The sequence below is a fragment of a genome, unplaced genomic scaffold (assembly GCF_019419815.1).
Source record: "Pyrus x bretschneideri cultivar Hongxiangsu unplaced genomic scaffold, Pyrus_bretschneideri_v1 Contig28, whole genome shotgun sequence".
Classification (NCBI taxonomy): Eukaryota; Viridiplantae; Streptophyta; class Magnoliopsida; order Rosales; family Rosaceae; genus Pyrus; species Pyrus x bretschneideri.
In genome coordinates, this window is record NW_025999590.1 from 2,386,700 (window position 1) to 2,451,819 (window position 65,120).

General features: G+C 37.6%; 3 protein-coding genes and 3 pseudogenes across 3 annotated transcripts; 5 read left to right on the forward strand and 1 right to left on the reverse strand.

Moving 5' to 3' along the window:
* LOC125467999 overlaps nucleotides 1–831 on the forward strand; it is a 6,379-nt pseudogene extending 5,548 nt beyond the window's left edge.
* Nucleotides 832–7,241: 6,410 nt separating this feature from the next.
* LOC125479229 lies at nucleotides 7,242–12,508 on the forward strand (annotated as a pseudogene).
* An 11,582-nt stretch (nucleotides 12,509–24,090) lies between these two features.
* Nucleotides 24,091–36,916, forward strand: LOC108867437 (annotated as a pseudogene).
* A 4,693-nt stretch (nucleotides 36,917–41,609) lies between these two features.
* Nucleotides 41,610–45,612, forward strand: LOC103949671 (glutamate receptor 2.9). The gene is given in 6 exon segments (XM_048588566.1): nucleotides 41,610–42,008; nucleotides 42,393–43,738; nucleotides 43,814–44,126; nucleotides 44,265–44,671; nucleotides 44,905–45,343; nucleotides 45,346–45,612. Coding segments are annotated over 6 exon segments (2,904 nt in total). The 5' UTR covers nucleotides 41,610–41,731; the 3' UTR covers nucleotides 45,468–45,612.
* A 4,904-nt stretch (nucleotides 45,613–50,516) lies between these two features.
* LOC103949668 (splicing factor 3B subunit 6-like protein) lies at nucleotides 50,517–51,245 on the forward strand. The gene has a single exon (XM_009360781.3). The coding sequence runs from the start codon at nucleotides 50,612–50,614 to the stop codon at nucleotides 50,984–50,986; it is 375 nt and encodes a 124-aa protein (XP_009359056.1). The 5' UTR covers nucleotides 50,517–50,611; the 3' UTR covers nucleotides 50,987–51,245.
* Nucleotides 51,246–51,525: 280 nt separating this feature from the next.
* Nucleotides 51,526–56,615, reverse strand: LOC103949667 (histidine kinase 5-like). The gene is given in 13 exon segments (XM_018648055.2): nucleotides 51,526–51,773; nucleotides 51,868–52,047; nucleotides 52,145–52,743; nucleotides 52,746–52,968; nucleotides 53,059–53,162; nucleotides 53,249–53,651; nucleotides 53,751–53,881; nucleotides 53,968–54,268; nucleotides 54,359–54,586; nucleotides 54,728–54,784; nucleotides 54,966–55,782; nucleotides 56,006–56,102; nucleotides 56,190–56,615. Coding segments are annotated over 11 exon segments (3,072 nt in total). The 5' UTR covers nucleotides 55,686–55,782; nucleotides 56,006–56,102; nucleotides 56,190–56,615; the 3' UTR covers nucleotides 51,526–51,647.
* Nucleotides 56,616–65,120: the final 8,505 nt, after the last annotated feature.

Sequence of the window (65,120 nt, forward strand, 5' to 3'; positions counted from 1 at the left end):
TTTATACATAAGGAAATGATTTAGAGCACCTTTTTTCTCCTTATGCATACCACTGTTTACTTTTGCGCCTTGATATATTCAACACAAATATCATAATTAAACATGATGCATGAGGAGAAAATGTGGGCACGGAAATCATTTTCCTTGTACATATATGTAGACATCTCCACACATGCATTTATAAAAACGTGACATCTTTGTATTACACGTTAATTGGCAGGTGCTTCCAAAGCGTTCTCCTCTTGTACCCGATATTTCACAAGCAGTCCTAAGGCATAACGGAAGGAGAGAAGATCATGAAAATTGAGAGCAAATGGTTCGGTCAAGAAAGCAATTGTGAAGATAACTCCAGGACTCCAAGATCTCAAGCAACAGTCTTGGTCTTGAAAGCTTTTGGGGCCTATTCCTAATTGCCGGGGCGGCTTCAATTCTAGCTCTCATCATATTCGTAGCTTGCTTCTTTTACAAGCATAGGCATGTCTTGGAGCAGCCTGATTCCAGAACTTCTTCGAGATGGAGAAGGGTTCGAGCCATGATTGAAATTTTCAACGAAAAAGACCTCAACTCCCATACTTTTAAAAGCCGTCAACAAGAAGAAGGAATTGCGGGGGTTGGAGAAGAAGTTAAGGCCTCACCTAATAGGAACTGGCCTGAAAGTCCATTCAGCTATGCAAACGACACTGATAATGTTTTCGGATTCTACGAAGGGCAACAAACGCCATCTACTACTAGTCATGCGTCGCCGGAGATGGTGCATTGAGCTTACTATGTAACAGGTAGAAAACAATTAACAGATTCAGTGAAATAAAAGAAGGGATAGTTTGGCCTACACATAATTTGAAAAAAATACTAAAATAATAATGAGTGCTATTATTGACAGTCCAAAATAGTAAACATACACTCCTCTTGTAAAGAATTGTAAGAGAAAATAACACTAGAAAAAAAATGACAGTTGAACCTGTGCTAACGCTTGCATAATTGAGAAAACTATCTTCATAAATATGATTGCATTAATGATTATATGCCGCATATATGATGTATTTTATAGCTAGCTAGGAGTATGTCTGGACTACAGGTATATACGCCAATGATATAAGTGGAGAGAACACTTAATAAAAAAATTCCCTCCACTCCTACATTAAAAAATCTCTTGCTAGTTAGGACTTTCAAATTCTAGACCCTCGCAATTAATCTCTGTATAAATAATTTTCTTTGGACAATTAATTGAACATATGCAATCAGTCTTCACCTACTTTTATTTGTGGATCGAAAAACTCACAGGAAACCAAACAGCCGAATGCTAATTTTCTGCACATAATTTGAATCTTCTAGCTACACGCACAGTACTAATTTAGTGATCATATTCGTCCCTCAATTTATCTTGAGACAACCACCCTAGCTCAATAATCTGCAAAGAAGTGCACCTGTTACACACACGGACATCATGAGCAGCTTGGGCCAATGCCAGTTCGAGGGATCTAACATCTGGCCCACTTCCATTATTTGCACTGAGTTTGAAGGTTCTGTGGCTCAAGCACTACTGGCATGATAGGATCAGAGGTCGACCTAACCGGAAAGGAAATTACAGGAAAGGAAAATACAAGAAAAGTAGAAGAAATTAAAATAAATTCATATCGTTTCATTCGTAGTCATCTTTACATTAGAACATCTAAGGATAGTAGAGTTGATATGTAGATAAGCCTAATGGTATTACGTATATAATGGGTCTAATTGATAACAATAACAATAGGTGATCCAATTGGTCCTAACAGAAGCCCAGTAGCTTAGAGTCGCATCAATCTTACCTTTTAACACGAGGCTTGTCCTCAAGCCTCTCAAGACTCAAACCGAGAAAGAAGCATGAAGCAGTCTGGGAAAGAAAGCAGCCAAATTTTCAAACCGTGTACCATACACATCTCCAGTCTTAACTTCTGTATGGTCTTTAATCCCGAACCATGTTCTTCCAAAACATCTCCATTGTGGTCTCCCAAAAGACAAATATCAGTAACAGATATCCTGCCAAAATGATTCATAAAATAGTTGGAGCACACTGATCTTGACAGCGTTGAGTAAGTGAACTATTGGCCTTGTGCATCACCAACCACCAACTTCTATAGTAGATAGATTGAATTAAAGATGGCAAGAGATAGAGTAAGATGTACCAATTGCACCCATTTCATAGCATTCAGCATCTCAGGTGACTGAGGATATCCACTAAATTTCTTGTCAATTTGGGCTTGCTTGATTGGCTCCATAAAAATCAACTCATGTTGTGCAGACTCCAACAGTTTGATCTCTTCCAATAGTCTCAGCCTTGGAAGCTTTTGGGGCCTCTTTCTCATTTCTATCGGTTTTTCAATAGTAGTTCTGCTCATATTTGCTGCCATGTTTTTGTCTGGAGAACTTGAGGATATCTCGGTGAAACTAAACCAGCTTGGTCCAGAAGCCTCATTGTGGAGTAGAACTCGTGTCATTTTAGGAAAATACGACGAATGGGACTCTAAGTCGTTTACTTCTGGAACGTCCGGTAATCAATCAAGATCCTGTTTAGGACCATTAGTAGAAGTAGACCCAGTAGAACTATTAAACCCAGATTGATTGAAACTATTATTGCCTTTGTATCAATTCCCAAAATATGGCCTTGTGAAATTGTTTCCAGAGGCATATCTGTTAGAATTATAGGACCCTCTGTTCTGAGAAGAGTAGGGCCTTTGATTTGAACTTCCTTGATAACTGCCAAATCCCATGTTTGAGCTGTCCCCTTGATATCTTCCATGACCTCCATTACTCCTTGAATTAGAGCTTTCACCACGTACATACATTGCAGACATAGAATTAGTTAAAGAAGAAATTCTGGATTCATTAGCCAATTCTGCACTTAACAACTGTGCTCCAAAATCCTTCATAGAAATCGATGTCTCTCTTGCCAAGATCACAGTTCTTATCATATCAAACTCTTGTGGTAATCCTGTCAACGCAGCTATAATCAGATCATTATCTGAAACTTTTTCCCCTGCAGAAACAAGTTGATCTTGAATAGACTTCAATCGCATTAAGAACTTATCAACTGAATCTACTCCCTTCAGTGCAGTGTAGAACTCAGTCTTTAACTGATTAATGCTTGCAACAAACACCGAAACAAATCTATCTTGCAAGTATGTCCATGCTTCTTGAGGAGTTTTACAACCAATAATGTGTTCCATTGCATCATCAGATAAAGTTGCCATTAACAGACTAAGCAATGCCATATCCTTTTTAACCCAGCTTTTATATGCATCAGTGATCTCCTTCGTAACACCCGTTTCAGTATGCATAACAAATTTTGGTGGACAGGGATTCTCACTAGTAAAGAAATCAACAGATCATATCCACGCAAAACAGATTGGAATTGATAGGACCATTTTACAAAATTATCATCCTGAAGCTGCACAGTCAACATTCCCAGAAGCCCTTCAATTTTCAGTGTTTTCTGATATAATTGCTTCACAAATCACACAAGATTGATACAATGCCTTTCTAAGAACAGAATACTTTCAAGAATCAAGAAATGAAATCTCCAAAACGATCAACCAATTAATCAACAAAGATACCCCACTCAATCTTTCAATCAACAACTATTTTCAACAATTCTTTACTACTGGCATCGGCCCTTCGTAGCAAGAAACTCAAAAAAATACTTCAATCAATTTCACTGAATGTACACACTTGGCATCGGCCTTATCAAACATTCTTCATCTCATACATCAATCATATCGTATCACAGCAAGACATGGCTTCAGCCTTCAATCAATTACTCACGAAAATCAGATCAAAATTCTACTCGGACAATATCGCAAACACCTTATATGCGAAAACAGGAACAAATATGAACACATAGAACCTGATAGTCGTCTGCGCCAGCAATTCAGAAAACACCATAGAAATCCCAGCACTTGCAGAAAATTACAGCGGAAGAATCATCACATCGTTCCTCGGCGATGATACCATATTAACAGCACCAAGAAAGCAGAAGAAATGAAGGTTTACAAGAAATGCAGAAGCACAGAAATGTAAAGAATGAAAGTATCGAAGAGAGAGAAGCAATGAGAGAGAAAGTAGATTGTGTTCAGAAGGAATGAATTCGATACAAATACAATCTGCTAGCCTTGTATTTATAGGCTATTGTTTCTTACTCATTACACTACTAACCATCCTAACTAACTTTCTATGCTCACCATCTTATTTAGTGTGCCTACTTACTACACGAATCTCGAAATTCAAACTTATTTAACGGTAATAAATAAGGTACTAAACATACACTACATTAAATGGTGTTGAACAAAAATGCTTCCATCTCTCTAACTTCTTTTAACTTATTTGTGCTGACTTAGCAGCTGAGATGTCCTCCTTTCCTTTCAGCCAATAGGTTTGACACATAAAATAACTTACCATAAAGAAAGTTGAGGTTCCATCGTAAAACTAATTGGCAAATGAGGAGTAACCTAATTCCTTATAAACCCTTACAAATTCTCTCATCTTGTTAATGAATAGATTCATTCTCAACAGAACCTCCCTTTCATAATGACGCTTCATATATATGTATTAACTTTTGACCCCTAATAGAGACGACGAGACTGACATGTTTTAACAATTTGACTGCACTTACATGATTGGTTAAAAAGATACAAATACTAGTATTTTAAAGTCTTCCAGTACACTGCAACTATGCTGCTATAGATCTTATTAATTAAGTAAGCTTACAATGCTGAAATTTCACAAGAATTATTGATAAATTACTAGAAGAACATAAAATGCCTGAAAACAATCAAAGGACTTTAAACCTTTGTAAAGCTGGGGTCAGATTCAGAAATTTTGATTCTGCATTGAACCGGCCCCCGCCACCGCAAATGCCTCATGAGAAATTTGGGGAGCTGAAATTCATCTTTGAAACCACCGTGGATCTGATTGAATAGGTCCATTGTTGTTTTAGAGGCAAATGACGCCCCCATTGCCATCATGGCTGGGCTGGCTCTTGAAGGAAACAAAATTAGTATCTCCTCCACCATAATTTTCAATTAAACATTTGTGACATTTTAATTTTTTTCTATATATATTGAAAATCCACAACGTGTGACATATATGACGGTACAAGGATCCTAAAAAATATGAGCGTAAAAATTAATACTACGCATATTTCTCAATTGCTAATCGCAATGAAAAAATTTTTTAACCACTTTTTAGAAGTGTCCGTCTCTAAATGTTTGAGGGGATGGGGATGCCATAGGTTCAATGGAAAAAACAAGTTATTGATTAATTCATGCTAGTACTATTCGACTTATGCTCCTCCCTATATGGTGATCGTAGAGATTAGTAAATGATTGCAACAGGTTGTGACGATGAGCTTTGGTACTTAATTAATCCATAGCCTGTGTGGAATCAAGACCTCTTCCGATGAAAATTTTAGTCTTAACTTCCTATGAAACTACATGAACTATGAAAACAAAAAAAAATTCTGACTTAAATTGTGGCTTGCCTAAACTTGACTTTGCACAGCATTTGTTTAGTATCCGCCCCCACAATGCTGGGAAAGTTCTTGAGTTTAAGGGCTGGTTTGGTATTGCTTAAATTATTAATTTGACACCATCAGGAAGTCATATATGACGTTCTAAGACAAAGTCGTAAGGCATATGCTTGAGCCTTTTGGGTCAAGAATGTATGCTACATCCTTGAACTTTGAATCAAGTGGTGGATTCATTAGACTTAAGAAAAAAAGTAAGTTTGTACCTCATTTAAAATCTTTGAAATTTTCATATGAATACTCCATTCCTTGAAGATAACTTTCCTTTTGGAGTCATTTGCAATGCATCTTCCTTTTTTCTAAACTTCGGCGGTACGAGGGGAAGTTTTACATTCCAAACTCCCAACCATACACATGACAAGATAATTGGTGGATGTAATCTAGATGTCCCTTCTATAAACATACAATTAACATTTTTTATTAGGAAAGTCCATTTAGCTATTTGAACCACACAGATAAAGATTTCGGATTGTATGAAGGGCAACAAACGCCATCTAGTACTTGTCATTCGTCTCCGAAGAGATGGTTCCAATATCTCAGCTTGTTATCCCTAATTAATCATGAAAACAAATAATATTAAGTGGTAAAGAAAAAGAAATAGAAAAGAGTGTCCTAGAATAACTTGTTTATATAAGTTGATTATTCAATTCTAATCTGAACCACATATCACGTAGAATCAAAATTTTTGAACCTCACCGTCCACCCTTACATTCATTTAATTCTTTATTATTAAAACAATTCAAATATGTAGATATAACCGTAGTCATATTCAGTAGAGCGAATGCTCCCCTATGCTCTCAATTTTGAATTTTCTTTCACAATTTAGATTAATTTAAGGGAAAATTAAAGAAAATGGCTTGAAAACTTTGAGTTTTAATGAAAATAACAAAATAAATGGTAAAGTGAATAGTACCAGAATTGAGTTTTTAGAGTAAAAATGTGGTTTTCGTTAAAGTGAACAATACTGGGAGCATTTTGTTAAAATTCCCTTAATTTAAAGATAAAAACAATTCAAAGGCTATTCCTTTATTATACGAAGTCAAGTTTTTCATTAGATTGTATATAGGTCATCCGTAATTTAAATTCTAGTTGGCTGCTTTCAATGTAGCGTGGTCAAGACTCAAGAGGAGTATGCTTCAACTTTGAATTAATTAAGTGGTGGAATCTAAGACTATTTCCCATTTAGGCATATTAAACTACAATTAATGTTTATGCCTTTACACGTAAGAAGTCATTCATCTTAATCTATTTGCAAATAACAGTTTAACACATAAAAAACAATAATTCAAAGATTTGTCTGCTGAATTACCAAAAGACGACAACGATAGGAATGAGTAAAAGAAGGAGAACAGAAATGAGTACGAAAAAATTTATTGGATGAATGCACACACTCCACATAATAGTCGAGACTCATGCTACACGGTTTGTCCACAGAGAGAGTACAGCAAAGTCAATAATAATTAGTTTAATTTCCCATATAATATTGTTAATTCAATGTACGTATCTTAATTTTCATAGTATATAGTTACATATTTGTTCTTGCCGTATAGATTGGGTCATGGCGACGACGACCGGCTGATTCTTTGAGGATTTTCCAGGGACTTTTCATGTGTGATTTTCCAGGTGCTTTTCATGTGTACCTACTCTGCATATTCATACATTTATATATGCTTCAGCTTCACAAATAGAAGTGTCTTGCAACTTAAGAAAGCACTTGTTCAAATAAACATGGGTACCGTCAAGAAACTTTGTATGGTCTTTTTATGCTTTCTCTTCTTCTTGTCATGGATTTTCAATGTGGCAGCGGTTGCGGCGGTGGAAAACACAACTATCCAGGTGAATGTGGGTGTTGTTGTTGACTTCGATCAACCCAGTCAGAGCGGGAAGATGTATTTGAGTTGCATCAAAATGGCCATCGAGGACTTCTATGCATCTCATGCTCACTTCAAGACCAGGCTTGTTTTGAACAATAGGGACTCCAAGCAATCTGTTGTTGGTGCAGCCGCTGCAGGTTCTCTCTCTCTCTCTCTCTCTCATGATGATGTCCTATTATAATGGATGATACATGCCTAGAGTGTGCTATATATGAATTTGTTTAAATAAGAGGCTTTTAGAACCAAGTCCAAAAATATAGAGTGTTTTTAGGGGGTGAGTTCAATTATCTAATTATATGTTTTAATTTCTTTTATACTCATACTCATTTTATATTTTCTAAAAATATTAAAAAACAATAAAAATCTTCTAATGTAAAGCATTTTCCGACCATCTCCAGCAACCACTGATCTTCCAAATGGTATAATTTTATCGTACACTTTCCTATCTTCATTTTGATATATTATGGGTTGAATTTGGTTAAAAAACGATTAAGTTACGAAGTTTTGAAAATTGCCCAAACTTCCGGCTAAGAGCTTCCAAATAGGTATAATTTTATTGTACACTTTCCTATCTTCATTTTGATATATTATGGGTCGAATTTGGTTAAGAAACGATTAAGTTACGAAGTTTTGAAAATTGCCCAATTATCTAATTATATGTTTTTATTTCTTTTATACTCATACTCATTTTATATTTTCTAAAAATATTAAAAAACAATAAAAATCTTCTAATGTAAAGCATTTTCCGACCATCTCCAACAACTACTGAGCTTACAAATAGGTATAATTTTATTGTACACTTTCCTATCTTCATTTTGATATATTATGGGTCGAATTTGGTTAAGAAACGATTAAGTTACGAAGTTTTGAAAATTGCCCAAACTTCTGGTCAAGAGCTTCGGGACATTTAATGGAGTTTTTAACAGAATGACCAAAATGATGGATGGTGGACAATCTCAAGGACCATTTCTATTGATTTTCAATCTCAGGGACCAAATTGATGTGTTATGCAATCTCAGGGATCATTGTGGCTATTTAGTTGGGAAAAACAGTATGATTATATACTAAAGAAGAATTCAAAAAAACTTTAATTTTAATGAAAAGTGACAAATAAAGGTGTAAATAATAGTACCAGAAAAGGTAAAAATGTGACTTTTTGTTAAAAATGAATAGTATCAAGAATGTTTTGTTAAAACTCTCTTAATTATATACTTCAAATCGTGTTAGGCAACTGGTCCTGTCAAGCTTTATAAATTCTTCAATGACCAACCAAAATGTTGTCTCTTTGTGGATTCGGGGTATTAGCGAATATTGACATCGTTTCGTATCATTTGATCATACTTAACTATGCAATTCATAAAGATTTAACCATTTTAATTGGAAAAAGAATGTCTAATATTTGTTGAGGTTGATGGTGTGTGGAGGGTTTGTCCCATATTGGTGACCGACAAGTCTAACTAAGCGCTTATATGATCTTACGCTATTTCTCATACAACCAATTGGTTTTACTGTTGAACCCCAATTTCATCATGATATTCAGAGCAGGTTGTCCCCGAAGGCCCAAAGGGCCACACGTGCAGGGACGTGTTGAGAGTTGATGGTGTGTGGAGAGTTTGTCCCACGTTGGTGAGAGACAAGTCTAGCTAAGGGGCTTATATGATCTTGAGCTATTCCCCATATTACCAATTGATTTTATGGTGGAACCCAATTTCATCAATATCATTAAATTAGTCAATCACACTAATCAAAATTTTTTTTTTATTGGGACACAGCTCTAGACCTGATAAGGAATGTAGAAGTGCAAGCAATCCTGGGGCCAGTGACATCAATGCAGGCTAGCTTTGTTGTTAATCTTGGAGACCAAGCTCATGTGCCCATTTTATCATTTTCTGCAACAAGCCCCTCTCTTACTTCACTCCAAAGCCCTTACTTCTTCCGAATCACACAAACCGACTCTCACCAAGTGAAAGCCATAAGTGCCATTGTTAAAAATTTCGGATGGAGACAAGTTGTGCCAATTTATGTAGACAATACGTACGGCGAGGGAGTCATACCCTTTTTAATTGATGCATTGCAAGAGGTTGATGCCCATGTCCCTTATCGGAGTGTCATTCCCTGCATTAGCTACAGATGTACAAATTGAAAAGGAGCTTCACAAGTTAATGACAATGCAAACTAGAGTCTTCGTTGTGCACATGTTGCCCAAACTTTGCACTAAGCTATTTGCCAAGGCAAAAGAGGTCGGAATGATGAGAAAAGGTTATGTTTGGATCATGACCAATGGGGTAGGAAATCGTTTATGGTCAATCCCTCCGGTAGTTCTGAATTCAATGCAAGGGGTATTAGGTGTGGAAATTGATGTTCCAAGAACAGAGGAGCTTAAAATTTTCAAAATGCGGTGGAAAAGACGGTTCCAACAAGACAATCCAGCCATCACCGATGTTGATGTCGATGTATTTGGATTTCGGGCCTATGACTGCAGCTTTTGCACTAGCCTTTGCAGTAGAAGAAGTTGGGTTTAATACAAACTCTGATTTTCGAAAGAGGAATGATTCCGTCAACTCAACAGATCTTGATACGTTTGAGGTGTCTCAATACGGTCTAAAACTTTCGCGAGCCATATCTAATACTTCATTCAAAGGTATAGCTGGTGACTTCAGGCTTGACGATGGGCAACTTCAGGCATCGAATTTTAAGATAGTTAATGTAAATGGTGATGGAGTAAGAACTATTGCATTTTGGACACCGGAAAATGGTATGTTAAAGACACTGAATTCAGCAAACACAAGCACACTTTCAACTTCAACTTCCAAGTGCAATCTTACAAGCATACTTTCAACTTCCAAGTGTAATCTTTCACCAATTATATGGCCTGGAGATTCTTTCTCTGTTCCCAAGGGATGGGAGATCCCAACAAATGACAAGAAGCTGAGAATTGGAGTTCCTGTAAAGCATGGTTTTGGTGAGTTTGTTAAGGTAACCAAGAACCCTAGCACTAACACAACGAAAGTCACTGGGTTCAGTATTGATGTCTTTGAGGCTGCTGTTGAAATACTACCATACGATCTTCCTTGCGAATTCATTCCCTTTGAGAATTCTGATGGAACAATGGCTGGCACTTACGATGATTTGATCTATCAAGTATATCTTGAGGTAAACTTATGTCACAATAAAAATATCGAAAACTCATTTCATTTTAGACCAGCATTATATATTTTTCTTTGGTTCTAACATATTCTATTGACAGAAATTTGATGCTGTGGTGGGAGATACAACGATTAGGGCAAACAGGTCTTTGTACGTGGACTTTACGATGCCATACACAGAATCGGATGTAGTAATGGTTGTGCCAATCAGAGACACTAGGAGCAAAAATGCATGGGTTTTCTTGAAGCCTTTGACATGGGATTTGTGGCTTACAACTTTTTGTTTCTTCATCTTCATTGGTTTCGTCATTTGGGTACTTGAACATGAAATTAATGAAGATTTTCATGGCCCTCCTTCATATCAAGTTGGCACAAGTTTTTGGATCTCCTTCTCCACCATGGTGTTTTCACATAGTAATTATCCGTCCCCTTCACTAGCTAATTTCAAAATAAGAAATCTTAATGGCATTCACTTATTTTGGTACACCTTTTTTAAACCACTTTTACAGGGGAGAGAGTGGTTAGCAACTTGGCCAGATTCTTGATGATTATATGGGTGTTTGTTGTGCTCGTTTTGACACAAAGCTACACAGCTAATCTAGCATCGCTATTAACAGTTGAACAACTCCAACCAACTGTCACGAATATAAAGGATATACTAAGAAAAGGGGAGAATGTTGGATGCTTAGATAATAGCTTTGTTTGCAAACTCTTGATGAAACAAATTGGTTTCCATGAGTCCAAGCTTAAGGCTATGAAAACCATGGAAGAATGTGATGAAGCTCTTTCGAAAGGGAGCGGAAAGGGTGGTATTGCGGCTGTTGTTGCTGGAACCCCAAATATGAAGCCTTTCGTTGCGAAATATTGTTCCAAATATACCATGATTGGTCCAATCTACAAAACTGATGGCTATGGCTTTGTAAGATTTCTTTCCTTTATACACACCTTTTTTGCTCCTTATGCACCAATGTTTATTTTTGCTCCTTGATTTATTCAACTCAACAACAATAACAAAGTCTTATCTCACTAAGTGCGGTTAGCTGTTGTTTATTCAACTCAAATGTCATAATTAAACTTGATGCATGAGGAGAAAATGTGTATGGAAATGATTTTCCATATACATATATGTAGAAATTTACACGCATTTATAAAATCGTGACTTCTTTGAGGTGATCACTTAATTGGCAGGTGTTTCCAAAGCGTTCTCCTCTTGTACCCGATATTTCACAAGCAGTCCTAAGCGTGACGGAAGGAGAGAAGATCATGAAAATTGAGAGAAAATGGTTCAGTCAAGAAAGCAATTGTGAAGATAAATCCATGACTCCAAGGCTCTCATGTAACATTCTTGGCCTTGAAAGTTTTTGGGGCCTATTCCTAATTGCCGGGGCGGCTTCAATTCTAGCTCTCATCATATTTGTAGCTTCCTTCTTTTACAAGCATAGGCATGTCTTGGAGCACTCCGATTCCAGAGCTTCTTCGAGTTGGATAAGGGTTCGAGCCATGATCGAAATTTTCAACGAAAAAGACCTAACCTCTCACACTTTTAAAAGCAGTCAACAACAAAATGGAATTAGTGGGGCTGTAGAAGAAGTTAAGGGATCACCTAATAGGAACTGGCCTGAAAGTCCATTCAGCTATGCAAATGACACCGATAAGGATTTCGGATTCTATGAAGAGCAACAAACGCCATTTACTACTGGTCATGGGTCGCCGGAGCTTACTATCACTGTTCAAGAAATGCATGGAGCTCAAGTAACAGCTCACGTTGAAAACAGTTAACAGATTCAGTGAAATAAAAGAAGGGATAGCTTGGTTGTATAAACAAGGACGGAGCCAGAAATTTCTTTCAGTGGGAGCAACCAAAAATAATTAAGAAAACCTTATTATAGTATAGTTATACACAATATGATATTAAAGATAGTTTCAAATGATGATGTATCATAATTCCAATATTACAAAAATTTCAATATTGTAGTGGAAAGTGGCAAAGTGATGAACAAAATATAAGTACATGGTAGGCGGGAGAGGGTTTTTTCGGTTTGATGACATAACAAGAGCATTATTGCTCATATAATATTTGATATGGAGTATAAATAGAATGAATGTATGTTGAATATTAGATTCATATATTTTCTTTGAAGATAACTCATATATATTATATAATTATAGCTTGTAACTAAACAAACAAATTACTGAAGTGGAGGCATCTGCCCCCAGTGAGCCTTTATTGGCTATGTCCATGTGTATAAATAATCTTGTAACTAAGGTTTAACAGTAAACTTTTTATCTGAAGAAGACATCTCACTTATTCGACAGAGCACCTTCAATTTGTAAATCTATAATTCGAAAAAAAATAAATAATACTAAAATAATAATATAGGTGCTATTATTGACACTCCAAATAGTCAACCTACACTTCTCTCGTAAAACGTTGTAAGAGAAAGTAACACTAAGAAGAAGTATAGAAAAATGACTTTTGAAAGTGTCAATAATATCTCACTTTCGTTTTTCATAATTCAATATGCTCCTTTTGATACGCTCACTGCATCTAGCACTCAAAGAATTCCAGAAATTGCAATTTTACGCTTAGACCTTGGATATATTGAGAATTTGAAAGTTAATTAGGGCAACACTGAAAAGTTGTTGGTCAGTCCTCAATAGCATGTAAGTGGTGGGTTGATTTGGTAGTTAGGACTTAGGAGACGCATTATTTTTTGGACTTATGCTCAGGAGAAGGAAAAAAAGAATGACCGTTGAACCAGTGCTAACACTTGCATTGTTGAGAAAACTAGAATCTTCATGACTATGATTGTAAAATCCCGTTTTCGGATTTCACTGTTATAATCTACATATTTGTATTATTAAGATTTTATATTATTTTTCAAGAATTTATATTAGTTTATTTGAAATTAGATTTCAATTAAACTAGGTACGAAGGGTGAAGTTTGGAAAATTATTATTTACTCGTTGACCTTTTAAGGTCACAAGTAACGTTTTCGAATAGGTCTCGAAGCCACGAGCGCAGAGGCAAAAGCCGTTTGCGAGTCCAAGTTATGACTGTATAGTTACAGACATTTGAAGTTATGAAACTTTAGGTTGTGAAAATTATTTAATTTCTACTAGAGAGTAAAAGGCCAAAATATATAATTGGGTTAAGGGTTGCTGCTAACCCGTTTTGGGGTTGAATTGGACCTGTTAACCCACAAACTTGACCTGCTTGTATCTCCTTCATCCAAGCTCCGTTTTGAGTGATCTTGGTGATCTTGACGAGCCCTACATCTATGTAGTGTTAGATTTCCCATTTTCTTTTCCATCTTTGCAGTTCGAAGCCACAAAGCTCATAAGTTTTTCAGCGGTTTTATCATTTTTTCGGTGATTCTGGCAACCCTTTCCTTCGAGTGAGGTATGAAACTTCATCTACTCTTCATAATCTTCAAGTTGGTATGCTTAGTTTGTGCTTTCGTATTCATTTTAGAGTTGGGTGTTTAGAACCCTAGAAATCCGATTTTCTTCGGTGAATTTGGATGGTTTCTGGTTCGAATTTATTGTCAGCCTAGTTGTGAAAAGTGTTTCCTTTGTTGAGCTCTAGCTACCACGTAAATTTGAGCTCATTTAGTTAATGTTGAAAATTCAGGTTTTCTAAACCCTCCACCTTGGCTATCACCACGTGTGGCGGTGCGTGGGACCGTCCACGAGTGTTGTCTAAGTACCAAATACCTTCCAATGACCCTATGAACCTATGTCTAGCTGGGTTTCCCGAAATTCAGTTGTTTGGTGTAGTGATCAAATTGAACCACCACTTGTTTGTGTGATTGGTGACAATCTAATAGTTGGATCGTCGTACAATTTTGTGAGCACCATAGTTATCAGTTGTTGGACCTTTGAGAACTTACGGATCAGAAATTCAATGTGCAGATCTTCCAGATTGAATAACCTTAAATTGTTGACCTTAATGGACCTACCTTATCGATGGTTGACGTTCTAGTCAACGTGCTCTACTCTAGAGTGTCGTTTATCTCTACTTTGTTGTTGAGGCTTGATGGAGCTTAGTTGGCTCATCACAATGGCGTGTTGTTCCCAGTTGACGTGTGTCTCGATATATGTATTGGCGGCACCATATTGAGTTATACTTGTTTATTAAACGTGCTTTCCTATTGGATTGTTATTTTTATTTTTAGCATCGATCCATGTTTATTAATTGTTAATCGACTATAGCTTGGAAACGTTTATGAAATGTGGTTAGATATGTATGATTAGTATGATGTGTATGATTGTTTTTATGATGATGTGAACCCAGAATCTTATGAAAAGTATTATGTAGAATTGTAGATCCTACCTTTGACCAAGAGTTGACTTTTGGTCAACATGTCTCCTAACGTTTTGAATACTAAAATTAGTACTACGGGATATATATGTGTTTAATTATCTTTTTAATAATGTGATTGATAATTATGATGAATGTTATGACAATTATGGGATTTAAATATTGTTTGATAATTATTTGGATATGCTTGCCAACTGAATACCTATTTGAACTTGGCACTATTACCTAGCATGAGATGGAGATGGAAGTCAAGAGATGAGTTAGGTACTTTATTAGATTTTTAGTAGAAATAGTAATTGATGGAATTCCTTGTGTTGTGCTCTATCTGACTAGATGCTGGTTGATATGTGGAATCGATAGCATGTATGCATATAATTATGTTTAATGTGTGATGATGAGATTACACCACGTAATTGTGGTACATGGATGGTCCTACTTAGTATATCCGTGATGGGGGGGACCATATGTATTCAGAGGTGATCATGCTTGGTATATCCGCGATGGGTGATCACTACATGCACGATGAGTTTATGCCTATGGTCCTGCTTGGTATATCCACGATGGGGGACCATACGCATTCTAGAGGTGATGATGATTAGTTGTACATGGTACATTTTTGGGCAATCATATTTGATTTGGTTCCGTTGAGTGGTCCAGATGTCGAGGTTGTTGAATTTTGTGGGTGGCCTAAAATCCCATTGTTTGGAGAAGTAGGCTTGGCCTAACTGTGTCACTCTAGTCTTAGTTATATCTATATATATTTGTGTCAATGGTTTGGAAAGTCTTGTGAATTGAGTTAGAAAAGATGTTGGACGTCTGAGTGACTACTTTGGGATTTTCTATGATTTGATTATGATTTCATAAGGTATGAATTTAGCAGATATGGGAATAATTGTTATTACTTTGATCAAATTAATTAATTAATGCGGCTAGAGGATGGTTTTGTGTTTAGTCGGCTCTTAAATAGGATGTGTGTTGTGAATTGCGATATCATGATGAGACATAATGATTTATATATTAGATGGGAGAGAAATCATGTTTTCATGGGGATTGGTTATGTAGCCTGAGTCCAGGAATTACATGTTGTCAAGTTATATTGAATGATTGAGGAATGCAATGCTTTTATGCTTGAACTTAGTGGATTGAACGTTTGATTTTGTGTGAATGAACTACGAATGGCTTGATCCTTATTTGAGGGTACGTAAGCAGTTTAACGAAGAGGTTAGATGCAGCCATAAGGTAAGTGAAATTTTTCTTTGCGATTTGGTTGTCGAATTGTGATTTGTCATGTTCCTGAGGTGGGGTATGTGAGATATACGAGTAATTGGGTGACGTCACATGTCGATCTTGGACATATGTCGGGATCGGGGCATGACAATGATTGCATTAATGATTATATGCCGAGTTTATGATGGGTTGATTAGATTAATTGAACATATGCAATCGGATTAAGCAATGTTCAAAAGTTTCAAATTATTGTATATACTTTGGGCTCTGTAGTGTCAAACACCAAAGGACGTTAAGTATACACAATAATATTTGAAATTTGTCTTCATCTATTGTTATTTGTAAATCGAAAAACTCACAGGAAACCAAACAGCCAAATGCTAATTTTCTGCATCTAGTTTGAACTTTTCTAGCAACGCAGAATATTAATTTAGTGATCATATATTCCTCCCACAAATTAACTTGAGACAACCACCGTAACTCAATAATCTGCAAAGAAGTGCACCTGTTATACCCACGGACATCGTGAGCAGCATGGGCCAATGCCAGTTTGAGGGATCTAACAGCTCGCTCACTTCCACTGTTTGCATGGGTTTGAAGGTTCTGATCGCTCAAGCACTACTTGTGCTATTGGCACTGGGTTTGAAGGTTCTAATGGGTATCGGCACTGGGCATTGGGTATCGGCACAAGGGGCATAAGTGACTGGTCTCCTGAGTCATGAAAGCCCTATGTTTGGACCCAAACTAAACAGTTGGACCTGTTCTAAGCCCAACGCCCCACTTAACACGTGCTTCTGCTGTTGGGCATTTATTTATTTTACATAAATGAACAGTGAACGGCCCAAAAGGTTTGAAGACACTTTTGTCGTGGCAAAAATGGGCGGCAAGACTGTCCTGGGTCGCCCTCTTTCACACTGAAGAAGGGTTTGTTCGGCTGTGTTGCAGAGGAAAAGTACATTTTCGATGGCAAAATCTATAAATCCAAGAGGATCAAAGCTTAAGTATTCAAGTGGGAGCTCACATCAACCATTTGGATGAAATGGAATGAAGCGAATTGGAAAGGCCTAGCCTTAAGAGCAAGTCCATCCCAAAAAATAAGCTGGCACAAAGTTTATTTAATCCACCAAAATGAATAGTAATTGACTTGATTGAATAGTAATTGGTTAAGTGCATCTCCACTTGTAAAAAATGAGCTGGCCCAATGTCTAGTCAACTAGTATTAAAATATTATTAATTTTTTTATAAAATAATAAAAAAATAATTTTATTTTTAATTTCGGATAGAATTTTTAATCAATCTTGTCACGTCTTGTGTCATTTTTCGAAAGTACAATTTTTGTAGAAGATGGTTAGGTATTTATATATAATAAAAAAATTGTTAAATTTTTTTTTTCTGTATTTTTGAACATTTTTTATAATTTTTTATCGTTGGATTTCAAAAAGGTTGAAATTCAACAACCCAAAAGTGGACACATGGCCCACGGTAAGATTCTGACTTTTTTTTTTAAAGTTTGGAACGCGCGCCACACGCCAACCACGGCTAACATCAGATAGGCCGATTCCTCACTCAACCCATTCTGGACCGGCTTGGAGGCTGGGGTGGACTTTGGGCCGGTCTATTTTGTCGGGTGGAGTGGGTTTTTGGCGTGCCAACCTATTTGTTTAGGCTTTAGGCCAGCCTCCAAATGAGCGGTGGACTTGCTCTAAAGGAAGAAAGGGTTCTATAAAAGGATGCATAAGGATTAGGGAAAAAAACACTCAACTCAGCATACAATAAGACTTACCTACTTTTCACTTATTCCTTTGTAGTTCAAACATTCCTTTATATTTATAGCTCTGCTACTCCCTTTGTAGTATCGATTACTTGTATTAAAGTCTTACCTTAACAATGCCAGTAACTTCAAGAACTTGCCCAACATGCATTGTAACTTGCCTGAATAGGTTTAAACTTTGTATGATTACTTGTCTTTATAATTCACTCTCAAGTTATCATCCTTTCACACTATTTACTGTTCTTTTTACTAACATTCTACAAGCATCTGCAAACACTTTTCTTTCCGTTCTCGCTTTATTTCATTCTACTTTGCTTTCTGTCGTCCATTTTCTTACAAGGATTGCAAACTGGTTTGGATCATCTTTGATCAGTTTGTGGTCATTGTTTACAAGAGAAATATAAAGTACTTGTCTTCAAGGCATAGAAAAGAACTTAAATATGGACTTAACCACTCCATAAGAATAATCTTTTGATAAGAAGGCCAGTTTACTTATGGCGCAAGCAAATGTCCTTTACAACATTTAAAAACTAAACAATATATATGTTGGTCCTGGCCAGCAGTGGCACTCCTAAAACAATCAATCTTGTAAGAAAGCCTAAGAGCCTACTCAAGGCTTTGCAAAGGCTACGTCAAATTAACACGAGCCCATCACTCACGCAGGAGAGAGTTGTGTGCAGATATCCCTTCCAACAGCCTCCATACAAATAACGCATGTATTGAGGGATATCTTTTGCGAAGCTTCCAAACCATTAATTCCACTATCTCAAGACCCTGAATGAATGATTTAGAAGCAGGAATAAGCTTCAGTCCGTGTCTTTCCATCAATACCATCGTAACACGTTCAACGATCACTTGATCAGTTTCAAGATGATCACTAACCGTACAAGTACGCAACTGCATGGCCACTTCCCGTATGACCACAATTAACAACCGGGGCAAAGGGAAGGTCCTCTCGCTCAAGCGCTTGAAATATGCGTGCGATAATATGCTCATTTTCTGGGATACACATACACGCAGAAACCGTTCAAAGCTACCCCTTCTACCATACGGTCCATACCCCTCGCTAGACTGTAAAATCTTAAGAATGGAGTAATATCATCATTATCTTAAGATTGGTTGCAACCGGTTACCTTGGATAGCTGAAATTTGAACAGAAGCCGAGGTCTGAAACTACAATGTATGTCGTCCATGCAAGGTTCATAGTCGGGGATGGGCTGAGTACTTGCTTCCCTTTGAAGTTGAAACACCTCACTAACAAAATAGCGCCTCTGAGTAGACATGGTTGAAGATCGACCAATGTCTGCAAATAACCAAAAAAATAGGGTGGAGATCAAGTACATAATAGAACCAAAATTGCATAGCCCACCTACACACTTGCTAATCCATTTTTTCCTAAGCCTAGAAGGGTTAGGAAAACGGTGTTTTATCTCGATTTGAAGGTAGTACAAATTATATATAAGTTAAAACTAATCAACGATTTGGTCAAATGTACACTTAGAAGGTATCAAATGTGAGCACAGAAGGGAGTGATTAAAAGGAGAGTAAATTTGTTCTCTCTCTCGAACTCAGTTTTGCTGGTGACGTCAATTTTATCGTTTGCTTGTTTTCATATTAGAAAAAAAACATCCTTCAGATTGAGATTACGAACGATCAAGCGGGGAGTAAAATAAATCATACGATCATTCGAGATATCAATTTGTAGAGGCCGTGAGAGAGAAACCTACAAGCTGGGAGAGGACAGCAGCTGTCGCCTTCTTATTCTCTGCAATGAAAGAGACGAGACAAAAAAAATCTTTTGTGTTCAAGGTTTGGATCTGGCCTACCCCAAAAAAGTTTTGTTGAATATACTTGGAATGAAAGAGACTATGCTGTATATGCATGACCCTGGTAAGAATTAAAGTTTTGATTAACCATATTTGAATTCTGCATCTCCCGCCACCGCCAAGATGCCACAGCAGCCACAACTAGATGGAATATCCTGAGTCAAGCCTTTGCCGCAGACTTCTCAACAGACCAATCTTTTGGGTTGTTGAATTCGTTCAAAGTTTGTTGAATTTCAAATGTAAATTTTGTTTCGTATTATCTGTTAATTGCTGTTTGGTTTTGAAGAGTTTGTTCTTCATCCAAACTCTCATTGTAAAGTCCTATATATACTTGAATACAAGACTGCTCAAACCATTGAGCAATATTCTTTCATGGTATCATCCTCTCATAGTCTCACGACAAATTATTCCCTCACCATGGCAAATTCTGATACACCCTCTCTTACCGAGCTGTCACTTTTTGCCTCTAAAACTTGACCGCCACAATTACTCCCGCTGGAGGGCTCAGTTCATCCCCTTGACACGCAGTCATGGTCTTCTTCCCTTTGTCAATGGAACATCTCATTGTCCTCCTACATTTCTTCTCGATGCTGAAGGACAACTGACAGATGATCGAACCCTGAATCCAACAGGATCAGATGGTCCTCTAGTGGCTGACGAGTTCACTGTCACCATCTGTGATGCATGTGATTGTATAACGCAACAGTGCTTCTAAAGCATGAAGGCTTTGCATGTGATTGTAAAATGCATCAGTGCTTCTAAAGCATGAAGGCTTTTCAAGACTGATACGCTCCTTCCTCACGCAACTGTGTTATTCAACTGAACTTCTCAATCTCCCTCGAGGGGATCTCTGTATCGCTGATTTTTTGGACAGGATAAATACTTTGACTGACCAACTAGCTCTTTCTGGCTCACCCATGGCCGATGATGATTTAATTGCCACCATTATGAACAATATTTGTTCTCTGTATGAAAACACAAGGGCTTCCATTCAAGCCCGCGAGACTTCTAAAAATCAGCAATATAGAGATCACCTTGACGGAGATTGAGAAGTTGACCTTGTTGAATGACTCGGTTGTAAGAGGAAGGCTCTTCAAGGCTTCAGCAGCAATGTTAGCATATAGCCATGCCATGTGTCATAATTTTATTGGAGATCTTGGATGTTAGTAATAAGGTGTGTTGTATTTATAAGAGAATAGGGTGTCATAAATGGATAAGAAAGAAATAACAAAATTACTTTTCCCTCTCTACTTTCTCTCTCTATCTCTCTGTGTTCGACATCTTCCTCTCTAAGTTTCTTCAATATAGTTGGTTCGTTAGCATGGTATGCATTTAACAATCACATGCATCACAAGTGGTGGTGGTGAATTCATCAGCCACTAGAGGACCATTTGATCCTGAATCCAGGGTTCGAAGAGGGGATTTATCTCATCAGTGAGTTGTCGTTCAGCGTTGAGAAGAAATACAGAAATGTAGGAGGACACTGATTCCATCAACAAATGGAAGAAGGTTACGACTGTGTAGCAAGGGGATTAGGGGATTAACTGGGCCCTCCAAACGGGTAATTGTGGTGGTCAAGTTTAAGAGGCAAAATGTGAGAAACACTGCAAAGAGAGGGTGCAGCAAAATTTTCCAAACGGGGTAATTGTGGCGGTCGAGTTTAAGAAGCAAAAAGTGAGAGACACTGCAAAGAGAAGGTGCAGCAGAATTTGCCATGGTGAGGGGATAATTTGTCGTGATGCTAGGTGAGGATGATAACATGAAAGAATATTGCTCGATGGTTTGAGTAGTCTTGTATTCAAGTATATCTAGGAATTTAAAATGAGAGTTCGGATCAAGAACAAACTCTTCAAAACCAAACAGATAATACAAAACAAAATTTACATTCGAAATTCAACAAACTTTGAACGAATTCACCAGCCCAAAAGATTAGTCTGTTGAGAAGTCAGCGGAAAAGGCTTAATCGAGGATATTCCATCAGTCTTGTGGCTGCTGTGGCATCTTGGCAGTGGCGGGAGATGCAGAATTCAAATATGGTTTATCAACAAGCATGACATTATCGTGATCACAGTTTCTATAAAATCTGTTTTTATTTGCTTTGTTCAGCCACTGATCGAATGCATTCCTTTCGCAACAAAACTCTTAGTTGAAGAATTCCATTAATGCCTCTGAGTTGATCGATTCAAATACTAAATATAAAGTCCACTGGTCTGTAGTTGCACACACTAGCTAGCTAACTGGGAAAAATACAAATTAAATTTCAAGTTGATCAACATTCTTGTTTCTCTAGGTACGTACATCCAAACCCCTCATTATTGAATCGGTTCACATAAACTTGCTGAAAACCTAGCAATTTCAAGTTGTTCATATCCTTATTTCTCAAGTAATTGCTAGGTTTTCAGAACTTGCACGGAAAGGTACCATTATTCATAACTTGCACGGTTTGGTAAAGAAGTATGCTTGTACCATTATTCATAACTTGCACGGAAGGGTACCAATAATAAAAAATATATATCATTCATACCAAACCATACAATGAACGGAAACGACCGTTTGATTTAGTCAAAGATAGACTTGGTTATAGAATGTATGAAAAATGACAACATGTAGGCCTAATTTGGTACTAAAGTGATTATGAAAAAAGTTAGTATCAAAAAAAGCTGGGAGCTATTTTTGTGTTTGGTAAACATTCAGCTTCAGCTTTTTTCACAGTTTTGGGTGAAAAAAAAAAGCCAAAAACAAGAAGCTGCAAAACCCAGTTTTGAAAAATCAGTTTTTTTTCACATCTGTTTTACATAAAAGTTTACCAAACACTATAATACTGCTTTTTTTTTTTTCAAAAGCACTTTTACAAAAAAGTTTACCAAACACTCTGCTGCTTTATTTCACAGCTGCTTATTTTCACAACACAGTAGAAGCAGCTTTTTTTCAAAGCACAGTAATACCAAACCAGCCCGTAATGTTTCAGACTGATTTCAGTCACCTAATCCGACTCCCATTGACTGGGAAAGTCAACTTTTATCCCTGCCAAGATTGTCCTTGAAGAACCTAATAATATTCTTAGCTGTCAAACATGGACAACTCTGAGCGATATATAGGGGCTTGTAGCTAAGATACCGTGTAAGAGTCCCCCTCCTCTAATGAAAAACATTGACAACTTGCAGTTGACTCGCTGAAAGAGTGACAGAAAACTTAAATACATCATTCGGGCATAGCATCATCACAATTTCTATATAATCTGTTTTTATGCGCTGTTTCCAGCCACTGATGAAATGCATTATTTTCACAGTAAAATTCTTAGTTAATTGAAGAATTCCATTAATGTTTCTTGGAGTCGATCAATCCAAATTCTATATATAAAGTCCACTGTTATGTAGTTGCGCAGAAGTTAGATAAAATTACAATTCAGGTTGATCATTCGTCTTTGTGTCTCTAGGTAGCTGACTCCCAAGCCCCTCTCAATTTTGTATTAACAAAAACATTCTGTAGACCTAGCAATTTCACATGTGCTTTTTTGTATTAACAAAAACATTCTCTAGGAGGTAGCTGACTTCCAAGTTATTCATATCTTTGTTTCTCAAGTAATGCTATTGTAAAGAAGAATGCTTGTACTATTACTCATTAATTGTATGGAAAGTTACAAAGAATTAAACATATATATCATATCAGACCATACAATTATCGCTTGAATTATTCAAAGTTAGACCGACGATAGAAATAAGACAAATGATAAATCATAGAGTTCTTGGTGTCTAAAATTAGGTTGGACCGTCCAAGTGGAAGGTAAAAATGAATTACTCATAGAGGAAATTTATTCATTTTAAACCCTCCAAAACGGTAAGATATCAACACCTTATAACTTTTCTCGTCTAATCCACAAATGAAAAATCTTGCACCTCTACCATCAATTCTTTATTACTTAGATTTTATTATTTAGCCAATCAAATCCAATTCTAATCGTCAAAAGAGCCAAAAGTGTTCCACACTTCAAATTTTAGACACCGTGTTCCACCCCCATCAATTGGGAAATTCAAATTTTATATCTAATGAGCCAAATATTCACAACTTTAACAAGATACTTGTAGCTTAGCTGGTTAAAAAAATTCACCCATGCACTTATAACCATGTGTTCAAATTAATCTCTCTTTTGATACCACTTGTACTGAAAATGACTTGGCATTTGAATCATTGAATTGACAGCAGCAAAACTAAATACATATATAACATAAAATTTGTAGATTCTTCTTTTACTTCTATTTGTTATTCATAATTAATAATCTTTACCTTCCATCAAGTTCTATATAAACAAGATTCGGTTGTTACTTGATTCCATCAATTGCATATTAAGCTCGGAGAATGTCAAACATGACCATCAATGCTAGCTGCAACCCCATTTTCTCTCTCTTATTGTTCTTATTGCTTACGACTACTTTCCTGGCCTCAGCAAAACGCACTAAGACTAGCCCAGTTAATGTGGGTATGGTCGTTAACTCTGATACCAAATCTGGGCAGATGCTACTGAGCTGCATTAGCATGGCCGTCTCTGACTTCTATGCCTCTCAATCTGCCTACAAGACAAGGCTTGTTTTGCACAAAAGGAAATCACCTTTCGATTTTGTTGTCACAGCTTCTGCTGGTAATTTTCATCTTGTTTTTTTTTCTTATGAGTTGGTATTCTCCGTTGTCAAGGCTTGTTTTGCACAAAAGGAAATCGCCCTTCGATGTTGTTGTCACAGCTTCTGCTGGAAATCGCCTTTCAATGTTGTTGTCACAAAAGGAAACCTGCCTACAAGACAAGGCTTGTTTTGCATAACAATTAAGTTGGTGATTTAATTTTTTGTATACTGACTCCGATAGAGCTCTTAAGGTTCGAAACTACATCATATTTAATTCAATTCTCCGTTGTCATTTTCATCTTCAAATTAACAGCTTTAGACCTTATAAAGAATGCTAGAGTGCAAGCCATCATAGGACCCGAATCATCAACGCAGACCAACTTCGTAATCAGCCTTGGAGACAAAGCCCAAGTACCCATAATTTCATATTCAGCAACAAGCCTAACTCTTACTTCAATTCGGAGTGAATATTTTTTCAAAGCAACACTAAATGATTCATCCCAAGTGAAAGCCATAAGTGCCATCATTAAAGCTTTTGGTTGGATAGAAGTAGTGCTCATCTATGTTGACAATGCGTTTGGGGAAGGAGTAATTCCTTACCTTTCTGATGCTTTGCAAGAAGTTGATGCTCGAATCCCCTACCGCAGTGTCATTTCTCCAACTGCTACTGATGACCAAATTGCTACCGAGCTTTACAAATTGAAGGGAATGCAAACTCAGGTTTTCATTGTGCACATGTTGCCTGATCTTGCCTCTTGGATTTTTGCCAGTTGTAAAATCAAATAAAAACAGGTTGTTAATGGTTAAAACAAGCTCTCAGTTTCTTCCGGGTGTTTTTCAGCAACTACAAAGATCATTGCTTCCTCATGTGTTAGCCGAACGGAGATGAAAAGACAGCAGAGATGGAGTTGCTGTGTGGCAGCCGAAAGGTGGTTATTAAACCTTCATGTGCAATCATGTGTATGCACTATCAAAGTTGTCATGTGTTTGAACGGGTGTAACGTGTGGGACACCATCATTCATTTAGTATTGTTGGATTGTTTATTTTTTCGTTTGTAAAATAGGCCATTTGCTAAGCCTTAGAGCATGCATCCAAATCCATTCCCATTCATTTAATTTCAGCTTGTAAGCTTTAAGAGTTGTAAACTCTTCTAATATTTCAAAGTGTTTGTTATCACCAAGCTTGCTACTTCTTTCCTTTCTTTGTCCAATTTTATTGAGAGTGAAAGTGAGAGGTGTGATAGAGTTTGTAAACTTATCACCCACATATTTTGGTATTGAGTTAGCAAACTCTTGTGAATACCAACAATTGGTATCAGAGCCAGAATACCATTCTGGCAAGTGCAGTAGCTATGGCGTCCAATTTAGTGCAACTCCAGGTTCCCACATTGAAGAAAGAAAATTATGAAAGATGGTGCATCCAATTCAAAGCATTGTTTGGATCACAGGAGCTATGGGAAGTTGTCAGTAGTGGGTATGTTGTACCCACTGCCGAGCAAGAAGCTACATATACTGCAGAACAAAGGAACACTCTCAAGGACTTACGAAAGAAGGACCAGAAGGCACTGTATCTTCTATACCAGGGTCTAGATTCAACGTTCGAGAAGGTTGCAGAAGCAACAACGAGCAAGCAAGTATGGGACACACTCAGTACAATCTACAAAGGAGTAGATTGGGTCAAGAAAGTGAGATTACAGTCACTTAGAGCAGATTTTGAAACTGCTCACATGAATGAAGGAGAGAGCATCTCCGACTATCACTCAAGGCTCATTGTGATAGTAAATCAGATGAGGAGAAATGGCGAGAGACTCGATGAAGTACGAGTTGTGGAGAAGATACTCCGGTCACTCACATCTAAGTTTGAGCATATGGTGACTGCCATTGAGGAATCCAAGGATTTGGAGGTGATGAGCGCAGATGAGCTACTAGGATCCCTCTAGTTCACGAGCAACGCATTCAGAAGAATGCAAGCCCCACAACGCTAGAGCAAGCTTTGGAGTCAAAGTTGAATATTGACAAACCAAATAAAGGTCGTGGGCAGTGGAACTCATGTCGTGGGAGTTCATCTAACCGTAGCCGAGGACGAGCTCGAGGAAGAGGTCGAGGCTATGCACAAAATCGAGGTCAGTCTCAAGAGTGGAAATCTACTCGAGGAAAGGCGCATATCTAATGTCATAATTGCAAGCAATATGGACAGTATGCCAATGAATGTTCACATAAAAATGGCGAGCATGTCAACATGGCAGAATCAAGTGGAAATACTAATGAAGAACTTACAGTCTTGCTAGCACACCATGATTCCAGTAGCCAACAAGATGTTTGGTATTTGGACTCTGGTGCAAGCAATCACATGTGTGGAAAGAAGGAGTTTTTTGCCGAACTAAAAGATGGGGCCTATGGATCTGTAAGTCTTGGTGACTCCTCAAAGTTTCCAGTTGAAGGCAAAGGGAAGATCAAGATCATCCAGAAGGATGGTAAAGAAGAATACATCTCTGATACCTACTACATACCAGGTATGAAGAGCAACATTCTAAGCATTGGTCAACTGCTCCAGAAAGGGTACATTATACATATGGAGAATATGTTTCTCACTCTCAGGAATGCAAGCAAGGAGAAAACTTATTGCACGTGTTCAAATGTCAAAGAACCGAATGTTTCTGTTGAAGTTGAACACAAAGATTGGAAGTTGCAACATCGGTGTGATGGAAGATGAGTCATGGAAATGGCATCTTCGATTTGGCCATCTTCATTTCAATGGCCTAAAGTTGTTGTCAAGTGGAGGAATGGTTCGTGGTTTACCCCAAATTGAAGCCACACGCCAAGTATGTGAAGGTTGTGCGCTTGGCAAGCAAGCACGACTATCATTCCCTGTTGGTGATACATGGAGAGCAAGGGCACCACTGCAGTTGGTGCACACAGATATATGTGGTCCATTGGATCCCATGTCTTATGGAGGTAATAGGTATTTTATTACTTTCATTGATGATTTTAGTAGGAAGACTTGGGTTTACTTTCTCAAGGAGAAGTCGGCTGCCCTAAGAATCTTCAAGGAGTTCAAGGCACTCACAGAGGCTGAAAGCAACCACAAGCTTGTGGCTGTGAGATCAGATAGAGGTGGAGAGTACACCTCTAATGCTTTCCAAGCATACTGCAAGGAGCAAGGAATTAGGCATCAACTTACTGCTGCCTATACCCCACAGCAAAATGGGATAGCCGAAAGAAAGAATCGAACCATCCTTGACATGACAAGGTCCATGCTTAAGGAGAAGAATTTGCCAAAAGAGTTATGGGCAGAAGCTGTAGCTTGTTCGATTTATTTGTTGAATCGATGTCCAACAAAGAGTGTCAAGAGGATGACACCACAGGAGGCTTGGAGTGGATACAAGCCGAATGTTACACACCTAAGAATTTTTGGGTGTGTTGCATATGCTCAAGTTCCAGAAGCCAAGAGGAGGAAACTTGATGATAGAGGTGAGAAGTGTGTGTTTGTGGGCTATAGTGAAGAGTCCAAGGCGTACAAGCTCTACAACCCACTAACTGGCAAACTAGTGGTTAGTAGAGATGTCATCTTCAGTGAAGAAGAGGCATGGATGTGGAACAACAAAGAAGTCAGTAAAGAGAAGATCGTCTCCACTGATTTTGAAGAACCAGAAGTTGTACCACCTGTTGAGCAACAACCTGCTCAAACAATCACAACAACTCAGTGCACAGAATTGCAAGGAGTGGTCCTACATCTAGTGAGGAAAGCAGCTCCTCAACTCCAGTGAGGTTAAGGAGTCTCAGAGATTTATGGACAAGAAGAAGAAGAAACCAATTTTTTCTGCTTCTATGCAGACCATGAGCCTCTCTCATTCAATGAAGCTGTGGAAGAAAATTGTTGGAAAAAAGCCATGGAAGAAGAGATCCATGCCATCGAGAAGAATGACACTTGGGAGTTGACAAAGCTCCCACCAAATCAGAAGGCTATTGGTGTCAAGTGGGTTTACAAGATCAAACGCACTGCAGATGGGAGTGTGGATCGATACAAATCAAGGCTTGTAGCAAAGGGCTACAAACAGAAGTATGGAGTGGACTATGATGAAGTCTATGCTCCAGTTGCAAGACTTGACACGGTAAGATTACTAATCTCTCTTGCCGCTCAGCATAAATGGAAAATTTATCAATTAGATGTCAAGTCAGCCTTCCTTAATGGAGTTCTTGAGGAAGAAGTGTACGTGGAACAACCAGAAGGCTTCCAAGTACAGGGAAAAGAAGATAAGGTGTATCGTTTGAAGAAGGCTTTGTATGGCCTCAAGCAAGCACCACGAGCTTGGAACTCAAGGATTGACAACTACCTTCACCAAAATGGATTTCAGAAATGTCCATACGAGCATTCAGTTTACATGAAGAATGGTGCAAAAGGGGAGTTCTTAATTATTTGTCTCTATGTAGATGACTTGTTGTTTACAGGAAATAATGAAGCAATGTTCTGTGAGTTCAAGCAATCCATTTCAGTGAATTCGAGATGACTGACAATGGATTAATGTCATACTTTCTTGGCATAGAAGTGAAGCAAGGAAGTGATGGTATCTACATTTCTCAACAAAAGTACATGAGAGATATATTGGAGAAATTCAATATGGACAAGTGCAATATTGTCAACACTCCAGTTGCAACTGGATTGAAGCTGTCTAAGGAAGGAGAAGGTGAGTTTGTAAACTCAACCGTGTACAAAAGCTTGGTTGGAAGCCTAAGGTACCTTACAATCACAAGACCTGATATAGTTTATGGTGTTGGACTCGTGAGTCGATACATGGAAACACCAAGGAGTCTCATTGGCTGGCCGCCAAGAGAATTTTGAGGTACATAAGAGGTACTCTAAATATGGTCTGTTTTATAATTTTGGTGAAGATGCAAAATTATTTGGTTATTAGATAGTGATTGGGGAGGTGACCAAGATGAAAGGAAAAGCACAACTGGCTATGTGTTTTTTCTAGGATCAACAGCTTTCTCATGGACTTCAAAGAAGCAATCAATTGTTGCTTTGTCATCGTGTGAAGCCGAGTACGTTGTTGTAGCCTCAACCGTGTGTGAGGCAATTTGGTTAAGAAATCTGTTGAAGTCAGTGTGTCATCCACAAGTGGAATCGACTGTGATTCATGTGGATAACATCTCAGCTATCAAGCTTGCTAGGAATCCAGTCCAACATGGAAGGAGTAAGCACATCGATACCAGGTTCCATTTTTTGAGGGATCATGTGAAGCAAAAGACAATTGAGCTTGTCTATTGTCACACGAAGGAACAAGTGGCAGACATCTTCACTAAGCCACTGCCGGTTAAGCCATTCAAGTTGCTTCGTGAAATGCTAGGGATAAAGGCGTTTTAATTTGAGGAGGTGTGTTGGAAAGTCAAATAAAAACAGGTTGTTAATGGTTAAAACAAGCTGTCAGTTTCTTTCCAGGGTGTTTTTCAGCAACTACAAAGATCATTGTTTCCTCCATGTGTTAGCCGAAAGGAGATTGAAAGACAGCAGAGATGTGAGCTGCTGTGTGCAAGCCGAAAGGTGGTTATTACAACCTGCCATGATGCAATGCATGTGTATGCCAACTATCAAAGTTGCTGCATGTGTTTAAAGGTTAAGATGTGAATCAAAATTGTGTTATTGTTGTGTGATTTTTGTTTTGTTAAATATGACCTTGCTAAGCCTAGGGCTTTAGCTTGAATAGAGCTTTAAGAGTTGTGCTAATTCAAATTAAAATACTCTGTGTTTTATTGCTCTCGGTGATAGAGCTCTGCACATTTGAAAAAACCTTTTTCTTCATTGCCTTGTGTTCGAACATTCCTCCTAAAATATAATTCAAAACAATTAATTCTAAAATCTGTAATCAGTGGTTGGGATAAAAACTTTGTCCCAAATACAAATGAGCTTGAAAGTTTAAGAGTTAGATGGAAGAGGAAATTCCAACATGACAATCCAACTGTGCATGATGTCAAACTCAATGTTTTCGGATTCTGGGCCTATGATGCTGCTTGGGCGCTGGCCATGGCTGTTGAGAAAGTTGGGGCTAACAAGTTCAGCTTCCAGAAGAAGAACTCTACTCGGAATTCTAGTACTACCGCTCTAGAAGGATTTGGTATCTCGCAAAATGGTCCTCAACTTGTCCAAGCATTACTAGCTACAAGTTTCAAAGGCCTTTTAGGAGATTTCAGTCTTCTTAACGGCGAACTGCAACCATCAACTTTTCAGATAGTTAATGTCCTTGGAAAAGGGGAAAATTGGTTGGATATTGGACACCTCAAAATGGACTTTCAATTCCACAAAGAAAAGCAAATATCCTACACCTAATGTTGTTGGTCTCCGATCAATTATATGGCCTGGAGACACCACATCTGCTCCAAAGGGTTGGCAGATTCCTACCAGTGAACAGAAACGGCTGAAAATTATAGTCCTGGTAAACACAGGGTTTTCTGAATTTTTAATTGTAACACATGACCCTAGGACTAAGAAAACCACTATAAATGGTGGATACTGCATAGACGTCTTGGAAGCTGTAATATAAGTGTTACCATACGATGTACCTTACGATCTTCATCCCTATGCAACGTCTAATGGTGAGGCTGCTGGCAGTTATGATGACTTGGGTTAAGACATATTCTAAGCTATTTTTCCTAATCTAAAGATTCTAAACAAAATCACATTTCTTTACTAACAGTGGCATTTTTTATTGATAGAAATATGATGCTGCAGTACGAGATATAACCATCAGAGGAAACAGGTCCTCATATGTTGATTTTACATTGCCATTCACAGAATCTGGGGTGTCCACGATTGTGCCAATCATAGATAACAACAGTAAGAATGCATGGGTGTTCTTGAAGCCCTTGACATGGGACCTTTGGATAACAAGCGCTTGTTCTTTTGTATTCATTGGTTTTGTTGTCTGGGTCCTTGAGCATCGGGTTAATGAAGACTTTCGTGGCCCTTGCAATCACCAAATTGGCACAATCTTTTGGTACTCCTTCTCAACCATGGTTTTTGCACACGGTAAGTTCTTGGTAGTGGTGGTACTCTATATCTTAGTGCAAACAGCTAACTGAAACAATTTTTTTTCTCTTCAAAGTAGCTCAACATTTTCCATGCCTTCCATTATAAATATGCCTGAAAAAGTAAATCCCAAATTGTACAGTGTGTTTTATACTTATAATTCCACAATGTACTACTAACTATATTGTTCGTTCCTTTTGCACCAGGGGAGCGATTAGTGAGCAACTTGGCTAGATTAGTGGTGATCATATGGTGCTTTGTTGTCCTCATTCTAGTTCAAAGTTACACTGCAAGTTTATCATCTCTTTTAACAGTTCAACAACTCCAACCAACTGTTACTGATGAAAACTTCCTCTTAAACAACGGGCATAATGTTGGCTATCAAATAGGTTCTTTTGTTTACAAGATTATGAGAGAGATGGGATTTCGGGATGAAAATCTTAAGACCTATAACTCTGCAGAAGAGTTGAACCAGCTTTTTCGCAATGGTAGCAGAAAAAATGGTATTTCTGCAGCTTTCGATGAACAACCCTACATGAAAGTTTTTCTTGCAACATACTGCTCAAAATATATTTCAATGGACCCAACATTTAAAGCCAATGGTTTTGCCTTTGTAAGTTAACCTGCTTACCAATAGATTTTGTCTCTATGATGATCTCCCATATATATATATATATATATATATATATATATATATTCAAACATTTTTTTCCTTTGATTTTGTAATTTTCAGGTGTTCCCAAAAGGTTCACCTCTTAGTCGTGATGTTTCGAGGGCAATCTTAAATGTCACCTAGGGAGACCAGATGAAAGCGATTGAGAGCCAGTGGTTCAAGAAACAAGCAAGCTGTGCAGACCCCAACAGTCTGATATCTTCCAATAGTCTCAGCCTTGAAAGCTTTTGGGGCCTCTTTCTCATTTCTGTCGGTGTTTCAATAGTGGCTCTGCTCATATTTGCTGCCATGTCTTTGTCTGGAGAACTCGAGGATATGTCGATACAACTAAACCAGCTTGGTCCAGAAGCCTCATTGTGGAGTAGAATTCGAGTCATATTAGGAAAATACGACGAATGGGACTCTAAGTGGTTTACTTTTCGTAATAATGGACTGGAACGTCCAGTAATCAATCATGCATGATCCTGTGATTCAACCAGCGATTTGAAGATTTGGATCCTAGGTATTAATTTTGTATCAATGTCAACTTGATCTAATCAAATTTAAATTATGATGTGCTCCAAGGCTATGTTTGGATCACTACTTATGGGATCGCTAATCGTTTAAAGTTGATGAACTCATCGGTCAAAATTTCTATGCAAGGTGTATCAGGTGTACAAATTTATGTTCCTAAGAAAAACAGAGATATGCAAGTGGTTGATTGCCCTGATATTTAGGGTCTTCCTCTTCAACTCGTTGCGTTCCGAGTCACTTTGAGTAATTTAGAGTAGAAATATCGCTTGTATTAGAAAAGAAAAGAAAACATCGTGCTTATTGGCATATTGGCATCAAATAGGTTTTTAACCCAAGTTTTTAATAACGGATAGAACATCTTACCTTGTATATTTCTTTCTCTCTTGCATAATCATGTCAACTCCATGTTTATGAAAAAATAAAAATCCTAGCCCCAACAGCCCCATCTAAGAACCGCCGCCACCAGGCATGAGGGGGTAGGCTGCCGCAAATATCTTAGACGTGAACTTTATGAATCAAAGCTAATTGTGTAGCTTCAAAAAGGAGGAAGAGCCTTCAGGTATAGAATTGGATGATTCGTACGTAATATCACCTTAGCGATTTACCAGCGACGCTTCAAGTTGATCTATATATCAAATACATGTTGAGCACATCACTATTTCAACAATATTCAACATATTTAGTTATGAATTGATGTCATTGGCAGCCTTGATCTCCTACCCAACAATTTCTCGGAAACTAGGTTTTGCCTTGAGCTACAATATATCTTCTGGAATCTCATTTTAGATGAAGTCATCATTTCTTACTATATTTCTGAATGCTTGACATAGTCATATCTACATAAACAACTTTAGGAAAATTATTCACTTCATTCCCACATAGGGGTGGATTATTTTGCCAAATTTCCGTGACAACTGAATTGTCAACCATAACATACCGACTTTGTGCCAATCAGTAATGGTACAGTATTGGTAATAAATACTATTACCACGGTATTACCGTACCGTACCAAAAATATAATTATATATATATATATATTAACACATATTTATAATATATATTTATATATTTATAATATTCAAATAATTTGAAAAGAAAACTCTACTTATATTAGTATTGTTATTGGTGACTTTGATCTCTTGAGTTGGTGGAAATCAAACACAAAAGAATTTCCAATTCTTTCACAAATAGCCAAGGATATCTTTGCAATCCTCACTTCTACCTTAGCTAGTGAAAATGCATTTAGCCTAGGGAGGAGAGTTGTGGACCCTTTTAGGGCATCCTTGATTCCTAAAATTATAGAGACACTGGTGTGTAATAGTGATTAGCTTATGGCGGATGAAGTAAACTTCTATAAAAAACCAACGAAATATATGCTTCAATTTTATAAGGAAATGGAAAAAGTGGAAACAAGTAAGATGTGCTTTAATTTTTTTAGTAAATTTGTTATTAAATGGTTTTTAACTTTAATTCTTCCTAGTACTAATATGTTTTCTTTGTTTGTAATGTAGGCTTGACACAAGCTCAATCTTCTACAAGTTCAATGCCTCCTCCAAAAGCTTCGACATTTCAAGCTTGAAGAATTAATCAATGAATTTTACTTTTTGAAGTTTAGTTCCAATTTTCATTTGGTTTGAAACTTTAACTTCTATTTGGATTGTTAACTTCTATTTGTTTTGGTTCCTAAGTTCTATTTGGATTGTAAGCTTAATTTTCATCATGAATCTTGATGCATTATTTGAGTTATTGGGTGCGTGAATTGTGAATGATGAATAATAGATGAATTTAGGCTACAATGTATGAGATAAAGGTACCCAAAAAAAAAAAGTTTTGCCCTTGAATTGGGTTAAAAAATAAAAACAATTTTTGTCAAAACAAAGTGGCAATTACCATTGCCATACCATGCCAACTGAACTTCGGTATACCAAAAGTTTGGTACGGTAATGGTAATAGATTTTGTCAAACCGAAAGTTTGGTATAGTAATTGGTTCGAGGGTTTTGGTATGTTATCCGTACCGAACCCACCCCTATTTCCACATGTTCTTAGATTTGTTTCTTCCTTCTTCATTTTTATTTGTATACCTTAACTTTTGCTTATACCTATTTTATTTTTTTTAACAAACGGTATCATCTACACTAAGGGGAGGGGAGTGGGCTAAACCTCACAATTGGCTAGCAATAATGTGTTCAAATTCATCTTTGACGAAAATCGAACATAAGACCTCTCACTTACAAATGAAGATAAATACCACTAGACCGTACTACTACAAAAGTGGCTTATTGTGTCAGAGACTTATGGCGGTTTTATATAATGTACTGTCAGATAAGACATTTTCGACAACCTGTTTAAATGTCGGATAACAAAGCAGTACTATCGCTTATAACTGACAGGATTTGCTTTTTGTTTTTTTAATATTTTTAAACTTGCGTCGAATAGCTTAATGTCGGCATTACTGTAGCTTATAACCACCAGGACTTGCTTTTCGTTTTTAAATATTTTCAAACTTGGCAGTACTATCGCTTACAACCCACATAACTTGCCTTTGGTTTTTTTTTTTTTTTTTCACACTTGCGTCGGATAGCGTAATGTCAAATTTGGCCACAAAGTCCGTCCCACTCCTTGCTATCATGGGAAGAGACTTTGAGGAGAATTTATTGATAAACAAGAAAAATACAATATGTCAGGGGGGACATAAAGCCAAGCCCAGACTATTAAAGAATTCATAACAACAATTGAAAACCTCTTTTAGCAAAACCTATAACAAGGAAGCTTAGAAAGGTTTTGAGAATAAGCAGCTGCAGCAAAAGGAGGGCATGAATCCTACCAATGGACACCGAGGTGATCAACACTATAATTGGCCAAATAATCAGCAACTTGATTACCCTCTCTAAAAATATGAGAAATCTAAACCTGCATGGAAAATGGTAAAACTCGACAGTTATGCCAACTGACCAAAAGCTTCCATGGGATATATGTCAAGGAAGGTGAAGATGAACAACCAGTGAGGAGTCACATTCAATCCATAAGGAATGCCAACCTTTATCCTAAGCTAAAGATACAGCATGAATAACAGCATGTAGTTCGGCATCCAAAGAAGAGGCCAAGCCTATTGAACCCACAAAACAACCAAGAGAATTACCCATAAAATCTCGAAAGATACCACCAAATGCAGCCACACCAGGGGAACCTCTTGCAGCACCATCAGTATTCACTTTGATCCAAGACTGAAAAGGCGGGCACCACAACACCTCAATAATTTTTGGAGCCTTAGCAGGACATCCACGTACACCAATAGAATGAAGAATGCAAAGCTCTTCCACAGAATTCTTCATATAGCCGGAATTGAAAGAATCAATTTCAAGGAGTTGACATTTAATAGACCTTACAACATAATTGATGGAAACAACCTTCACATGAAAACGAACAGTGTTGCGACTTGCGAGTAGGCCAAATAGAATAAAGACCAACTCGAATCATAACCCACCAAAGCAATTGCACTTGGGTACCAAAACCTTGTTGTAAAGGATAATGGAAAAAGCTAAAAATATCTTGAAATAAATATTGAACTTTGAATAATTCCAAAACAGAAGACCAAATTTTACGTGCAAAAGAGCACTCAAAGAAAATATGTGAAGCAGTTTCCATACCTTCACAACAAAAGAGCACATAGATGCTATAGAAAATATGTGCAAGTTTTTTTTTTTTTTTTTAAGTACAAACAATATTCTACAATAATCTACACTAAGGGGAGTAGGAGAAAGGTTTGAAACCGAAACGCAATGGTTTGACAAGGAAGACCCAAACCACCAAGGTTGTCCACCACTTGAATAGTTAATTATCCAAAACCCTCAATTTAATTGACATAAACTTTTTGTAAACCTAACAATGGAATATATCTTGTACTATTGTAAAAATAAAAAATAAAAAAAATTGTATAATTATTCGTTGAATTATGATAGCACCAGATATACACGCATTCATAATTAATTTACATAATTTAGTGCTTATGTTGTTAGTTATGTGGAGTGTTTAAATTGTTGTTATGTTTTACTTACTCTTTTTTGGGTGATGGCTTTGGCGCCTTGCAGTTGGGATCTCTTCCCTTTTTAGAGCAAATCCACCCCAAGCCAAATTGCCCAGCACCCTGTCCAAATAGCAGCCCGGCACCCTGTCCAAACCCTCCAGCCCGTGAAACAGCCTGGCACCCAGCCCATGCCAGGCAGCAGGTCAGCCCATTTCGGACAGACCCAGAAGCCGGTCCATTTCCCTGGCGCGTGCACAACACTCGCGACTGGGCGCGAGTGGCCGACAGCGCTGTAGCGCGTAGGCCCCGCGTTTCAGCGCAAGTGGGTTCGAACGGGTGAGGGCCACGTGGCCCTCCTCAGAGTCGTTGGATTTCTAACGGCTAGTTTTTGTAGGCCGTTGGATTTCCAACGGTAAAAAAAATTAAAATTTGACTTTTAAAATGGACCGTCCGATCACATATTAACGGTCCACCTTTTTTCACCAAAAATTAAAAAAAAAAAAAAGGCCCAACGGTCAGAATTTTGACCGTTGGCCACGTGGCAGCTGATTGGCTGTTGGATTTGATTATTTTTCAAATCCAACGGTCCAGATTAATTACAACATTAAAATTTATTAAAAATTAATTAAAAATTGTGAAATTTTTTTTAAAAAATACAGAAAAATTTTAAAAAAATAATTTTTTTTCTATAAATACCAAACCCTCATCTTCCACCTTACACCACATTTCAATATTTTCTACACTTTCTACATTTGAATATTTTGTACACTTTAAGAGAAAAAAATGACTTCGTGGAAGCTCAGTGAAGATGTTACGTTGTGTGAATATTGGGTTCGCACTACTCATGACCCGATTATGGGTAATGAGATGGATAAGCGAGAAATGTGGAGTAAAATTACGAAATCGTTTTGCGATGTACATGGAAAAGATGTCAGATCTAGTCAAGGTCTTCAAGGTCGTTGGAAAAAACTCAACGCATCCTTTACTTGTTGGAAAAACGCCCTCTCTCATGCTTCTGGTAATCTGCGTAGTGGGACAAGTTTAGCGGATGGGGTAACAATATTTTTATTTATTTATATGCATTCCACCCACATTAATATTTTAATTAATTTAATTTCTTATGTAATTTCTATGTAATATGCATTCCACGCCTATCAATATTTTAATTTATTTATTTGTGTTACACCCACATCAATATTTTAATTTATTTAATTTCTTATGTAATTTCTATGTAATTTCTTATGTAATTTATATGCATTACACATCCATCAATATTTTAATTTATTTATTTATGTTACACCCGTATTTTTTAATACTATCTTATCCCATATTTTTATAGACACTACAAGCACAAGCATTCTACAATGCAAAGAACCATAACAAATCATTCAACAAATGGGAATGTTGGCAAATTGTCAAAGATTGCCCTAGATACAAAATTGTGGCAACCGGTCCAGAAGTTGTCATGCACGGTATGGGTCTACACAGTTCACCAGAAGCAGACACAGCCGAACAAGAAGCCAACACATTTGAAGACACGGAAGGGACGCCTAAACAAGTGCCAGAGACCCAACCGACTCGTCAATCCCTCAGGCCTCAAGGTAAAAAGGCATCAAAGAAAAAAGGTAGTTCTTCCAAAAATGACTACACTAAATATATGGAGGAACTTACTCGTCAAGGTGAACTGAACATGGCATGGGAAAAGGCTAAAGATGAGGAAAAAGCTACTGCTATGGCAGCAATAATAACAGCTACTGAGGCTCGTGATGCGGCGGCTGAGAGACAAAGAGAAATAGTTAATCGAGAGAACGAGATGATTAGAGAAGCACTTCATCAAGAGAATGAGATGCTTAGAGAAGAAATGATGGCTCAAACAAATCGTGACACTATGAACAAGTCTCTAGTAGGACTGTCTCCGAATTTAAAATATTTTTGGACATCAGAAAAAAGAGATGTCGTGCGAATGAGGCGTGCAAAAGATGCCGAAACAAGTCAAGAGGGTTCCCGCTACAGAAATCCTAGCAACCAAGATCCTAGCACCACGTATCCTAACTCCACAGACTTTGTATAATTTCGCATTTATTTGTACTACTTTATTTAATTTCTTATGTAATTTCTTATTTATTTTTAGAACTTTATTTAATTTGTTATGTAATTTCTTATTTACTTTTAGAACTTTATTTAATTTTTTTATGTAATTTCTTATTTACTTTTAGAACTTTATTTAATTTGTTATGTAATTTCATATTTACTTTTAGAACTTTATTTAATTTCTTATGTAATTTTTGTACTTTATTTAAATATTTGAATAAGATTACATAAACTCACCAAATAAACATTTAAAAAAAAACACCAAATAAAATTACATAACCTCACCATTTAAACTTAAAAAAAAATAAACACACTAAATAAGATTACTTAAAAAACAATACACCTTATTCTTCAACCACAAGCCTTATTTTAATTATCTTCGCCTTCGTGCAATCTCCACTGATGGTCAATCAAGTCATTCTGGCGGGTTATGTGCCAGTATGGCTCTTGCAATGAAGTGTACCGTTGAACGATCAATTCATTGTAACGTCTATCCCGTTCCAACGGCTCGTGTTGCACGGGATCTTCGGTCCGGTCATGAGCATAGTAGATTTGTGTTCTTGAGTTGTTCATCGGATCCGGCTCGTATTCATCGACGACATCATAATCATACTCGTCTTCAACAATCATGTTGTGGAGAATAATACACGTCATCATGATGGATCGAAGAGCCTCGACATCAAACATTCTAGCTGCAGCCCTGACAATGGCCCAACGAGCTTGCAGGATACCAAAACAACGCTCGACATCCTTCCTACACCCTTCTTGACACTTTGCGAAGTGTTTCTCTTTTTCATTTTGCGGATGTGACACTGTTTTGACAAATGTTGACCACCTTGGGTAAATACCATCTGCAAGGTAGTATGGTCCCTCGTATTTATTACCATTAACCCAATATGTGCATCTCGGCCCATTTCCTTGTAGCAGTTCATCAAACACTGGAGATTGAGCAAGGACATTTAGGTCATTCTAAGCTCCTGGAACACCAAAAAAAGCATGTCAAATTCATGTATCAAAAGAAGCCACCGCTACCAAAATGATGCTTTTGGCTCCTTTTCTGTCGCCATAAACTCCTTGCCACGCACTTGGACAGTTTTTCCATGTCCAGTGCATGCAGTCAATGCTTCCAATCATGCCAGGGAAGCCTCGCATCTCACCCTTCCTCAGAAGCCTTCGCATGTCCCTTGGCGTGGGTTGCAGAAGGTACTCATTGGTGTAGAGGGCTTCAATTGCAGAGCAAAACCGCATCAGGGACTCCAGAACTGTTGTTTTTCCCATCCTTGCGATCTCATCCACTTGATCTGCAGATGCTCCATATGCAAACATTCGCAAGGCAGCCGTAATTTTTTGCTCAGGAAGAAGACCTAGAACATGAAAAGCATCCTCTTTTTGCACAAAATATGGATCATGGTTGCAAACATCACTCATGATTTTATCAAACAAACTTCGTTGCATTCTAAAACGACGTCTAAAAACATGATCAGGGAAAACGCTGTTGGGAATAAAATAATCTTCCAAGAGATCTTTACCTCGTCTTTCCCTTCTTCTATTGATGTTTGCCGCATGTCTGGGTTGGGCTATCTGACCCATAGCTTCCATGATACGGCGGGAATGTGAGGCCCTCCGCCTTCTATGGTGATCATCCTCATCCTCCTCCATTGCGAATGCCTCATCTCCACCTCCACCTTGGTCAAGATTGACCAATTCTTCCTGTTGTGCCAACAACCTTTTCTGCTGCTCTTGTAACTGTTTATACGATCTCCTTGAAGAAGACATTGTAAGAACTCAAGATTTGAAAACGATAAAGAAGAATTCTGAGCTAAAAAAAAGGATTGAGTTTAGTGTGAAGATGGATGTAGGGATGTAGGGTTTATATGGACAAAAAAAAGAGAAGATGAGGTTCTGGACAATGCCACGTGGCACTACGTGATTGGTTGAAAATCTTATCGAAATCTTGGCTAAATTATTGTAAATAGGAAGTGACACGTGGCGTGTCGGGATTGGTTGAAAATCTTATCAGAAATTTATCTACAAAATAGTACGTTCGGATAATGACACGTGGCGTGACAAGATTGGTTAAAAATCTTATCGAAATCTTGCCTAAATTATTATAAACAGGAAGTGACACGTGGGTTGTTGGGATTGGTTGAAAATCTTAGCGGAAATCTATTCAAAAAATAGTACGTTCGGATAATGACACGTGGCGTGACGAGATTGTTTAAAAATCCTATCCGAAATTAAAACTTTTTTTTTATTTTATAAAAAAATTATTTAATATTTTAAATAGACTGGGTGCCAGCGCATTTTGTAGGGTGGAGATCGTTTGTGCCAGCGCATTTTTAGACTGGGTGCCAGCACATTTTTTTGGGGGTGGAGATGCTTTAACCTATTACTGTTCATTAATGGCTATTACTGTTCACTGAAATGAATAAATAGGCTGAATATTAGCGCAAAGTTTTAGGAGTGGAGTTGCTCTAAGACTCCTCTCGCTTGATAGTTGTTGCTCATTTTTTTGTTTTATTGCATTCTCATTTGCCAAAGATTGGGCAGATCATTTTGTCAAGATATTATCTTTTATTTCATTTGTCAGTACGACACTCACTATTATAGTATTATGCAGTATTACTAATTCATGTCATCAATTTTAAGTCACTGCACGGAATTCGAAAGTGACCATTCCATTTCCACCACACACTAGGTGAGCAAATATCTGTACTAATTTTTTTTTTCCACATGCAAATATAAACGCGTCTTTGATTTGTCAAAGCTACACTTGGACAATGTAATGAGACAAATAATACCTTTGAATTTTCAACTTTTAGAGACATCCACCACTATTGACAATCTGACATTGACTCGCTGAATGAGGACAGCAAACTTAAATGCATTTTTTTGGAGATGCTCATAGCATGAAATTACATGCTATCACAGCCAATGGATTTGGAGTGTTGGATGCTCCTTGTACTTGTATTAATTTATGTAATAGTCTATATAAACGTAGACTCCATTTTCTTGAAGTCATGAATTGCAAAGCTTGAAAAGCTTCCCAAAAAAAATTTCCAACATGGCCAAGAAAGCTAGCTGCAGAAGCTACCTTTTTGCTTCGTTCTTCTTGTTCTTATTTTCTAAGACTACTTTCCTGGCCATGTCGCAAAACAATAAGACTACCCCATTTCATGTGGGTCTGGTTCTTGACTTTGATGCCTGGTATGGGAAGATGCAGCTGAGCTGCATCGAAATCGCCCTATCCGATTTCTATGCCTCTAACTCTAACTACAAAACCAGGCTTGTTCTGCACAAAAGGAACTCCCCTTTAGATGTTGTTGTCACAGCTTCTGCAGGTAATTCTATCTCTTTTATCTGTGTTCATGTTTTGTTTTTGCTCCTTCCAATTAATCCCCCTCTGTTGAGAGCCTTTCATAATAGTTTTAAATGATTTTGGTGCTTATCTAGTTATTGTTCATTGATTTTGATTTAGACACTCACATTCTAGCATTAACCCATTTATGTACTCAATTAGTTTTGAAAGTATAAATCTCATGTCAGGGGAATAATAGCCTTGCAAAATAGTTTAAGAAATCTTGGGCATCTCATGTTCATTGTCAATGAGTTTTGAGTTGGACGGTCACATTCTAACAAGTACCCGTGAAGTTTTGAATACTCAATCGGAGCGTGAATCCCACGTCGGGGAGATTGATTTAACATTTTCTTGTTTGAATGAACAGCTCTAGACCTGATAAAGAATGTTCAAGTGCAAGCAATCATAGGGCCTGCATCATCAATGCAGGCCAACTTCCTAATCAACCTTGGACAGAAAGCCCAAGTCCCCATAATCTCTTACTCAGCAACAAGCCCATCTCTCACTTCAATCAGAAGTACATATTTCATAAGAGCCGCACAAAATGATTCATCCCAAGTGAAAGCCATTAGTGCTATCATCCAAGCATTTGGCTGGAGGGAAGTTGTGCCTATCTACGTCCAAAACGAGTATGGGGAAGGAGTCATACCTTACCTCTCTGATGCCTTGCAAGAAGTTGATGCTCGAATCCCCTACCGGACTGTCATTTCTCCAAATGCTACTGATGACCAAATTGCTACTGAGCTTTACAAGTTAAAGGGAATGCAAACTCAGGTCTTCATCGTGCACATGTTACCATCTCTCGGTTTGCGAATTTTCAACAAGGCAAAAGAGATCGGCATGATGAAGGCAGGGTATGCTTGGATAATGACTGATGGGATGACCAACAGGTTTAGTTCCATAAATTCCTCTGGCGTAGAAAATATGCAAGGGGTTTTGGGTATAAAAACTTATTACCCAAATTCAAAAGGGCTTGAGAGTTTTCGAGTTAGATGGAAGGGGAAATTTCAACAAGACAATCCAACTGTCCAGGACGTTAAACTGAATGTGTTCGGATTGTGGGCGTATGATGTTGCTTGGGCACTGGCCATGGCTGCTGAGAAAGTTGGGGCTAAAAACTTCAGCTTCGGAAAGAAGAATACTTCCGGAAACTCTAGTAATACTGATCTGGAAAGATTTGGGGTCTCACAAAATGGTCCTCAGCTTGTCAAAGAACTATCAGGTACAAATTTTAAAGGCCTTTCAGGAGATTTCAATCTTTTCAATGGCCAATTACAATCATCAACTTTTGAGATCGTTAATGTGATTGGAAGTGGGGAAAAACGAATTGGATTTTGGACACCCCGAAATGGTCTTCAAAGAAACTTAAATTTGAAAAAAACAAGCAAATATTCTACTTCCAATGCTAGTCTTGGATCTATTATATGGCCTGGAGACACCACATCTGCTCCAAAGGGTTGGCAGATTCCTACACCTGACACTAAGCTGCGAATTCTAGTCCCGGTCAGGCAAGGGTTTTTGGAATTTGTAAATGTCACACATGATCCTAGAACCAACAAAACCACGGTCAATGGTGGATATTGCATAAGCATCTTCGAATCTGTAATAAAATTGCTACCCTACGCTGTTCCTTATGAGCTTATTCCCTATGCAAGGCCTAATGGTTCGACTGCTGGCAATTACAATGACTTGGTCAATGAAGTGTATCTCAAGGTAAGAGTCTTTTCTCCCTAATCTAACAAACTTATCTGATTTCGTAGCTGACATGGTAACATTTTTTCTTGATAGAACTATGACGCGGCAGTGGGGGATATCACCATTAGAGCAAACAGATCCTTATATGTGGACTTCACATTGCCATACACAGAATCTGGTGTGTCCATGATTGTGCCTATCAAAGACAACAAAAACAAGAATGCTTGGGTGTTCTTGAAGCCCTTGACATGGGACCTTTGGGTAACGAGCGGTTGTTTTTTCATATTCATTGGTTTCGTTGTTTGGGTTCTTGAACATCGGATCAACGAAGACTTTCGGGGGCCTCCACATCACCAAATCGGTACAAGTTTTTGGTTCTCATTCTCAACCATGGTTTTCGCACACAGTAAGTTCGCTCATCTTAATTTACTCTCCATAGAAACTAAGCAAATTTAATGCTTTCCATTGTAAGGTATCCCTCAAACTTATAACATCCATGACTCATAGTTCTCCATTTCTTTGTCTTTTGAAATTTTCGTTACAGGGGAGCGAGTAGTGAGCAACTTGGCTCGATTTGTGGTGATAATCTGGTGCTTTGTGGTCCTCATCCTGACCCAAAGTTACACTGCAAGTTTGACATCTCTGTTAACAGTTCAACAGCTCCAACCAACTGTTACTGATGTTAACTTGCTCCTCAAGAATAGGGACTCTGTTGCCTACCTATCAGGTTCTTTCGTTCTTGGGATTCTGAAACAACTAGGCTTTCCAGATGACAGACTTGTGACCTATGATACCCCTGAAGAGTTGCATAAACTTTTTCAAAACGGGAGTAATAAACATGGCATCTCGGCAGCTTTCGACGAGACACCCTATATGAAACTATTTCTTGCAAAGTATTGCTCAAAATACACCTTGGTTGAGCCGACATTTAAAGCTGATGGTTTTGCCTTTGTAAGTTCACCTACTTTCGCTCCTTTGTCTCTATCATGTTCAAATGTCTGTTTTCTCATGTCATGTGGGATTATTTTGTGTCCTTTCAATTGAGAGTGTGAGTTTCGAGTCGGAGGATTAAAGTGTTGCATAAGTTTAATTATCCTTGGCTTATACTTAACTCCTCGAGAAGAATTACTATAAATATTTTCCTAATACCGTCTTTTGACACTTTCACTTTGTGACTTGTGTAGGTCTTCCCAAATGGTTCGCCTCTTGCTCGTGACGTTTCCAGGGCAATCTTAAGCGTGACCGAGGGAAACAAAACGAAAGAGATTGAGAAGATGTTGTTCCACAATCAGTCAAGTTGTGCAGACCCTAACAGCGTTGTCTCTCCCAACAGTCTCAGCCTCGAGAGCTTTTGGGGCCTCTTTCTCATAGCCGGTGTTGCTTCAACATTAGCTCTGCTCATATTTGCTGCCATGTTCTTGTACGAACACAAGGGCATCTTCTCGCAACTCAATCCAGAAGCCTCATTGTGGAGAAAATTTTGTGTCATGCTAAGAATTTACGACAAAAAGGACTTAAATTCGTTTACTTTTAAGAAGGGTGAACTGAAAGGTAACACCATCTTCCCGCCAAGTCCATCTGTCTACTCAAACGACACTGAATCGCGCAATGTTTTCGAGGAACAGATAGAACACCGTCTACTGAGCATGGTGGTTTCAGTCACAGTGATTGTTCGCCAACTGGAAGAGAGATGGAATCAGCCATTGAAATTACTGAGAGGCCAAGACCTTACGAGATTGCCCGATAGGATTTTTACCATTTGTAAAAGTATGAATAAAAACATTTTAAAATCCTTGCAAGACAATAAAGTAGTTGTAATAAGAATGCTCATGCAAGGTTGTTAATTTCCACGAAGATTATTTAAAATAATTTATATTAAAATTAAATCTTAATTAATTATCTAAAACAAAGTTTTAGAAAAAATTGATTTTGCAATTTAAAATAATAAAAACGAATATGAATAAAAATAATTAAATAAATCAGCAAAAGGAAAACAATTTTCAAAAATCAAGTTGTAAAAGCATATGGTTTACCGTCATCTTAACAATCCTACGTAATTCTCTCAATTACTTATGGCTTATACATGCATATTTTGAAGGTTAAGTTTTCCTAAAGTATGCTCTACTTGGACCCCAAGCTAACTTATACATGAATATTTTGAAGGTTAGGTTTTTCTAAAGTATGCTCTACTCAGGTCAAATCTAAACATATAAGACTCATTAATCTTTCTGAAAACCCCTTGAAAAATCGTGCAACCTGTAAGACGTGATATTCATCCTAAGTAAAATTACAATTATTAACCACAAGAAACCTTCGTCAATTTCAAGGACAATCCTCTGACCAAAATTGCATCAAATTACTTTTCTAAATATCCTAATGGTGATCAAGCATCAAGACAATTAGATAATTTCAACACGGAAATTAATAATTCAAAACCTGCTTGCATATATCATAAGTAAATTGAAAAGAAACTACATATTATTGCTAAGACTCATGGCCTCATCCTAGCAAAAGAGATTAGTTACACACAATCATAAAGAAAAATACCATTAAGAACATGGATAAAAAACACCTTGTAAATAAACTTAAATCGTCAAAAGCTCTCTAAGCCGAATTCTCCAAAGTAGTGCGTGGAGAACGCTAATGGCTAATAGGTCTTATTTATGCTACTACAAAATAAAATCCTTCCTATAAAATGTATTCTTAAAACTAGGAAACATAATAAATTAAGAGAAACTAGGAAACATAATCCTAATCAATAATGGGAATCTACCCAGCCACGTTTCTGGGTCTTCAGGGCTCCAAATCAAATCCAAAACTACTTGAATTAAAGCTTCGAACATCCTCTCCAAGTTCCAACATGAACCTAATAGCAAAAGTGTCACATCCCAGCCCGAGGGGGGACCACTTCTCAGGCCCGCTCCACCACCGTAGCACGATATTGTCCTCTTTGGGCCCCAACCACGCCCTCACGGTTTTGTTTCTGGGAACTCACATGAGAACTTCCCGATGGGTCACTCATCCTGGGAATGCTCTCGCACGCTATTCGCTTAACTTCGGAGTTCCTACGGAACCCGAAGCAAGTGAGCTCCCAAAAGGCATCGCACTAGGTAGGGATGGGAATATACATTTAAGGATCACTCTCCTGGGCGATGTGGGATGTCACAATCCACCCCCCTTAGGGGCCCGACGTCCTCATCGGCACACCACGGCCAAGGTTAGGCTCTGATACCAAATCGTCACATCTCGGCCCGGAAGGGGACCACTTCCCGGGCCCGCTCCACCACCGTAGCACGATATTGTCCGCTTTGGGCCCCGACCACGCCCTCACGGTTTTGTTTCTGGGAACTCACACGAGAACTTCCTGATGGGTCACCCATCCTGGGAATGCTCTCGCACGCTACTCGCTTACCTTTAGAGTTCCTACGGAACCCGAAACCAGTGAGCTCCCAAAAGGCCTCGCGCTAGGTAGGGATGGGAATATACATTTAAGGATCACCCCCTTGGGCGATGTGGGATGTCACAAAAAGACACCATCTTGGATGCCAAAAAGCCAAAAACGTCACTTTGATAGCTTCGCGTGTTGGTCCTTTATTTCATCACCATAAATTAACTGCTTAGTAGAAAAATGTGAAACTTTGATACGAACAAGTTGAAAGATTCGTGAACATCTTCCAATTGGAATCACTCTAAAATTATCCGTTTGATTATTTTTTGCTCAAGAAGGAGTTGTGTGTCTACGTTAAGAATATAAATCAAAGTATCAAAATGCAAGCAAAATCACCAATAAATTATAAATAAGAAAAAAATAAAATGTATAATATAATATCGACTCATCATTGCCCAAGAAAGCAATTGATACAGTTTCATAGTTTCACATAGTCATGTACTCATTGTAGATGTAGCACCTATAATTATACTTAATCTTATATGGGTACAAAATATTGTAAATTGGGTTAGAAATAAAATGATAATATGTAACACATGAACACCACGGATTTTATAGAAAGCAAATACTAATTATTCTCTCTAATAAATACATAACTTTGTTACAACTTTAGTATACCTCTCGAACGCCAAGAACCTAATTATGCAGAGGTGCATATAAACCGCCCTTATATGGCTTCTTAGAAAAAATAAATGAACGAATTAGCATATAAGTGAAGGCAGCCACCACAGCCTAAGAGAAACCAACTAATAATCTCTAATGCACCTTTCAGCCCATGAAATCCTTGTGAAGATCCCTCTTTCACATTCATCACATCATACTACGGATGCCTTAGGTCATCTCCAACCAAGGGTTCAGAGGGCCAGAAGGTCGAAAATAGCCCTAAAACCGTCTCCAACCGAGGGCTATGCCAAAGTTCTCGTGGGCCCCATTGGACAAAAAAAGGCCAAAAGGCCAATCGGGCGGCCCAAATGAGATAGCCAACTGGCCCCGGGCCAGGCTAAGAAATTTGAATCTCAACAGCTAGCTAACGTCAACTAACCGTTATTTTTTAATTTTTTTTTGGGCAAAAATTTAAAAAGAAAATTTAATTAAGGCCCAAAAAGGTGATTGGTAAGCATGTTTGATTGCTCAAACCTCTCCCACAGCCGATGTGGGACAAATATAATGGGTGTCACACATGCAAGTTTTTGGTTGCTCAATTCTCTCCCGACGTGGGACAAATATAATGGGTGCCCCAGATATAAGCTTCCTATTAGAGATGGTAAATGTGCATTTATATATGGTAAACGTGTATTTAATTTAAGTTGTTGTAGTTTTTAAATTTAAATAATATGTTTGGCCCTTTGGCCCTCGGTTGGAGATGTTTTGTTTGTGACACGGCTAAAATGAGTCCTATGGTCTTTTGGCCCTCGGTTGGAGATGGTAAGAAATATGGCCATGCACTATTCATTAAAATATTAATTTCTTGGAGGACCAGAGGGCTAAAACGAACCCTCTGGCCAACCTTTGGTTGGAGATGACCTTAAAGTTTGGAAAGCCGGATCAAAGTCCTCAACCCCATGAACAATCAGTCTTCCATCGTTGTAGACATCCCACTCAGTGACTTTGACTTGGTCAAGAGAAGTGTATCCGTCAATGCCGGTGGGCAGGGAAGTAACAACGAGAGGATGACAGGGCCCTTCGACGACTACAAGTGAGAGCTGGGGTTGACGCTGATGGCGTCGGTGGCTGCCCCTTTTTTTTGGTATTTACATTTTACAGTTAAGTGGCATGCACATGTCGGAAAGAAATAGAGGATACACGAAAGAGACATCGATTTGGGGACATTCGTGGCTCTGTTGATCTATTGGAGTACGTATTTTCATCCTCCAATAGCTAGACCAAATTTGATTTGTGCTATAATATATATGTATTAGCCGAAAAAACAATTAAGTTTTTTTACACAATAAGAAACAAATTAATATCCAAACAAAGAAACAGAGAAACATTAATTATCTCAGAAGATACAAATATGATTTTTGATGAGTCTATTACGTAGATTTGATCAATTTCTTCACGCACTTAACAGTAAGAAAAATTGTGTCAAGAAAGTAAGGAAATACAGTTAATTAAAAAAATTGGAATACTGTAAAGAGTTACAACCTTAACTAAGTACCATAAAACGCCAAGAACCTAATGCAGAAGTGGATACTCTCCATCCTCAGTCGGTTTATTACAAAAAATAAAAGCAGGAATTAGCAGATAGGTGAAAGCAGCCAGCACTGCTAGTAAGAGAAACCAACTAATAATCTCCACTGCCTTTGGCCACCAGAAAAATCCTTGAGAAGAATCCTCTTTCACCTTCATCACGTCGTACTGCGGATAGCTGAGAGTTTGGAAAGCCGGATCGAAGAAGTTCTCAACCCCATGAACAATCAGTCGTCCGTCGTTGTACACATCCCACTCGGTGACTTTGACAAGGTTGAGAGAAGCAGTGCCGGTGGGCAGAGAAGTAAGAACGAGAGGATGACCGGGCAGAAGAGTGTCAACCTTGGAACCATGACCGAAAGACGTCTCCACGGAATCTTTGTCCATCTTCAACGGCACAACATGATACTTAAGTTGTGTCAACGGAGGCTGTGGATACTTGGAGTAGAAGAAACAGAAAAGCAAAGAGATACTATTAATATTGAAAGACAAAACGATGATTATATAAGTTCTTATGCAGTGCCGGCAATTATTTTAATGAACTTTAAAGGCGAAAAGGCGTAGAGAGAGTGGAAGTGAGATCCTGGGTCGCAAAGAGAGATCAATGGGTTACTTTGACCCGGTTGTAGCTTAAGGTTGTGTTATAACTCTAGATATTGAGATTAATCTAAGGGCTGATAAAGAAATGCGCAAATAAGACACTTGAGAAGCCATTCAAAACATATGGCTCGTTTGGATGTGCTTTTAAAATGATTGAAAACGCTTTTAGGGAAAATACTTTTAGGTTCCAAAAGCACTTAAAGTGCTTTTTGCAAGAAACACCAATTATGTGCTTCTTTCAAGAAGCACTTTAAGTGTTTTTTCATAATTTACTTGTATTTTTACTAAGGATTGGTTTTAAAAACTTTTTTCCACTAAAAACCTTTTCAGTAATTTTAAAAGCACATCCAAATGAGCTAATAATGACCAAAAACCATCAACATGAATAAGGTTCACAGGAAAATTGGGTTTTCTATTTCAGCCCATTTCACTAATTTAAGGCCCACAGATTTTAAGTCGGCCCATTTTGCCAATTTAAGGCCCACATATTTTAAGTCGGCTTCACCTTCTTCTTTACCCCTCTTTTGACAGTCCGAAACCCTAATTTAATCAGAGAGTACCAAATCAAGCACCTCTCTCCGTCCCCAAAGCCCCAAACTTTCCCCGTCTTTTTCTCACTTTCGCACCATCCAAACACCCCCACAACCGCGACCATGAGCACAATCAGCCTCCGCAAGGTCAACACCCGCCTACCGCCGGAGGTCAACCGCGTGCTCTACGTCCGCAACCTCCCATTCAACATCTCGAGCGAGGAAATGTACGACATCTTCGGCAAGTACGGCGCCATACGGCAGATTCGCATCGGGACGAACAAGGACACCAGAGGCACCGCCTTCGTTGTTTACGAGGATATCTACGACGCCAAAACGGCGGTGGATCACCTCTCCGGCTTCAATGTCGCGAACCGGTACCTCATCGTGCTGTACTACCAGCAGGCCAAGATGGGCAAGAAGTTCGACACGAAGAAGAAGGAGGAAGAGATCGCCAGGATGCAGGAGAAGTACGGCGTCTCCACCAAAGATAAGTGATTCCTCCGCCGCTCTTGTGGTTAATGTTGTGCTGTTTGGATGCTGGGATTATCTGATTATCCCATTCCAGGTTATCTTTATTCTGGATTATGTAATATGCTATTTGGGATTCTAGATTTTAGAGGTGTTTGTTGCTTGGTTATCCTCAGCTTCGAATAGTGAAAACCAATGATTTTAATTTTGAACAGTTTGATCTTTTGGAGTTGTTGTATATGTACAATTTTATAACCCGATAATGCTGATAATATTTTGACTGAAATATGAATCTGATACATCGATTGCGGAACTTTCATAGCACAAGCAAACTATCATAGGTGTTTATGTCAATCGGGTAGGTAGTATTCGACGCATACTATAAATTTTGGAATGTTACGGGATATCTGTTATGACTGTTATCGGTCCGGATTATGTAATATGCCATTTGGGATTTAGTTTTTGGATGCGTTTGTATGTTATCGTGGCTTGGAATTGTGAAAACAGTTGGTTTTAATTTTGAACAATTGATCTTTTTCGGAGTTTTTGTGTATATACAATTTGTATTTAGGTGCTACTAATGTTTTGAAGAGAGGAATATGATACATTGATTACAAAACTTTCCTAGCACAAGCAAACCTTCATTTTCTTTGTACACAAACTGTAGGATTTACAATAGATGCTTGTATCAATCAGGTAGGTATTGTTCGAGACGGTCTTTCAATTTTTGAAATGTTACAGGCTTCGGCACAAATGAGTCCATTCCACTTTTGAAACATTCTTCTGCACTCTCTGAAAATGCATTTGCTGTCATCTGCATCATAATGTGATGGCATTAGTATATAATGCTGTTAGTAGCTTATGAGAAAACTTAGGTTAGAGCAATAAGACTGTAAATATAGGCGCACCGCTATGATTGGGATTCGCTTTCCACAAGGCGTGTAGCCATGACCGTTCTGTGTTGTTTCTGATGAAGGCAGAGGAAGCTCAATTCCAGCTTTCTCAGCTGCATCCCAGTTGCCAGTTTCTTCATAAGAACGTATAAGTCTTGTAGTTTGAAGGCCATCCATAACTGGCATGTGAACATCCTGCAAATTTTACAACAGCCATAAGTACCAAGATGTGTGTGATTCTTTTGTTTCTATAGATGAATACAGCCTTTGGAGTTTTGTAGAAATTATGTACCATGAGGATGAGATTGTATCTACAGCGTTGAACTGCACGCACAGCTTCCATTCCGTTGTTCACAACATCCATGCTATGGCCTAGCCGCTTCATCATGTTCTGCGCCACCATAACATTAATCTTGTTATCTTCAACAAGAAGAATTTTAGGTTTTGATGTTGGTTTTGGTATTTTTGAACTGCTGCTACAAGTACTGTCCGAGTCTGCGTCGGGTTTCTCCTGCCTCTTACATGTACCTTGGGGTTCTCTTGTGGGTGCCTCTACAGCTATTTCTCTTCCTTCCGCTGAAGGATGACTTGAATCTGTACTTATAGAGTCTTGGAATCGGTTATCCATGTCATCTCGACCCTGTTTGTTTGTACTAGCTGGATTTTCACTACTAGGGTCTCGGTTGCGACTCGCTGAGGAACTCTCTGGTTCTGATAACGTCTCCGCAAAATCACCTTCCGAGCAAGAGTTTTCAACCGAAGCTATCTCCTCCGGTCTCATGTTACTGTTCGGAAACGAGTATGAATTTTGTTCAAGCCCATTGAGTTTATGCGAACCAGTAAACCCCATCTTTTGCGGTAACAATTTTGGTGTCCTGGCGGATCCATTAGAGAGAACAGAGAACCCAAAGTCCTCGGCTGGAACTGGAAATAGCTCTCAGCTACTTCATCAGTTGCGCCCTCTTGGCTAGCCATATCCGAAGCTTCGTCAGAATCATTGGGGTCATCGGATTGTTGTTCCGACGATGTCAAGACCTTGTACGGGAGTACAAATGTAAATGTCGACCCACGTTTTTCTTTGCTAGATACTGTGAGTTGACCCCCCATTAGCTCGACCTGCACCAAAACACATCCAAATGCTCTAAGAAAACAGTTAAAATAAAATTGGGTAAAAACAGTAAATAATTTATGGCAAAAAGTATTTACCAATTGTTTGCATATTGCTAGACCTAATCCTGTCCCTCCATATTTCCGAGCATGATCGGCACTGACTTGCATGTATCTTTTAAACAGAGAAGGTAAAGCATTTTCTGATACATGAAAAGTTCAAAAGAACATATTTAGAAATTTCAGTTTCTTCGATCCATTTGAAGAAGTGACCACTTAAAAAGCATACCTGGTATTCCGATTCCGGTGTCGTATACATCGCATCGTAACCAAACCGTTTTCGTTTCTGGCAAATGAGGTTCGTCCTCTTGATCTGCTGCATCCATCGAAACCTCACTCTTGGCCGGGGTTCTAGGTTCGTAGGTAAGCGAGCGATTTTGGTATGGTCGGTCTACATCGAAACCCTCTTGATCACAAGAAGTTTGAGACGCTGGTTTCTCCGCTTTCAGTCCATTCTCTGAAACCGTCGATTGAACTGTTTCCGAATTTTGGTGACATCTTTCACCCTCTTCCAATGACGGATCCGATACCACGTAGAGTTTTATCCCAACTTTCCCTTCATGAGTGAACTTGATCGCATTACTTACCAAATTGGTTAGAATTTGGCGAATCCTTAAAACATCGCCGATGACCTGAAATCGAAACAAGAAAATGAAAACACAAAAATATTTAGATGTCCTTAGAAAATTAGAAATGCAGAGGATGCAGGCGCTGCAATATAAAGCTCTCACTTCCACGGGAACATCCTCAGATACATGCCCTTCCAGGTTCAAAATCTTCTGCAATGATGCCGCCGCCGTTTGTAGTACATGCCTTACTACCTCTCGTGGCCGGAATTTCGTAGCTTCCAACTTCATTACTCCTGCACCAGCAGAGTTGAGGAATATCAGATAACACGAGGTATTGTTTCCGTGAATGATAGACGAGGAAAAGGATGAACCTTCAGACCTGACTCCACCTTGGAAAGGTCAAGGATGTCGTTTATCAGTTGAAGGACCAAATCTCCCGAAGATAACATGACGTCCAAAAGTTGGCGTTGCTCGTGATCCAGTTTCGTGGTGGTGAGAATCTCAGCCATGCTAACAACCCCGGAAAGAGGCGATCTTATCTCATGAGACATTGTTGCAAGCATCTGTTTCGCTCGCATTGTCTCCTCTGTGATGTGAATTGTTTTGTTCAGTTCTGTTTCTTTGGCTTTCTGGACCGCGATTTCCTCACGAAGCTTTGCCATCTTCTCTCTTTTCCTCACCTAAATCATGCCCGAAGGTGTACGAAAACCTCGATTGATAAGTGATCAGAAGAAAAGCCTTGAAATTCAACACTAAAAATGTGCAAATACCTGATCAGTTACATCCATCCCCATATAGTTTATACCAATTGTCTCCCCTGCCTTGCTGAAGACAGGTTCCACATATATCAAAAACGTTTTCGACCCAAACAAGGGCGTTTCAAATGTAATCTCCCTTTTTGAAGGTATGCCTTTCTCTAGGACCTCTTTCTTGAAATCTTGAGATTCTTTAACGCCGGCTCCAGAAAAAATTTCAACATCTGTTCTTCCTATAATGTCCTGCAGAAAAACAACGAAAGCGACGAACTTTAAGTGGTTCAGTATCACCCTTTCACTTAAGCAATGCTGCGAAACAAGAAGCGAAAAACGAGATTATAAAGAAGAGGTGAGGATTAAGAACATCAGTGGCAATGAAATTACCTCCTCTTGCAAACTTGGGAAGTGGTTATAGATAAATCGATACCGCAATTCTTTATCCTAAAACAGAAAGCAAAAGAAAATGGAAATCAGTGATAAGTGAGACCGTTTCGAACACAAACATAAGCTGTAGTTGTCCGATGACCAAGCCTTGTAGTTATGCTCGCCTAATCCTTCGTTACTCTCGCTTTATCGTTAAGAAAAATTTAAACAGAGGATTCACATGGTATTATAAATGTACCTGGTGGCCAATAACAACAGGTGCATTCTGAAGAACAAAATGCAAGAAATTATCTGCTCTTTTCAAAATTTGAGAAAGTTCTTCAACTGGCGATGACTGCCTTTCAAGACTCCGAATGCTTTCCTGCAATTTTTCCACAAGAATCTGCTCTCTCTCGGCACTCGCCTCCAACAGTTTCTCCAATTGCATTGCCCTCTGCTTCCAGTACGCAACAGTATCATACTCGGCTTCTACCTCAACCCTCTTGGTCAGCACAACAACATCATGTTTCTTCGGGGCAATTTCCGGCCATATGTCATAAACTTCATCCAAAATCGAAATGGGGCGCTTGTCGCCTCCATAACTCTCTGCCTCAAAGCGATGTTCTTCCAGTATCTCCAACTTCTTGAGCTCAACCTCCTGCCTTTGCTTGCTTAAGATGTCGAGTTCTTCTCTGAGAAGGCGCACGGCATTTGCCTGCTTATACTCCCAGTGTTTTACGAGGAATGCAAGTTGCGAAGAGCCCTTATCGGTGTAGTTTGTCAGCTCGACAAGGCGCTGGAAATCAACGATTGTTGGTTCCTCTATGAATGTCACCTCCTCCAACATGTCCAGATCTTGCCCCGGCTTGTCTATGTTGAACTGCTTTCCGGCATCAGCTCCGATGTCGTCAGGCCACATGGAAGGGAGACCTTCCATGTCCATTTCGTCGATGTTGTCGGTCTCCGTATCCCAAACCATAACTTCAAAATTTTACCACTTTCTCACTCCTTGCATTTCAGTAAATCATAATTTTTAACTTTCTGCAACATATAAAAATGACAACTTTCCCGGGACCCTGAAGAAGAATCCCAATTCTGATCAAAACCGAGATGCCGAAAAAATGAAAGTAAATCAAATTCAAGAGAAAAACTTAACTGGAAGTCTCAAAATTAATCGTGAGAAACAATTAAATTGAGAACTAAAGTGTCAAAATCAACAAACTATGTTGTTAATTTTTTCACTTGTAAGTTAAATCACTTCTCATTTTTTTCCAATAGAAGGGAAGACAAGACAAGAACCTGAATTTGGGCACAATGAAGCCGAGATCCATGATCCATCAACAAAAACAAGTCAAACATGATTAGAAAGCCAAATGAATCAATGGGGTTGATCAAGCTGCATAATTTGAAAAATAAAACATACCCAAGTGAGAAATCAAGGCCAAAACAGTGAATTAACGACTGCCATTGACGAAGAACTAACCTTTTCGCAACGAAACAGAGAAAGAAGAAGAAGAACAGAGTCCGAGAATGGCGAAAAGCTTTCACTGTATATCTGAGGAGGGATCTTATCAACTGGTTTAGTCAATAGGCTTTCGCCGAAGATGAATCAACTAGAGAGAGAGAGGAGAGCATGTGAGGGAAGAGAAAACCACAAGAAAAATATTTGGGAGACAAGAGAGAAAACCAAGAAGCCATGTGCATTTGGAGGTCCAAAATCTTAGAGAATTATTGGTTCCTTATAAGATGGCCAATTTTTTATTTAAATCTTTGTTTATCTTTCTCTGTTTTGTTGGAGGTTTTACATCCTCTTCTGCTACCCACCAAAAAGATTTGATCTTGCATACAGAAAGCTTGGAATTTTCTCTCCCCGGTCTTCTTTCTCTCTCTAGAAAATGCGTGAGCTGGAGGGGAGAGAGAGAAGGGGGATTTTCGGAGTTTGGAGTTTTTAAATGGGGTGGGAGATCATGTTATTCCCCGCCATTTCCTAGGTGGGTGACGTGTGGAGGACGGCGCGTGTAAACGACGCGACAGCAGAGGGGGTTTGAGTGAAGAGATTTTTAGTGTGACCGTCACACGAGATGGTACATCATATGTCACTATATAAATAGTGGAATTTGTGTGTTAAAAGGTTAATAACTTAAAAAGTAAAATTTTCCACCATTTACATAAAAACACGTGGTGTACCATTCGTAATCTCGTCACAATCAAAAATTTCTTGTTTGAGTGAGAGTTGATGCATTACATACTTATCATAGACTTAACACTTCAATTAGAATTTGAAAAAAAAAAAAAAAAGAATAATGCTAGGGAGACTAAATTTGCAAACTAAATGATGTGTCACCAATGAGAATGAGCACATTTTTCAACGCTTAAGTAATAAACCAATTATAAACTTCCATGTCCTTTAGTTTTCATAACATTACCCTTAAAAAAAAAAAGGATAATGCTAGGGAGACTAAATTTGTAGACAAACTTTTCTAGAGTAAATTGTAGCAATGATCCCTCAATTTTAATCAAATTGGAGCAATGGTCATTTTAATCAACTTCGTCGAAAATTTTGTCAAAGTAAGTTATATTGGAAGGACCATAGCTACAATTGGAGTCCCTTAACTCGTCAAAACGTGTAGCTATGACCATTTCCATCAACTTCGTCAGAATTTTGTCAAAATAAGTTACGTTAGTAGGATCATTGCTACAATTCGGTTAAAGTTTGATGGACTACTGCTCCAATTGGGTTAAAGTTGAAGGATTATTTCTCCAGTTGGATTAAAGTTGCTGGACCAATGGTAATTGATTTTTAGTTAAGGGATCATAGTTGCAAATTTTGATGAGTTGAGGAACCAATGGTAATGAATTTTTAGTTGAATGACCATTGCTCCAATTCAGTTAAAATTAAGAGATCATTGTCACAATTACTCTAAACCAAATGATGTGTCATCAAGAGAAAATGAACATGTTTATCACCGCTTAAGTAATAATTTAATCAGCAACTTTCATGTCATTTAATTTGTAAATTTTATTTATAAATTTAATCTCTCTTGCATTATGTTAAAGAAAAATAGATTAACGGACCTGGCAAAACCAACTGACAACTTATGCATATATTCTGAGTTTTCATAGCTAATCGCGCCTTAAAGGAAGCCCTACTTTACGTGTAAAAAAAACACATAAGATACATATTAATTATGGCACGGAAATTGAATTTAGGCCAAGAGATATCGACATTTCGAAGTGATTAGTGCATTTCGAAGTGATTAGTGCATTTCGAAGTGATTAGTGCTCGAGGCAACTTCCTTACACCCTTAAACAAGGATTAAGTTGAATAAATAAATACAGGTCAATGTGATACGTACAGTCCCCTTTTCTACTGGGTTTATATGATTAGAACGTTTTAGGGTTTTTGGTTTTGAGTAGATTATTAGAAACTTATTAAACAAACTCTTATATTCTAATTAACCTGCATTATTATTTTGTTAGGGTTTTGGTACATTATTTTTCTAAGGCAAGTGACTTGGGCTCTGTTCTCTCTGCAGCAATTATATATATTATCTAATTTGGGGAAGGGGATCGGTGCTCATATGATATTGATATGTACACAAAGACAGACCAAAACATCTGACTTGGTTAAAATACGCAGTATTTATTATAGAGTTAAAGTATACGACAAGCCTCTTTGCAGATTTATTAAAAAAGTCTTTTCTTTTTTTTTTTTTTTTAACAAATCATTCACAAAAGAAATTATTGACAGCGAACTCAGATTTTAGCAAAAAAAATTAAGGAGGTATATTCTCTGCCCTTTTATTTTTCGTGTTCTTCTGTTTTGTATGGTCACAGTTAAGTCACATCAACATTTTATATTACTATTTCTTTTTATTTTATTATCTTTATAAAAAAATAATATAAAATATTAAAATAACTTATGATGATATAAAATAAAATAACACGAAAAGACACGAAAAATAAGAGGGTAGAGTATCTGCCTCCAAAAGTTGATCCTTACCAGCGCAGCTGAACCTCGGTGACTGCACGGCTGAGACTTTGCTCTAACCCCAACATGCAATCCACCATAAATTTTGGTGGAATCAGAAATTAGGTAGGTTTAACCAGCAGTTCTGCGCCACCTGTTTTGGTCGGGTTACGTCGGTCAAAAGTTAATTAACATGTTCATGTCAAATTCATACACCCACATGCACATAAGACTTATAAAATGTTTGGTTACCAACCCTTAGTTTCATCATTTTCTTAATTCCCTCTGCTACAAGCAAGACGTGAGGTCCCATGCAATGAACTTAATTATGAACGGATCCATATAGGGATCCGGAAGGTCCTGGGACTCTTCGTAAGTCTGAAGAAACATTTGTGATCGATTTTCGAGACCCTCCAACAATTTGGATAGGTGCAGTGGATAGGTTTGTTGTCTTTATGGACGTCCATGCAGCAATGCTTATAACGAAGAAGAAGAAGTTTCTAATTTTTGTTTTAATCTTCCAAATCGTCGCAGCCTCCCAACTTTAAACTCAAGTTACTCCATCCGCTAGGACCATTTGCTGTTCCACCACCTCTAGCTGCCTAAATTTATTTCTTCCAAATTCATTTAAGTTTTTTAATCCTAAACTCTAGTCTCAACTCCCAATTGTAATATATATGTTACGTTAACAAATTTCATCTTTGTAAAGTCATTAATTGATGCATTATGTTGTTAAGGAGAATTTGTTGGTTTTATTACCTTTGAGATTAATCTTGATGATTATTATTTTATTTTTTTTAAACGCGGGACAACTAGTAGCAAGTCACGGTTATCCACTCCTTCTAGGGGCCTAGAAGACTCACATAAGCATTTTAGCCTTCTCCTGACCACGGTCAAGCAGACACACCAGCTTGGAGCCTCGAACCCGGGACCTTCCTGTTTTTTGTATTTTGAGAGCCGAAATCTGCGCCCTTACCACTGGGCCACTTGATGTGGTTGATTAATTTTGATTATGGGATACTTTAGATGCGGTTCCTAATCCTTAATATTCTTTGATTAAAACCTTAATAGTATTCAAAGTTTGATCAAAGTCCCTTGACTTTGTATATCTCATTATATTACTATTAATATTTATATTTTTATAGTTTTGACATTAATTGTTTGATATTTTATGAGATTTATAATCCTATAAATTTAAAATCCCTCATTATAATACTATTAGAAACGGTTACAATAAAAAAAATTCAAACATTTTAATTGAATAAATGGATAAAAAAATATATAAAAATAAGAAATAATAAATGGCAAAAGAATGTATCCGTTGTGACATCCCACATTGCCCAGGGGAGTGATCCTTAAATGTATATTCACATCCCTACCTAGCACAAGGCCTTTTGGGAGCTCACTGACCTCGGGTTCCGTAGGAACTTCGAAGTTAAGCGAGAAGGGGGCTAAAGCAATCTCATGATGGGTGACCCACTGGGAAGTTGCTCGTGAGTTACCCAAAACAAAACTGTGAGGGAATGTTAAGCCCAAAGTAGACAATATCGTGCTAAGGTGGTGGAGCAGACCTGGGAAGTAATCCACCCCGGGCTAGGATGTGACATTCGTAGTGTTAAAAAAATGGTACATATTACAAAAAAAAAAATGGTACATTTCACATATAACAAAGTGGTACATTAATAAAGAAGAATGGGTACATTATAAATAAATTAGGGTACAAATAAAAGATTAGAAAATTATGAGTACAAATGAATTTTTAAAAAATATAGGCGCTAAAAGAAATTAATACATAGGTACAAAATAAAACTAAAAATAAAATACTACAAATTAAAAAAAAATGTTGCAAATTAAAAGTGGGTACAAACTAAAAATATAAATATATGACACAAAGTTTAGGCATAAAACATAAATATACCATGGGTACAAACACAAAAAAAACTTTAAAAAATATGGGCACAAAAAAAAACTAATATATGGGTACAAATTAAAAATGAAAAGAAAATTGGTACAAATTAAAAATAGGTACAAACTAAAAATAAAAATATATGATAAAAAAACTTAGCTATAAATATAAATATACTAATTGTAACATTTTTAACACTAAAGGAATATATTTAAAAATAAAAATATTTTATTATTCAAGTAATTAATGATGTTATTAATACCCAAGGTTCTTGATCAAAAATTGAAAATAAATAGGATTTTAATTAATGGAGTAATAAAAAGAAGGATGCGAACGTAATTTTCCCTTTGATTATTCAATGAACCAAATTCAATAAAAAATAGTGCTATGGAACCAAACTAGTCTAATATTTTTCTTTTTTTTGAACTTTTATCTTGAGACCCCCCAATCTTGAAATCATGGATCCAGCCATTCGTTATTATTGTACTCAATTTGGTAATTTGCGTATGTAAGCGATATGCAAATGTTAATTTACGTGGGGATTTAAAAATGGATCTTGTTAACGATTAAAAATCGCTCACATGCATTGCATGATCAAATATTTTGTTTACGATTAAGAATCACACTCATATACATTACATATGCGACTAATTAACAAGCATTCTTAGTCAAATCTTCTTAACCATTAGATATCATTCACCCCCATCGCATAAGCAAATGTCGTTAACAATTATTCTTAAGAGGTGTGATATCCACACACTTCTTTTTACTTCTCTCACACTTTTTTAGTTTTCAGCTGTCGGATCGGATGAATTGAAGAAGATCAACGAACATAAATTAACAAGTGATGTGTGAGAAGTGAAAATAGGTGTGTAGATAGCATATCCCATTCTTAATTGTAAAGCCATGCGCATTGAGGCAATACCGGATTTGGAATAACGCACATTTGATCTTGGTATCCATGCAAATTAACAGATCTTGGTATCCATGCAAATAAACAAGGAGGCAGATTGTCTGTCCTCCTGTTTGGATGCCCTTCTCATCCCCTTTTATTTGTGCTGTCATGATTAAACCACGTCAACATTTTATATTCCTTGCCTATTGCTTTTTGTTTTATTATCTCTATAAAAATCAATATAAAATGTTGACATGGCTTAACTGTGACCGCACAAAATAAGAGGATATGAGAAAGACATCCAAACAGAAGGGCAGACAATCTGCCAGACTCCATCAGCAATTAGGTGCCTGGTAGGCGAGGGCTCCACACTTTCATGCCACTCCAGCCAGCAAATTGGCCACGTTGAGTGCGTGACCCGAATGCTCACCCGTTTCATGCGCATTTTTTCAAGACAGCTACCCGTAAAAACCAGCTTTGCTACGAATGAGGATCTTCTTCGGATTCACATCGTGGAATTTTAGAAATCCTTATATTCTAGTTGTTCATTATATATTATGTAGTCAGTTTTCGTCAGATATTATTTGTGTTTAATTTTAAATAAAAAAAATCAAATAATTTCTGACCTCACGATACATGATAAATGACTGAGATGTGAAAATTCTTAAAATCCCCACAAAGTGAATCCATATGGGATCCAATTCCACTACAGAAGAGGATCTTTGCTACTACAAATTTTCCAACATAAAATTAAAAGCTAATGCATTGCTGATGCTGATGCAAATTGGAAGTTGCTTTCTTTTTGAATTGCCCATGAAAAATTACACACACACACACACACACACATATATACATATATATATGTATATATAAGACCACAATAATTAGATATTGTAGTTAGAGGTTTAGAGAGTTGTTAGGATTCGAATTCAATGGAGGTCAACGATTGTGGAGTTGGATGTGTGAAGTCGCATGTGCCACCAAAGAATGAAAAGAAACAATGCCAAGCATGTTCCAAACCAAAAAGGAAAGATGGTAGACGAGCGAGGCTTATTTGAGTTGTTATATGTGAAATATTAAGATGAGCGAATAAATAATACCATGTATATCAACTGTTTTTTAAATTCAATTATATTCTTCAAACATGATATGTAGATCGAGTTTAAGTGTCACATTTTAATGGGTCGACATCATACCAGAGAGTTAAGGTGAAACTTATGAAAAGAAAAAGATCGAGTATCATTCATATCAATTGTTTTTATCCAAAATGATCTCTAAGATTGACGTAACTCCTCATTTTAATAAAATCGATAGAAGTGGCATCTGAGATTGTCTATGAGATTATCTACCATTAATCATTTTGGTATTTCTATAAGAAATTTTCGTTAGATTGAGGGTATTTTTCTCTAATCAACCCCTTTCTTTGAAATGGTGGTCTCTTCAATTTAATGGAGATTTTTCACATGAGGACCAAAATGATTGGTGGTTAAGAATCTCAGATTCTCAGGGACCACTTCTACCGATTTTAAATTTCACGGACCAAAGTGAAGAATTATGACAATCTTAGAGATCACTTTGGCTTAAAAGCCTCGTTTTTAAATACAACTATTTTCTCAACGCTCTTATGTAGATCAAACTATACATAAGCGATCGCATTTTCATGATCCGACTTCACATTAGAGATTTAATTAGCACATCAAAAATTAAAAAAATCGAGCCAATGACGAATTATGATTTATGATCTCCAATTCCCGGATTTGGGAACTTAATTAGGAGGAAGTGTAGAAAGCACCAAGAACAACACACAATCCACAAAGTGCGGAGCTAGCTAACCCTGTTATTATTAACAACCTTGGATTTGTCAATTTGTCATTACATAATTGGATCACAGACAACTCCTGAAAAAATGGACTTGCCAAGTTCATGAACTTAAAAAGTTGATAAGTTTCCCAAATTAACACGATTAAATAAATAATAATAATAATCAAATCAAAATTATTGACTTTTTTTTTTTTTTTTTGTTACATATGAAGAAGAGGATAAAATGAAGTGGACAACACCGCTCCGGGTTTTCTTACTTAGCTCCCCACATCCAAACCCTACTAATCTACCTTTTAACCTTGGAAATGGAAAAACAGGGCAAATCTGTGGGCAAATAAGAAGATACAATGTATATCGTTTTCATGGGAAAGTGTTTTTGCATGTGTTGATTCTAAAAATTACAAAACCTATGTGCAGCGTCGACTTGCGCTCTTATTAAGAGAAGCATGTGGGACATGTTCTTATTTGAAGTAGCATGAATATTTCTTAATGTGTGACAAGTTACAAAATTCGTTTTCTTATTCTGCTTTATTAGTTATCCAAAATTTTAAGTCTTTGGATCTAAACTAATATAATATTATGACTAATATGCATTTGATATTCGCAGGTCTTCAAAATGAATTTGCTATGTTTCCACATTTTTTTTTCTTAGGATTTTCTTATTTTGATGTTGGGCCTGACTTGGTGTCCAAGATTGAATCATAAGCCCCTCAAACAAAGCTCTTACCCAAACCCAACAGGCCAACATTCCAGTGCCAAACTTGCTTATTATGGATGATGAAACCAGAAAAGTTTTAAGGAAAAATTGTTCCGTTGCCAGGAGTCGAATCTAGACTAAAGCTTCCTTTTGTGAGTTGTGCTACAACGGATTCTAGTACTAAAAAGGGGCGAAGAAAAACTACATAAACATTTAAATTACCAATTGTTAAAGGAAATTCCTTATATAACAAGGAAAACATACCACCAATCTTGTTGCTCACAATCCACTAACTGATACTGTTTGAACTGCATGCATTCAACTTTCGATATTGATCACAACATTTTTCATTGTCTACACACTCTACATACGTATTTACTACCGCGTAAAGTTTCAATCTGGTCGCATTTCCCTTCATATTCGATTACATTGTTTGATGTTGAAACTAAAAAGAATTAGAGGCACGAATAGTAGTTGTAAACATAATATGCATTGCTATATGAATCGTGTTGTTTCATAAATCATCAACAGCAAGTTCCAAAGTGATTAATTTCTAAGCGAAAGCACAAATGCATGAAAAGATCACGGTCTTAGTTGATTTGCTCAAAAGCCTTCACTGCTACTGAACGAAGAAGCCATGCATTTGGGCCCGTAAATAAAATACTAACAATGTGAGCGAATTTTGTAATTCCTTACTATTTTCTGTTATCATTTTCTCTGTCTGTTTTGTTTTCTGGGGTTGCATTCAGAGTTCCTCTTCTGCAAAACCTGAGACTAACAGCAACTACACAAATCGATATCAATTTACAATACAAAAGTTGACTTCTTTGGTTTTAATTGCATATTAAAATAATAATATAAACTTTTTTTTACCGTACTTCATAATATGAAATACTTTAAATATCGCATGTAAAAATTATTGTGAGTATCAATAACTTGTAAATCAATCACTTGATAGTCAAGTAATTCATTATTTAAGTGACTTGATATTCGAGTAATCTTGCAACTCCAATATGGCTAGAATAATAGAATCTTAACTTGATTAATTAATTTGGGACAACAATTTGATTTAACAATGATTTGCTATTTGTGACACCTCAAAATTTTTTTTTTTGGCACATAAAT

Coding starts and splice junctions, on each gene's coding strand:
- LOC103949668 (XM_009360781.3), top strand. CDS start 50,612: ATGAGCACAATCAGCCTCCGCAAGGTCAACACCCGCCTACCGCCGGAG.